Source organism: Heloderma suspectum, chromosome 5 (assembly GCF_057233095.1).
Source record: "Heloderma suspectum isolate Gila_16-S chromosome 5, 16-S_ref, whole genome shotgun sequence".
In the NCBI taxonomy this organism is placed as follows: Eukaryota; Metazoa; Chordata; class Lepidosauria; order Squamata; family Helodermatidae; genus Heloderma; species Heloderma suspectum.
In genome coordinates, this window is record NC_139462.1 from 184,813,720 (window position 1) to 184,884,642 (window position 70,923).

Genomic DNA, 70,923 nt, shown 5'->3' on the forward strand with positions numbered 1-70,923 from the left:
GCTTCCATGGTCATGTGGCCGGCATGACTGAACACCGAGGTGCACGGAACACTGTTACCTTTCCCGCCGAGGCGTTACCTATTTATCTACTTGCAATTTCTTGCTTTTAAACTGCTAGGTTGGCAGGAGCTGGGACTGAAGACGGGAGCTCACTCCGTCACGCAGCACTCGGGTCTCGAACTGCTGACCTGCCGACCTTCCAGTCTGCAGTTCAGCGTCTTAACCACTAAGCCACTGTGGCCCCATATGTACATGGTACATTTATTATTATTTTTACTTTTAAAAATATGTTTTTTTCTTTTATAACAAAATAGTGCTTTTATAACACTGGAACGATTTAAAAGTCACTTTAGAAGTTTGATTGTCAGCTTCTATTTTTGTCTGGAATTTGCTTTTGTTTTTATGACGACTTTGTGTATCAGTGCACTGTGGAGGGTACAATGCCCATCTAATTAGCCCCTGAATAGAAATCTGAATGGTCAATTTCATTTTCCCAAATACATTACATATCTGTGCCTTAGGCTAAAGCTCCTATCCAATCACAAAAAGACAAATCAGCCTTTGGGCAAATCAGAAGTCTTGATTTATGCTTACCTGGATTTGGCTTGTTGCCCACGTTTTAAAACATGTTTTCTCAAAATCTCACATATACCCATAAAGTCTACTTTTCTAAAATCCATTAAACTGATATAAGAGGATAACTTTTATTCTTTGAATACTGACTTGCAAGCATCTTATTTTTTTATTTTAACCATGAGAAGTTTGTTCTTATAGCAAGAGTATCCAAATACCAAGCTTATGGGTGGGGATGAGGTGTACCCAGGTCCATAAATAGGCACTCCACACCTTCCTTGTTCACACTGAAACTTAGAGCCCTTCAGCAGTTCCTCAAAGAAGAAGGAGGGCATAACAGGTAAGGCGATCAGCACTTGTTCAGATCAGAGCTTGTGAGTCAGGTTACTTATTAATGAGCAGGTAACAAAGAGAGCAGAGAGGAATCAAGCAGTGAAGGGGCATTTGCTAAGTATAGCAGCTACAGAATCCTAGACTTTTGATTTGTTCTGCTAACTTATGACCAGAATTTTTTTAAAAACTTTTATAAACCTATGTGATGCTTTAAAAAAAGATGTAGCATTTGCCACTTATTGCTTTCAGTTTTGGATCTGCCAAAAGTGTCTGATTTATTTCTCTGATTTCCTGCTTGGCTTGGACACTTTCTATTTCTTGTAAAGCTGCATTTTCTCCTGTAATGATATGACTTCCCCATTATACTATCACCAAAAAGAGCCCTGAATCTTGAAGAGACTGATTTTGCCCTCCCCAACTCCCATCTTTACACTTCTTCATTTTCTGTCCATTCCTTTTATGATGTTACTACATGTGGCCATTGTCATGGGCTGTGCAGTAAAAAGATACAGCTAGTCTCATATACTAGCTTACATAAACGTCCCCGTGCTTCACAGATCAGCCACATTGTAGCTTGCTTTTTTTTTTTTTAATGGAGCTTTACTCCTCTTCCAAAACTTCTCCATTTTGATTTGCCCTATGTAAACATTAGACTATATATCTCATTAAAACACAATCCTGTGCATGTTTATTCAGATGTTCTACTGTGTTTCATGAGATTTATTCTCATTTAAGTGTGTATACCATTACAGCCTTAAAAAACAAAAAACAAAAATCTGAGCTCAAATCTATCTGGCAATCAGCCACTTGGGCTATCAGCCAAACTTACTTACAAGTTATAGCTTGAGTCCAGACATAGTCATGCATAGAACAGACCTATTTAAATCAGTGGAGCAAGTCATAGAACAATAGTGTAAGTCCTATTGATTTCCATGGGCCAAGTCTAAGCATGGCTAAGGTTGGATCCAGCCTTAATGTGCTCAGGACTGAAGCCTCAGAAACGACATTTTGTCACTATTGTTTCCAAATGGTTCTGGAAGAGCTGATAAGAATATATTAACACAGATAATTGCTTGAAAACTGCAGTTCCTGACCTGGAGGGATAATGCATACCCTGACCATATCAGCCATGCTTAACCTAAATGGAACAATTATTTTGAAGATTTGGTCCTGAACTAAATTTTATGGAGGCAGACCTACCAAATGCACATATGGAACCCCATTTATATGCCATTGGGACAATCTAAAGAGAAAAAGGGGTGTGTGAGTGACAGGTGCTGAACCCTTCTCCCTCTGCCACTTACCTCCTTGGAGCTCCTTTTCCCAGAGGCTCTCACCCCAGTTCAGTATCAGAGTTCACCTGACAGGAAAGCATGTTGAGGGGCTGTGGCTTGTGGCAGAGCACATGCTTTGCATGTGCAAAATGTCCCAGGTTCAATCCCAGCATCTCCAGGTAGGGCTGGAAAAACTCCTGCCTGAAAACCTAGAGAGCTGCTGCCCGTCAGTGTCAGCAATACTGGGCTAGATAGACCCGTGGTCTGACTCAGTATGAGACAGCTTCCTTTCTTCCTATGGGAGGGCTTTAGCACCTCACACCCTTTTGCTTTTTAAATAGAACACACACACACACTCTCTCTCACACACACACATGTGATTGGGACAGATACATGTGACTGGGACAGATCCACATTTAAAGGCACGGGTCTGCTGCTGTCACATGTAGCTTGGGTCTGCATTGGGATTCTTAACCTGTGTTCTACCACCGATTCACCTTGAGCTAGTTCAGATGTGTTGTATAACATAGGTTCCTACTTGCTTCACCACAAGTACACATCAGGGCCACTATGTGCTTGCACACTTGAAAAACTGTGTTGAGCAAAGATGCACCAATGCTCATCTATGCTCAGGAGGAAGGAAGCATGTAACCACTCCACCACCACCACTTCTCCATTAATGAACAAACCATGCATACTAATGCACATTTTAACATGCCAGGCTTGTTGTGTGAATTGGTCCTGAGGCCTGGAGAAAACCCTTTGCTCCTCCTAAATTTTGCAATCTGCCAAATGGTGGGAGAGAAGAATCAGGCCTTAGCAACAATGGTCCATATCCCCTATGGATGTGTGTGGGGGGGGTGGGGGTGGGGGGGGGTGTTAGGTCAAGATTTTCAGATGAACAGCCCTGTAATCAAACTAAAATGAGGTTAATCAGATTCATTTAGGCTTCAGTTCACTATCAAGCGAGAGAGTGTTGGAGAATAACAAATTGCTGGCATTATTAGTATCTTATACTCTCTCTCTCTCTCTGTCTCAAACTATTACATTACTTGGGAGTACATCCTGTGGAACACAATAGGACTTACTTCTGAGTAAACCTGAATAAGATGAGACTGTTCATCATTCTAGATCGACTTCAAATGCAAAGTCACACGTGCATAGTACCTGAAGATGTGTTGCATCATCTTAAAACAATAAGACTTAACCCCAGGTGCACGTGCAGAAGACTGCAGCCTTAGAGTGCTTTAAATGGGCACTGGCTCTCAGTGCACCAGCCATCTCAGCAAGTCCAGGGATGAAAGAAACAAGAGTGCTGTGGGCTATGGGAAACAGGCTATGGGAAACTGCCTACATCTCTCATGTAGTAAACGCCGGTAGCTACTACTAAGTAGTAGTAAACAGGTCGCTACTACTTGCAGAAGTATTTTTGCTCCTTTAAACCCAATGAAAATTCTTCTTAAAGTACCTTAATTCACTTTACATGGCTCCACTTATTTTAAAAGTACTTTTAATTATATTTGTCTTTATTACATAGTCATCAAAGGGATGTTCACTATAGATGCTCATTTTAAGGGTATTTTCATATGTGAGTTTTAAAGCTTCTCCTGCTTCTATTGGTTTATAATGTGGATATAAACCCTGCATTGAATGTTCATTCAAACTATACCTGCCTCTCTTCAAGTGTGCCGTCTCTCTTTCTCCCCCCCCCCTTCTGCATTAACAGCGATCAAACATTCACAGAAATAGTTCAAGAGACACTCAGAGACTTACAGGTGAAAGCACTCAAATGGAATGATCCTGTGTATGTTTGCCTGGAAGTAGATTCCACTGAGTTCAATAGGACTTAACCTAAGGCTGCAATCTTACATGCAGTAACTGGGAAGTAAGCTCTATTGAACACAGTAGGACTTAGTTCCATGTAAACATCCATAGGATTGTGTTGTGTTTGGCCCTTTGCATTCAGCTACTCTCTCTTTTTTTCACTGTGAACAAGCTGAAAAGAAAGCAGTTTCTGTACTGACGCTTATGATTTAGCCAACCAGAGAAGGAAAGTTTAGTGTATGCCACTACTGTTCCTCCCTATGTCATTTCTTGTTTCAGTAAACTGAATAACCCTGATGCTTTTTCTCCCCCTAGCTTTGACCATGGAGAAGAGCTTAGTATCGATGTTGCTTCTTCTGGTTGCTGTCTTGTATACCGTGGCGAAAGACAGTACTACTACTGCTAAGGATGGAAAAAAGGACACGAAAGAAGCAAAAGAGACCCATCCCAGACTACCCCAAACTCTCTCCAGAGGTAAAGACATGGTAGCTGAGCTCTGTGGGAAGATAATTCTTTTTAAAAGTTGCTGCCTGTTGAGTATTTTTAACTTCCCCTGTCTATAAAGGTATGTGCTACTAAAAACACATTTTGAAGGGATTTTTGCATTTGAGAAATTATAGTGCTTTTGGGGCATCATATTTTCTTTAAGTAAATTTTATTATCCACTTTAAAAGCACAGTGCAGGTGGCAAATGGTTGGCTAGGGTTAGTGTGGCTTCTGCAGTGTGCTAATATGGCCATAAAAGGGCAAGTCTGTTATCATTCAGCTCAGTTTCCCAGTCTGTAAAATAGGAATTGAGCTGTCTTGTTCACAGGGTTTTGGTGATCACAAACATAATCAAGATTGTAAAGCACTTTGGAAAATTTGCAGCATATTTGCTGTATGGCTGCTTGGACGCAAGTCCCACTGAGTTCCAAAGGGCTTACTCCCAGTTAAGTAGGCATACGATTGCAGCCTAAGAGGGCCATATATAACAGTTGTAGTATTCAAGTAGTGCTAATAACAAAACAAAAAATGTAGCAAGGTATTAACTATAAAAGCATGTTGTGCGGTTTTCCCCCTCCAAGGGGAAATTAGTAGCTAATTATCTAAAATCTACACTGAATTTGAAAAGAATGAAAATACCAGAATTCTAAGAAATGCTTGAGGTGAACCAATAATATATTTAAAAAAAATACTTTCTCTAAAAAGTACTTGAGGGGTGGACTAATTGGCACATGATGATACAGCAGGAATTTGGGGAGTTTTTTAGTTAGGGGTGCCCTTTTTCAGGACTAAAACCTCCTCAACCACAACATATTTAAACTAAAGTCCATTTATCATTTCAGGCTGGGGTGATCAACTTATCTGGACTCAGACTTATGAAGAGGCTCTCTTTAAAGCCAAGAACAAGTAAGGTTCCATATCTCCAAATGGTTTCCACCATCTTATGTGAAGTTCTTCTACTTTGCCACTTCTTGTTTTAAGCAATGAGAAATGTTTCAAAATCCCTTTCCAGCCCTTGAGTTAATGCCAACTGTGACTTTTGCCCATGCTGGTTGGGCATACGGGAGTTGTAGTCCAACACATCCGGAAGTCACCAGGTTGGGGAAGGCTAGTCACTATGAAACTCTAAAACTGAGTGTCTTTTCTTTTTCAGCAACAAGCCTATAATGATCATCCACCACTTAGAGGACTGCCCTCATAGTCAAGGTACCATTCTTGCCAATAGACAATGATCTTTTGGTCTCTGTCTAAGCTAATTAATTGCTACCCTCTGCTCCAAAATCAACTCTTCTTTAGAATTACCTGAAAAAGTAAAGCGCAACCTTTGTTTTCACCCTGTCATTATATATAGCAAAGGGGGAAAAGAGCTTGTTTACCAATCTGGAGATATTTCATATATATCATATACTCTGAGCATGTGCAGTTTTGCATCTTAAATGCACTTAGATCATAGCACCATAATGATTACAGGAATAAAATTGAGTTTGCTTCTGCTGCCCCGATGTTAAACAAATAAGCACCATTTTGTTGCAACAACAAAACGTATTTTTAAAGTAAAAATAAAATGACCATCTGGAACCATGTACATGCCTGGCTGGTCATCCCTTGACTATAAAATGTTTGTGAAAATAAAGATACTGTGGTGAGCAGTGCCAAACCTGGTGGGTCCTGGCATGCCCATGTGAGCCCAAGTGCTGAAACTGGGCCTCTTTGCCACTGACCCTATCTCCTGCTGCTCTTGGGGTGGTCATTTGGTGCCTCCTGGGCCCTGGACTTCATCTGCAAGGTTCACCACAATTAACTTAGTGCACTTCCCTTGTCTTGACCATGGGTCACCCAACACACCTGTGAAATTACAACCGGGCCTTCAACATCAGAGGATGTGGCTTACAGGTGGGCCTATGTTCCAGCACCTCTCTCCTTAGAAATGGAACCTTGGTTGGTTACATCGTTCAGACTAGAGTGCCATGGGTAGAGTCACAGGGCAAACAACGTAGACATGGTAGAAGTTGGTCAATAAAACCTACTTTGGTCTTATTGATGTACCTGCACCAGTAGAGCTTCCTGGCTTAGTCTTTGGTCCTTCTTGCAATTTTCTTTGCTAGGCAAGGAAACCCAAGTTTCAAAAATCAAATGCATCGATTGTGATAATCTTGATATCTTGTTCTCAGGACTGGTGTTGTTTTTTAAGACTCTCACTTCTTTAGCTTCTCTCTTTCATTTTACAGTAATTCGTATTAGACATTAAACACTGAGAGGGTGTTAATTTTGTTTGATTTGTATACACAAATCAAACGAAATAGGTATAGCGTGTTCTTTCCACATTTCAGATTCTTTTTTCAAATAGCTATTCCAATTTTTATTCCATTCTAGCACTGAAAAAGGCATTTGCTGAACACAAAGAAATACAGAAATTGGCTGAGAAGTTTGTTCTCCTCAATCTCGTTGTAAGTTTTCAACATGACACTTGATCAGGTGCTCTGTTTTGTAATTCTCTGAAGCAATTATTCTTTTGACCAAGTTTCATGCTGCAGCCCTAATGCTACCTAACAGCTTCTCTACACAGGGCATTTTTCCAAAATGGAGATCATCTTTGTGTGGGAGAGGCATATGTATCATTTTATAAAAACATGCAAGTGTTTATTTTACATGGAGCAAGTTTTCCAGTGTATGTGCTCACAACAAAACAGACACTTTTACATTCTTCATATATAAGTGTACATCTTTAATATGTACTTTTCTTACATGACTGTTATCTGCATGAATTATACATATTGCCAGTTAGACCCAGGGCTCTGCTCACAGGTGTCTGCCTGAATTTTGGGCATCCCCCTGTACCACAGCTTGCCTGATGCAGCAGGGTCCCCCAACTCTGTGTAGCATTTTCAGGAAGCTGGAGGGGCTGACATGGGGGAGTTGAGAAGTCTACTTCAACCAGACCAGCTGCATGTCCCTAAATCTGGATCCAACCCTGTATGTGAAATGTCCTGTGAGGAAAGATTGAAGGAACTGGGCATGTTTAATCTTGAGAAGACTGAGGGGGGATATGACAGCACTTTTCAAGTACCTAAAGGGTTGTCACACAGAAGAGGCCACAAATTCTGTAGGACACAAATTAACAAGTAAACGTTACAGAAAGGCAGATTTTGGTTGAATATCAGGAAAACCTTCCTAATGGGTCAGACAATGGAACCAACTGCCTAGGAAGGTGGTGTGTTCTCTGTCGCTAGAGATATTCAAGCAGACTGGACAGTCATCTGTTAGGGATGCTTTAAACTGGATTTCTGCACTGAGCAGGGGCCTAAATGGCCCCTTCCAACTCTGACTCTATGTGGTGCAAGTGTGCATTATAATTGCAACTGTAATGCTAACCAAATCCTTACCATGGTTCAGTGCTACTAAATGTGTAAATTCTGGCATGGTTGTCAGATAGTCGTACTCTACTTGACCTTTAATAATGTTGAGGTAACTGGCAATGCTGATAAGCTATGTCAGTGAGGTGGGGAGTTCTCTGTGTGATTTAAGTGTGATTTAAGTGGTAGACATTACAGGAATTTAGCTGTTTTTATATCATTATTCTAGTATGAAACCACAGACAAACATCTCTCACCAGATGGCCAATATGTTCCCAGAATCCTGTTTGTAGGTGAGTAGCTGAGGAGTCAAAGATATCTTGCTTGAAAAAATAGTTACAGACTGAGATCAAAAGTATCAAATAATACAACTTAGAATCAGTGGAGGCTGGTGGCTCTGATTTTGGTGGGGCTGTGGATCAATTCTGGGTTTCAATCAGAACTCTAAAGGAGCTATCCAAGGTGTTGAACCTAGATTTAGGGATAGGGATCAGCACCTTAGATAGCTCCTTTAGAGTTCTGACTGGTTCCGATTGAAACCCAGAATGGATTCACAGCCCCACCAAAATCAGAGCCACCAGCCTCTACTGGTTGGAATACCTACTGTGGAATAAGTTCAGTGTAACTGTGGATCTTTCTGTTTAACCATGTACATGTGGGTATCTTTTACACCGGGACTGTTCAACCTCCAATCTGACCTGCCTGGGGTCCCAATCCAGGCTCCCAGAGTTCCGCAGATAGCCCCGGCAACTTCCCCTGACCTCACCTCACTTCCCCAATTGCTGATTGTTTGGTGGTGTCATGACTTTTGTGCAGGTTTCCCCACCCCCCCGTTCCAAAAGGTTGAAATGACACTCCTGAGGCATAGTGATTGGCGGTGATTTTGGCCCTGCCCCTTTTGCCTTGTGCCATGCCCACCACCACAATGTGGCCCCCAAGAGCTTCCCCAACATTGAATTTGGCCCTCAGCTTGAAAGAGGCTTGAAATCCTTGCTTTTCGGTATTGCAAACTTTACCCCTCCAAATTATTTATGTGTCAAGAAGACAATAATTACGGACAGCTGTTTCTACTGAATGAAAGCTAATGACTTTACGTTGTACACAGCAACGATAAGGAAGGCAGTCATTGGGGGAAAGCGACCATGTTGTACTTGAGTTCTTGGTTCTAAGGGAAGCAAAAGCCGAGTGTGGACAAATGTGTACCCTGGATTTTAGGAAAGCTGATTTTAATAAACTCAGAACAATGATCAGTAAGGTCCCATGACAAGCGACGCCAACGAGAAAAGGAGTCCAAGATGGGTGGGAGCTTTTAAAAAAGGAAATTCTCAAGGCACAATTACAAACAATTCCAACAAGAAGAAAAGGTGGAAGACAACAGAAGAAGCCAATGTGGCTTCACAAAAAGCTTAGGGATCACCTGGAAACAAAAAAGGACACATATAGGAAGTGGAAAGAAGGCCAAGTAACAAAGGAAGAGTACAGGCAGGTAGCACAGAATTGCAGGGATGGTGTCAGGAAGGCTAAAGCTGAGAATGAGCTGAGGTTAGCGGGGGATGCAAAAAACAACAAAAAGGCTTTCTTCAGCTACGTGCATAGTAAAAGGCAGAGGAAAGAAATGGTGATTCAGCTATTAAATAAGGATGGCAAAACGATAAGAGATGACAAAGAAAAGGCAGAGGTGCTCAATTCCTACTTTGGCTCAGTCTTCTCCCAAAAGAGGGTCTATGAGCCCCCTGGCAAAGGTGAAGTACAGGCTGAAGGGGCAGGATTGCAGCTTGAGATCGATAGGCATATGGTCAAGGAACACCTAATTACTTTGAATGAGTTCAAATCTCCAGGGCCAGATGAACTGCATCCTAGAGTAATAAAGGAACTGGCAGAAGAACTCTCAGAACCGCTGTCTACTTTCTTTGAGAAATAATGGAGGATGGGGGAAGTGCCAGATGACTGGAGGAGGGCTAATGTGGTCCCTATCTTCAAAAAGGGTAAAAAGGAGGAACCTGGGAACTACAGACCAGTCAGTCTGAAATCAATCCCTGGGAAAATTCTGGAGCAGATGATAAAGCAATCCATCTTGGCATGGGACAGAAACGGCCTTGGTCACCTTGGTAGATGATATGAGGAGGGCTCTGGATAGGGGTGAATGCTCCTTCCTTGTTCTCCTCGACCTCTCAGCGGCTTTTGATACCATTGACCACGGTATCCTCCTGGAACGCCTGGAGGGGTTGGGCATTGGAGACACCGTATTGCGGTGGTTCCGGTCCTTCCTCTCTGGCAGGTACCAGAGGGTAGCACTGGGAGAGGATGTTTCGGACTCGTGGCCACTTACTTGTGGGGTGCCACAGGGTTCCATCCTCTCCCCGATGCTATTTAACATCTATGTGAAGCCACTGGGGGCTATCATCAGGAGGTTTGGGGTGCAGTGTCATCAATATGCGGATGACACGCAGCTCTACCTCTCATTCAAATCTTCACCAAGCTTGGCCGTAGAATCCCTGTCCAAATGTCTGGAGACAGTGAGTGGCTGGATGGGGAGGAATAAGCTGAAGCTGAACCCTGACAAGACCAAGGTACTTTTGGTGGGAGACAAGAGGAGGCTAGGGGATGTTGACCTGGTGTTGAATGGGGTACGGCTACCCTTGAAAGACCAGGTCCGCAGCCTGGGGGTCATTTTGGACTCCCAGCTGTCCATGGAGGCTCAGGTGTCAGCTGTGAGCCGGACAGCGCTGTATCAACTCCATCTGATATGGCGGCTGCGCCCCTTCCTTCCCGACCATCTGCTCCCATTGGTAGTACATGCCCTGGTCTCCTCTCGTTTAGACTACTGTAATGCGCTCTACGTGGGGTTACCCTTGAAGACGGTTCAGAAGCTGCAGCTGGTACAGAATGCAGCAGCTCGCCTGATTAAAGGCAGCCACCGGCGAGATCACATCACTCCAGTGCTGAAGGAGTTGCACTGGTTACCAGTTGTTTTCCGGGCCAAATTCAAGGTGTTGGTTTTGACCTTTAAAACCCTATATGGTTCCGGCCCAGCCTATCTTAAGGAGCGCCTCCAGCAGCACCAGACAGGCCGCTTAACAAGATCAGCCTCGGATGGCCTTCTCTCTGTCCCATCAGCCAGGACAGCTAGACTGGTGGGGACGAGGGAGAGGGCCTTTTCTTTGGTGGCCCCCACTCTGTGGAACTCCCTCCCTAGGGAACTCTGTCATGCCCCCTCTTTAATGAGCTTCCGTCGCGCATTAAAAACGTGGTTGTTCAGGCAGGCATTTGGGGTGGGTTAGGGTATTAGGATCCCCTTCATGGATCACTGCCTTGTTGTGGCGAAGGGGCTTGCATAACTCAGTGAAGCCATAAGCTATGCCGTGCAGGGCCACCCAAGATGGACAGGTCATGGTGGAGAGTTCTGACAAAATGTGGTCCACTGGAGAAGGAAATGGCAACCCACTCCAGGATTCTTGCCAAGAAAACCCCATGGAACGTATCACAAGGCTAAAAGAGATGACGCCAGAAGATGAGCTCCTCAGGTCGGAAGGTGTCCAATATACTACTGGGGAAGAGCAGAGGGTATTTCCAAGTAGCGCCAGAAAGAGTGAAGCGGCTGGGCCAAAGCCGAAAGGACACTCAGCTGTGGATGTGTCTGGTGGTGAAAAGAAAATCCGATGCTGTAAAGAACAATATTGTTTAGGAACCTGGAATGTCAGATCAATGAATCAAGGTAAGCTGGAGGTGGTCAAACATGAGATGGCAAGATTGAACATCGACATCTTGGGAATCGGTGAACTAAAATGGACAGGCATGGGCGAATTTAATTCAGGTGACCATCATATCTACTATTGTGGGCAAGAATCCCTTAGAAGAAATGGAGTAGCACTCATAGTCAACAAAAGGGTGGGAAAAGCAGTACTGAGGTACAATCTTAAAAATGACAGAATGATCTCAGTACGAATCCAAGGCAAACCATTCAACATCACAGTAATTCAAGTCTATGCCCCAACCACTGATGCCGAAGAAACTGAGGTTGATCGGTTCTATGAAGACCTACAACACCTTCTAGAACTAACACCAAAAAAAGATGTCCTCTTCATCATAGGGGATTGGAATGCTAAAGTAGGAAGTCAAGAAATCACCGGGAGAACAGGCAGGCATGTCCTTGGTGTACAAAATGAAGCAGGACAAAAGCTAATAGAGTTTTGCCAAGAGAACACGCTGATCACAGCAAACACTCTTTTCCAACAGCACAAGAGACGACTCTACACATGGACATCACCAGATGGTCAATATCGAAATCAGATTGATTATGTCCTTTGCAGCCAAAAATGGAGAAGCTCCATACAGTCAGTCAAAACAAGACCTGGAGCTGACTGTGGCTCAGATCATGAGCTGCTTCTTGCAAAATTTCGGCTGAAATTGAAGAACGTCGGGAAAACCACTAAACCATTCAGGTATGACCTAAATCATATCCCTTATGAATATACAGTGGAGGTGAGGAATAGATTTAAGGGATTAGACCTGATAGACAGAGTGCCTGAGGACCTGTGGACGGAGGTCCGTAACATTGTTCAGGAGGCAGCAACGAAATCCATCCCAAAGAAAAAGAAATGCAAGAAAGCAAAGTGGCTGTCTGATGAGGCTTTACAAGTAGCTGAGGAAAGAAGGGAAGCGAAAAGCAAGGGAGAAAGGGGAAGATATATCCAACTGAATGCAGAGTTCCAGAGAATAGCAAGGAGAGACAAGAAGGCCTTCTTAAATGAACAATGCAAAGAAATCGAGGAAAACAACAGAATGGGAAAGTCTAGAGATCTCTTCAAGAAAATCGGAGATCTCAAGGGAACAATAAAGGACAAAGAAGGCAGGGACCTAACACAAGCAGATGAGATTAAGAAGAGGTGGAAAGAATACACAAAAGAACTATACAGGAAAGATCTTAATGTCCTTGATAGCCATGATACTGCGGTCACTGAACTTGAGCCGGACATCCTTGAGAGTGAAGTCAAGTGGGCCTTAGGAAGCATTAGTAACAACAAAGCTAGCGGAGATGACACTATTCCAGCTGAGCTATTTAAAATCCTAAAAGATGATGCTGTTAAAGTGCTGCATTCAATATGCCAACAAATTTGGAACACTCAACAATGGCCGCAAGACTAGAAAAGGTCAGTTTACATTCCAATTCCAAAGAAGGGCAATGCCAAAGAGTGTTCAAACTACCGCACAATTGCGCTCATTTCACATGCCAGCAAGGTGATGCTCAAAATCCTACAAGCTAGGCTTCAGCAGTATGCGAATCGAGAACTACCGGAAGTTCAAGCTGGGTTTCGAAGAGGCAGAGGAACTAGAGATCAAATCGCCCACATTTGCTGGATCATGGAGAAAGCAAGAGAATTCCAGAAAAACGTCTATTTCTGCTTCATTGACTATGCTAAAGCCTTTGATTGTGTGGATCACAACAAACTGTGGCAAATTCTTAAAGTGATGGGAGTACCAGACCACCTTACCTGTCTCCTGAGAAACCTGTACAAGGGTCAAGAAGCAACAGTAAGAACCAGACATGGAACAACCGATTGGTTCAAAATTGGGAAAGGAGTACGACAAGGCTGCATATTGTCACCCTGCTTATTTAACTTATATGCAGAGTACATCATGAGAAATGCCGGGTTGGATGAATCAGAGATCGGAATTAAGATTGCTGGGAGAATTATCAACAACCTCCGATATGCAGATGATACCACCCTAATGGCAGAAAGCGAAGAGGATCTAAAGAGCCTCTTGTTGAGGGTGAAAGAGGAGAGTGCAAAAGCTGGTTTGAAACTCAACATTAAAAAAACGAAGATCATGGCATCAGGCCCTATCACTTCCTGGCATATAGAAGGGGAAGAAATGGAAGCAGTGACAGATTTTACTTTCTTGGGCTCCAAGATCACCGCAGACGGTGACTGTAGCCATGAAATTAAAAGACGCTTGCTCCTTGGGAGGAAAGCTATGGCCAACCTAGACAGCATAGTAAGAAGCAGAGACATCACCTTGCCAACAAAGGTTCGTATAATCAAAGCTATGGTTTTCCCAGTAGTAATGTATGGCTGTGGGAGCTGGACTATAAGGAAGGCTGAGCGCCGAAGAATTGATGCTTTCGAACTGTGGTGCTGGAGAAGACTCTTACGAGTGCCCTGGACTGCAAGGAGGTCAAATCAGTCCATCCTAAAGGAAATCAACCCTGAGCGCTCATTGGAAGGACAGATACTGAAGCTGAAGCTGAAATATTTTGGCCACCTAATGCGAAGAGAAAACTCTCTGGAAAAGACCCTGATGCTGGGAAAGACTGAAGGCAAAAGGAGAAGGGGACGGTAGAGGATGAGATGGCTAGATAGCATCACCGATGCAATGAATATGAACTTGAGCACGCTCCGGGAGAGAGCGCAGGACAGGAAGGCCTGGCATGCTATGGTCCATGGGGTCACGAAGAGTCGGACACGACTGAACGACTGAACAACAACAACACAAGGGTATTTTAGAAAACGTTTTTATTGTAGAATTTTATTGTTTTAAACTGTTTTATTGTATGTTGTACATCGCCCAGAGTGGCTGGGTGACCAGCCAGATGGGCGATTAATAAATTTAATAATAAATTTAATAATAATAAATAAATAAATCTGGAAGCACCTTGAAAACAATGCAATGATTACTCGAAGCCAACATGGATTTGTCAAAAACAAGTCCTGCCAGACAAATCTGATCTCATTTTTTGATCAAGTAACATCCCTTGTGGACCATGGGAATGCTGAAGACATAATATACCTCGATTTCAGCAAAGCTTTCAACAAAGTGCCCCATGATCTCCTGATGAGCAAACTAGCTCAAAGTGGGCTAGATGAAACGATCCGGTGGATCCACAGTTGGCTACAGAATCGGACTCAAGGAGTGCTTATCAATGGGACCTTCTCAAACTGGGGAGAGGTAACGAGCAGGGTACCGCAGGGCTCAGTCCTGGGCCCAGTGCTCTTCAACATTTTTATAAATGACTTGGAGGAGGAGGTGTAGGGAATGCTGATAAAATTTGCAGATGACACAAAAATTAATACTTTTTTTAATACTTTGGAAGACAGAAACAAAATTCAAAGTGACCTGGATAGACTGGAGCACTGGGCAGAAAACAACAGAATGACATTTAATAGGAATAAATGCCAAGTTCTGCACCTAGGAAAAAGAAACCAAATGCACAGTTACAAGATGGGGGATATGCGGCTCAACAAAACTACAAGCAAGAAGGATCTTGGAATTGTTGTCGATCACAAGCTGAAGATGAGCCAACAATGTGATGTGGCTGCAAAAAAGGCCAAAGCTCTTTTGGGCTGCATTAATAGAAGCATGGCTTCCAAATCCCGGGAAGTACTAGTCCCCCTCTACTCAGCACTGGTTAGGCCTCATCTGGAGTACTGTGTCCAGGTCTGGGCACCACACTTTAAGAAGGATGCAGACAAACTGGAGAGGGTTCAAAGGAGGGCAACAAAGATGATCAGGGCACTGAAAACAAAGCCCTATGAAGAGAGACTGAAAGAACTGAGCATGTTTAGCCTTGAGAAGAGAAGACTGAGGGGAGATATGATAGCGCTCTTAAAGGCTATCACAGAGAGGAAGGCCAGGATCTCTTCTTGATCATCCCAGAGTGCAGGACTGGAATAATGGGCTGAAGTTACAGGAAGTCAGATTCTGGCTGAACATCAGTAAAAACTTCCTGACTGTTACAGCAATACGACAATGGAACCAATTACCTAGGGAGGTGGTGGGCTCTCCCGCATTCAAGACGAGGCTGGACAGCCATCTGTCAGGGATGCTGCATTGAGCAGGGGGTTGGACTCAATGGCCTTGTAGGCCCCTTCCAACCCTGCTATTCTATGATAAGAACATACATATATATATTATGGCCAAAACAAAACATACAAATGGCCACCAGTTGGTGTCTGTTTTAAATTGTTCCCCAGAGTAACCGCTACTCATAAAAACACAAAAGCTTGACTACACACCCAGACTCCCCCCAAAAGGAGTTTACAGGAGCAGAGAGACAGGGAGCTTCTCTATATCCTGTTTGATGCCACTATGAGGCAGAGTCAAGCACCAGATGTGTCTATTAAAAGCTTATAAATGATCATTTATACCTGGAGTCTCTGACATTGTGCCTGCAGACACCTCTCTTGGCACCCACCAGGCTCTCTGCGCCTATATGTGTGTGTGTGTGTGTGTGTGTGTAAATTAAACTAGGACGCTGGCATATTACAAAGTGAAGCAGCAGCATCCAGAGCCATCTTTATTTCCCAGAATGCCTCTGGGCCCCATGTGGCATTCTTGGCCAAGTAACTTGTCTCTAAGCCTCATTAGTTTGCTTTCTGTGAAATGGGTGTTGTAGCAGAAAACTGTGGGGTCAAAAGAGTGGTTTTGGAGCTCAGCCCCCACCTCTGCCTTGTACTTAGGTTCTTGGGCAAGTTACTTTTCTTTTAGCCTTCTGTGAAATGGGTGTTTTGTGACTGACCCATACCTACCATGGTACCCATTTTGTAAATATACAATCCCCGTGGCAGCCATTTTGTAAGAGTGCCCATGACACTCTAAAAAAATTCCAAATGTGCCCAAGGTTTGGCCCAAAAAGGTTAGGGACCTCTGACTTATATTATAATTACCATGGGGAAACACCTGGATTTTCTAATATTGGCACCAAAACATCTTTGACTATCTCTACCAAGGGTGCAAGAGTGGGAAACTTAAGACCCCTCCAGATCTTGGTGGATTGAAACTTCCATCAGCCCTAGCCAAAATAGTCAGGGATGAGTGATGGTAATTACAGTCCAATGTCATCTAGAGGGTCACATGTTTCCTATTCCTGATAGATTAAATAACTGCAACCAACTAACTCTCTCCATGGAAAGGAACGTAATGCAGACTCCATGCAGTTTGTTCATGCCAGGATATAGTGCACCGACCCTTTTTTTCCCATGTTAAACAATACAGAATGAGCCTAGTCCAGTATCACAATTTAGAATTCCTATGCTATCCATAAACTGTTATATAAACAATAGGCTCACACTACTCTTTAGCCATTCTGCTTGCAGAAATGAAAGGATAAGTTTATTTTTTAAAGTATAATAGAGATTGGGGGGTTGTAGGGCAAGATCAATATGCATTTCTCTTTTCTCCAGGCTGTATGTCCAATATAAGGAAATCAGGTTTTGCAAACATTCAAACCGTGGAATGTGGTTGCTGGCAAAACCCGAATCCCTTGTACTGCTGGTTCTATCAGTGTTCTAGTCAGAGACAAGATCGTCTTGTCATGTGACTGTCATGGGCACGTAGAGCGTGGTTCTTGTAACATCACACTTGACATACCACACCTGACATACCACGTAATTGCTCCCTCCCCCATGTCTACACAGTTTACACAATTTAATTTTTGGGCAGTGAGGAGTCAATAAAAGACCAAAAATGTAGACCCTTAACATGAAAAAAAAAAATCCTGCCTGCCAAAATATAATTTGAAAAGTGTGTGCACTGGAGCACACACTCCCCTCTTCTAAAGAAAAAAAGGAGGAAGATAGTTTCTGCTGCAAGCCCGAAGAAGTTAATTACTATATTCTAAGATACCTAAGGCTAACATATGCTGCTCATCCTTTCACACCCACAATTTGCACTCTGCTCATTTACTATTTTGAATTTGCTAGGTTATATCTAATTGTTGTTTGTGCTAGTGGAAACTACTTCCATTTGTGCAAGCCACAGCACCCCTATCTACTGTAGCTTATCACGCCTTATCTCATTCTGCTCCAGGGGTTCCACAGCCCTCTTTGTAGGGTATGGGTGCCTGCAGTGAAAATTGGGTGCCCCGCCTTGTGTAAGTAGAAAGGCTTTCTGCTACCACCATTGGATACTGGGCTTAAGCACATTCTGTGTTTAAGCACAGTAGTAGAAGCCATTTTTGTTTATCTGCTAGACTGCTGCTAATGGAAAGTAAACACATTCCCCTTATCCCTTCTCCAGATCCTTCACTGACAGTCAGAGCAGATATTACAGGAAGATATTCCAACCGCCTCTACACTTATGAGCCTTCCGATATCCCATTATGTAAGTATATGCGACTTCCTTTTATCATAGATTTGGAACATAGGAATCTCCTTCATTCTACCCTAGGAGCTCCCCCCCAACTGTGCAATTACATTGGGAACCCACCATTAGAGTTCTGCATTTCTAGAGGTTTTTTACAAATGATGGGCACAAATGGCTGCCAACACATTTTCAGGAACACTTTTGCGGGACAGGGTCATTTCATTTCTTCTGTTAACCACCCTTTCTCTCTCTTTAACCAATCTACCTGAAATTTTCAAAATACATAAAATAGACTTTTCTTTCTGGCACATGCAAATTTCAGGAAGATTGGTGAAACCTTTCAATTTTATTAAGGTTAGAATGACCCACCCCCTGATTTCCATTTAACTTTATGGAACCCTCATTCTACCAATTGTCTCACCTGTTGAAGCCACAACCGTGGCTCCAATAATATGGAGATTAACAACAGTGGCCTACTTTACAGGGTTGGGTGTTTTTGTAAGAATTACTAGAAAAGTAAGTTGAGTTCTTGGGGAAAGTGTTCTATAACTATTAACCTAGTTCTCTCCAAATATCTATTAGTTTTTCTTATGCCAAACTATTTGTCCATATATATTAAACATGCTTACTCCACTTCAATATACTGTGTTATATAAATTGCTACATTAAAATATTGGCAACATATTATACATGTATAGCTGAGAAGCTAATTTTTCCTATAGCCAAGCATCGGCCCTCCTGTCCATATATGGGGATAATAACATTGGCCTACTTCACATCAGGAAACAAAGACATCAGAGGTCATGGCTACACTTCCTGACATTGTCTGGTCTGCAGAGTCCTGAGGGGGGCGGGACATCTAGGCCCCGACCCAACTCACTTCCCCTCCTCTAATTTAAAGGCCATATTACTAAGTACATTTACTAAGGAGTAAGCCCTTTTGAAAGTGGGACTTCACTTCTGAGCTAAAACACATAGGATGACACTGGGGCGGGGAAAAATGTGATCCCATCCACATAAATGGGATTAGGGGGCTGCTGCTTACCGTGGGCTGCCATGTCTCTACCTGGTAATCCATTGCTGTTGCAAAATGTTTACATGAACCAACATGGCACATATGGATTGTCTGACGCCATGCAGGTTGTCTTCATGCCACTACCAAAATATTCCTAGAACAAGCTTTTGCATCGGAGACAAACTACATGGTAGGGCCCAATGCATGATAACGGCCCACTGCATAGAATCATCTCAAGTCGTCTCTGCCTGGAAGCTTTAACATGCTGGCACCCTTAAATCAGACAAAATCAATGTAATCCAATTTAATTGAGCTATGAATCTGGCTTTCTGCAATAAGAAGACCGTTAAAAGCAATGCATTGTTTCTACCACTGTAAATGCTGGGAAATAAATGCGAGCTCTTATTTCCCACAGTTTGCTTAATTCAGGGACTACAAATTGACATCAATTTTACAGATTTTAATTTTAGGCTACATTTTGTACAAAAAGTCCTGACTTCTAGATATTTGTTTCTAGTGTACTCAAATATGAACAAATCTCTGAAGCTGATGAAGACTGAATTGTGAAGGAACAGATACTCTCTGAAGATTTCCATCTCTAGCTCAGCTTTAAAAAATTATGTTCTCACCAAAGAGAATATGTAAGTTGGCCTTGGATATGCGTATCAAGAACCCATACTACGCAGAACTTCCAATAGGAAAACTGTGTTATAAATACTCATTTGTAACTGTGTGGCATTGCGTATTGCTTTTATAAAAAACAAAAACACTGTATGCTCTTTTCTATTAATCAAGATTAAAAAAAAAATAAATCTACTTTATGGTGTTTACAAAAGTGCAGTCTGGCTTATGTAATGATCTTGTATAGAACCATCCACAGGATTTCCAAGGGCAAAAGTAACATAGGGGAAGAATCTGGTAGAGAGGTGGTGACAAACAGAAACAGAAAATTGCATAAAACCTAATTGCACCCAGGCCAAAGCAGGTCAGGTTTCTCAAATCAAAAACGGTGTACAAAACTGAATATATTGCAAAATTCAGACAAGTGCAAATTTTGAAGGCAAACTGAATTTCAGTTTGTGTATTGGTTCAAAAGTGTGAAATTAGGTAAGTCTGCATTAAAATGCAAATAATTAATTTATCCCCCATCCCTGGGCAGGTTGGGGGAACACTACAGCCAACGGGAATGTTGCCTGCCAGATACTAATACTGGCCTTAGAGGAGATGCTTAAAAACAAGATTCCCTTTGCAAAGGTCAGTTGATTTCCTAGGGCACGTTTTCAGTCAGTGAAGAGTTCAAATAAGAGCCACAAGAAACCCCCATGTTTTGCCAATTCCTTCTCATACACTAGAGTAAAATGGTTGCTCGAAAAACAGCAGCTTATAAACTGAAGACAAATGAGAAAAATGACATAGTTTATCCATCCAGTAATGACAAATTCTTGGAGAAGGCTATCAATAGCTACTAGTCCTGATGGCTATATGCTACCTCCAGTATAGATCGCTATATGCTACCTACAAGGCGGTATGCCTATGTACACCAGTTGCTGGGGAACATGGGTGGGGGATGCTGTTGCACTCATGTCCTGCTTGTGGGTCTCCTATGGACAGCTGGTTGGCCACTGTGTGAACAGAATGCTGGACTAGATGGACCCTTAGTCTGATCCAGCATGGCTCTTCTATGTTCTTCTAACAAAATTAGAATTCTCAATCCCAACACTCAGCCTCAACTTGGCTCATAGAATCATAGAATAGTAGGGTTGGAAAGGGCCTACAAGACCAAGTCCAACCCCCTGCTCAGTGCAGGAATCCAAGTCAGAGCATCTCTGACAGGTGGCTGTCCAGCTTCATCTTGAATGCCTCCAGCGTGGGAGAGCCCACCACCTCCCTAGGGAATTGGTTCCATTGTCATATTGCTCTAACAGTGAAGACATTTTTCCTGATGTTCAGCCAGAATCTGGCTTCCTGTAACTTGAGCCCATGATTCCGTGTCCTGCACTCTGGGATGATCGCGAGGAGATCCTGCCTTCCTGTCTGTGACAACCTTTCAAGTACTTGAAGAGCGCTATCATATCTCCCCTCAGTCTTCTCTTCTCAAGGCTAAACAGGCCCAGTTCTTTCAGTCTCTCTTCATAGGGCTTTGTTTCCAGTGCCCTGATCATCTTTGTTGCCCTCCTCTGAACCCTCTCCAGCTTGTCTGCATCCTTCTTAAAGTGAGGTGCCCAGAACTGGACACAGTACTCCAGATGAGGCCTAACCAGTGCTGAGTAGAGGGGAACTAGTACTTCCCGGGATTTGGAAGCTATGCTTCTATTAATGCAGCCCAAGAGCATTGGCCTTTTTTGCAGCCACATCACATTGTTGGCTCATCTTCAGCTTGTGATCGACAACAATTCCAAGATCCTTCTTGCTTGTAGTGTTGTTGAGCCACGTATCCCCCATCTTGTAAAAACTGTGCATTTGGTTTCTTTTTCCTAGGTGCAGAACTTGGCATTTATTCCTATTAAATTTCATTCTGTTCTTTTCTGCCCAGCGCTCCAGTCTACCAAGATCACTTTGAATATTGTTTCTGTCTTCCAAGGTATTTGCTATCCCACCCAATTTTGTGTCATCTGCAAGTCTGATCAGCATTCCCTGCACCACCTCCTCCTAGTCATTAATAAAAATGTTGAAGAGCACTGGGCCCAGGACTGACCCCTCTGGCTCAAACTATTCCTGCCAAAGTAATGACTCGCAGCAGGATGTAGACACCTCTGTTATGAGGAGGAAAGGAAAGCATTTAGGTAACTGAGTGAACTGAGAGAGTGTTTTCCATGAGCCAGTGGGCCAGCGAAGGTTCCATTACCTACAGGTCTTAATTTACATTAAATCTGTTGAATAGTTAATGTTTGGTTCACCTGCTCTTTACGTTACACATTCTACATCAGAACATGTAAATGAATAACTTGTAACCAAAGTATGGTCATCTATAAAATATCAGGATTACAGCTGTTTAAGTATTAATGCTGTACATTACCTTAGCAGGACCATGGAAAGCAGACAGGAAAACCAGACTTATAGCCATTTCACAGTTAAATTTTCTCAACCCCCCTGCCCACCCTGCAAAACAGTAACACAAATATGATGAGCAGCCTTCCCCAACCATTAGCTATGCTGGCTGGGGATGTCAGTCCAACTCATGTGTAGGGCATCAGGTTGGGGAAAGCTGATCTAATCCATATTCAAGGTGATGGACAGCAGAACTAGACTAAGATTTTTTGCTGCTTGAGGTGAGAAGAAGCCCCCATTCCACATAGAGAAGTTGACCTAATTGGCAGAAGAATCTTAATTCAATGCTAGTGCTGGGACAGTGACCTTCACTGCACCTGAGGGCAGCAGACTACATTAGGGAGTGCAGGCAGACACATAGCTCTGTCCTACAACTACGGATTATGGAGAAATTCATTGTGTTTTTATGTGAATTTATCTAATGTTGCACTTTTGAACTAATACGCAAACCGAAACTCAGTCCTTCAAAATGAGCAATTCTCAGAATTTTGCAATGGAGTTTTCCAATCAAAAAAAGTCTACAAAAATGTGTATATTAAAAGTGCACACAAAATTGCACACATCTGTGAAAATAAGCTTTAAAATGCATTATATTGGGAAAATTACAAAATGCATCTATTATGCAAAATTGCAGAAAAACGTGTGTATTAGGAGAAACACACACAAAACTGTATGCAAATTTTACTTTTAAGCTTGAAAAAAAAATTCCAACATTTGGGATGAACTGAATTTAAGATAGGGAAAATGAGGGAATACGAGAAACTGAAATTGTTAGATTTGCCCATCCCTACCTACAGCACCTCACTACTGTTCCGGTCTTAGGGAGCAGTCCTATACCCACTTACCTGGGCTGGCCCCACTGAATTCAATGAAGGCTCTCCATAGTCCATTCCTTACAATAAATTTACACAGCTGCTCCTACCTGGCAACTTGCTTTCTTTTCTTGCATCTCATTTTTTTATCATGCTTGTTGTAAGCTGCCTGACCCCTAAAGAATTCACCCAGCTTTCATTTTATAAGAAAGCATAACTACTATATGCCACGTGCTCTCTGTCTCACACACACACACACACACGCACACACCATTTTAAGATAGCAGCCACAGTACTTTAGGTCCCCTCAGTTACATGACACATGAATTTTAAACATACTTCATCCAAAGTTTTATTTTATTTTTCTAAATAAACTAGTGAAGCACTACAAAGAGATAATATACAATGTTCTAGTTCACATTTATGATTGAGTATCTTAGATATCAATGAATGCACGTAATTGGTTAAATTTAAGGACTGATGTCAGTATCACAGGTTACTTACTACTTTAAATTTAATCCATCTACTGCAAATAAAATATTTACGAGATCTCTGGCCATTAAGGCCAGTTTCTTTCTGTGACAAGCTAACTAATCACAAGTCTCTCTTATGCCGTTTTAAACTACACAGTTCATTCAAATAAAAGTTAAGTATACAGTGAAAATTCATATGCCCGTTTATCCTCAGTTGTTGCTACTGTCCGTATAAAGGATGCAAATATCCTCTATCCTCTAAAGCCAAGGGCAAATCTACTGTGAAATTTAACGATTCTGGATGACAACCAGCCAACCCAATCCAGTGAGTTCATGTATGTACAGAGTTGCAGCAAATGAGAAAGCTCACCAACAGGGCTCTAAAACGGAATCATGACATTTGCATGGCAATTCTGAAATAGGTGGACAACATTAAGCAGCACACATAGGTTTTTACATATTAACGTTTACAGAATTTTTTTTTTGGGGGGGGGGAGAAAACCAGAACAAAAGGTGAAAATCACTTTCTATCTCCCACATGACTTTAGGTTCTTTTTCACCCAAACTAATACCAATGTGGGAAGCAGCGGCACAATACTGTACAGTACATTTCAATCGAAATACACAGCATTAGGCATTATTCAAACCAACAAAAGCATTATTTCAAGAAAAGGGAGAGAGGAAAAAAGACGAATTTCTGGCAGATGAAATCTATCATATTTTTCCTCCTTTAAATCAAGGCAACAGCAACCAATTGACAGAAGATTGTAATGACGATATAAGATTGCAACAGATCTCCTGAATTCCTAGAGTATTCAAACCTGGTTCAGTTACACAATTAAAAGCATTTCAAACCAGTTGGTCCAAGGGGAACACAACAGCAGCAAAGAACAAGATGCGAGGCAGCTGAAGGAGTATCATCTTATCTCAAGTGCACAACCTCCAGTTAACGTGAGAGCAACCAATCAGTGGAGAATTCGTTTTTAAAAACACAAGAAAAGATATTCAGTTCCTTGAAAAGGTTTCCATGTCAAAGAAATGCACTAGGATTTGCACGTGGATCCTTTTGATTCCTGTACCTGTAGGTGAGCCATACCCCCAAGATCTGAAGTGGGAGAAGAAACAAGAGGGGCGGGGGACAAATTTAATCTTTTGATAAAACAGGATGCTGCAGTTTCAACGTTCAGTATCCCACCACCTTGTTGCCCGAACCAGCCTGTAGTGTACACAGCACCCCGACCAATACAATTATCTGAACTTCTGGAGTGCTATGGACATGTGGGTGTAATGAAAAGACTCCAGTCCAGTAGTCTGCTTGAAGATCAACCTGCAAAGGAGAGCTTTTACTTCTCATTTTCCCCTCACAGCTCCAAGTAACACTATATATGGAGTAAAATGAGAAAGTGTATGGAGCAAGGGCTTCTCCTTGGTTGCACCCATCATGCCCCATCTCTTTATGTCAGGGGCAGACAACTCGTAGCCCTCAAGACGCTGGTGGACTGCAACTCCCATCAGCCCTAGACAATATAGCTAACTATGAGTGATGGTGGGAGTTGCAGAACATCAACATCCATAAGTGGCCCAACTCTGCTTTATGTCTTTTATGTACAGGTAGCTCTTATTTTTAATTCTAAAAAGGCGCTTTAGTATTGTTCAAGATTACTTAGTGCTACACCTGTTGTGTTGTGTAGGTTGCTATTTCTTTTTTGAAAAATATGTTTAATGGATTTATCTTTTTGACTTTGGGATATTGTTAAGGAAAGAGGACTAAGTCATTTTATAAAGAAATATGTGTTGACTCAGATGCCACTTCTGAGGGAGGGGTGTACATATCCAAAAGGACTATATAGAGCGCGGGAGCTACTGCTCAGAGAAAAGCTTATGCTTGAAATTTTACCCTGTGCAATTTTCCCCACATGTATCTCTGGTTCGGGAACATGTGCTATGGAAGGCCGTGAATTTTGACAAGTACATTTTTCCAGAGATACTCCAGAGATTAAAGAGACTTATACCATATCTGGAAAGCTCCTCAGCAAATCATTCTAACACAATTCTCTCCGTGATAACTGAACAGATATCGCCAACCATCTCTAGCTCAGGGATATAGCGGGGTGGGGGGAGCATGAGCAGTGGAGAAGAGGAACCAATTCGAGGTGTTAGCGAGAAGATTTACTTTCTGCACGATTCCTTCAATGTACTCGTCTAGAAATTCTCTCAGGAATAGTCTCAAGCACAACAAAAACAACTGTATTAGCGGACTTCTGCATGTGGAGCACTATATTGGGACTGATGATACACCACATCCTGCCGCGATCCTTTGGTCTGCTATAATTCATTGCTTCCTTCCCTTTGCCTTCTCCATCTTCCTTTCTCACCACTCTTCCCTTTCCTTACTTTTCCCCCTTATGGATCGGATTTTAACATGAGATCATATCAACATTAAAACAGGCTACATCCCCTATACGGCTCAGGTCCAGGTTATCTAAAAGACCGTATTCTTCCCTATGAGCCTACTCGTGCCCAAGATCTTCAGGGGAAGCCCTTCTTGCCATCCCATCATCACAGGCACGCCTGGTGGGAAAGTGGGAGAGGGCCTTCTCGGTGGCTGCTCCAAGGCTCTGGAACTCTCTTCCAGGGAGGCGAGAGTGGCACCCTCCTTGATATGCTTTCATAGGCATGAAAAAACTTTTTTGTTCCAGCAGGCCTTTGGGGATAACTAGTCTGGACCTGTGCAAATGTGACGTATGGATACTATTTTTGTTGTTGTGGTTGACTTTTAATGTTTTAATATTTTTACAATTTTAATATCGATGATTTAATTAGATTTTTAACTTCTGTACAGTTGTATTTATATTTCTGTTTATAGGTTTTAATTGTATAAGTGTTAACGTTGTAAAGCCGCCTTGAGTCCCAGTATTGGGAGAAAGGCAGGATATCAATAAATATAATAATAATAATAATAATAATTCAATTCTAAATATGTAAATTCAGAAAACAGACTTGGATGATTATTTACCAAATGGTAACTGACACTGCAGTGCATCTACTCAGAAGAAAGCTCCATTAGTTTCAATGGGACATATTCTCAGGTAAGTATGTACGGAATTGCAGCCTCACCTGGTAACCACTTGGTAAGCTAATCAACCATCTGTCTTAAGTGATAAAGGTATTTTTACAGGCACAGAAATTGCAAACAGTGCTTGCTAAAGAGATGGGCTTGCAATTGTTTTATGCTAGACATCTAGCACTGAAAGCGTTTTTCAGAAACTCTTTGCTTATCGTAAATTGCACTTACCTCTGTGAAACTAAAGAAGAGTCCAATGCCACCTACAAATCTCAACACCATCCCAGAGAACTCTTTTATTATTGGCTCACAAGGGTGGCATGACTGTACTTTAAAACATTCCTGTAATCAAATAAAGTTTAAACACAGTTAAGATGTTATCTACCCTTACATATCTAGGTATCCAGACTACCGGATCTTTGCTTTCCAGATAGGTCTAGAAATAGGGAGGTAGGGATCCACCTTCTAAACATACGTTTTCCCCCACCCTGCAAAAAATAAAAAAGAGCAATCATATCTGCAGCTTTGCCAGAAGTGTGGGATACTGCTAATTTAGCAGTTAAACTTTATGATTAGAGTCATAAGGCTTTGAAGGTTATAAAACCAATGTATGTGTGAAACACTAATAGAAATGGAAATACCCAGCATGCAAGGAACTGCTTATTTCTTTCAAAGAGAGACAACTGTTCACATTCCATTTATGTGCGCTAATTCTCCCATTCTGCTAAAACAGGCTTTGCTACAGAACACAGAACCAAGCTGTCTACTTACAGCAGCACACGTGACCTCTTCACTGACATTGTGGAATCCGCAACAGTCTAGATTCCGCTCAATATCCTGTTTTGCATTGTTTGTGTTGTTCCACCCAACTTCTAGAAGCTTGCTCTAGGAGACAGAAGGAAATGACTTAGCAGCCAGTACCCATTCCGTTGCCGTTCATTTGAGATGATTACTTGCATAACAGCATGTGTATACATTGTCACAGATTACTCCAGACTGGCCATTTTATCTCAACCACCAACCAAAAGAAACCCAAGTTTTCCTGTAGCTTCATGAAGGGCACAGTCCTTTATCTTCCTTCACTTCACTTTGCCTGTCTGAAACACGATGCTTATCCACTTCAGTGGATGATACCAATTTTTCTTTTTAGGTTGTGAATAATTTTTTCTCTGCCACCTACATATCACTAATGATTTTATCACCCTCTCTCCCAAGCTTTCCATAACTTTTATTCTACAAGTCTCAAGACTTTTTTTCATAAGGAAGGTGAATCTACTTCCCAGGTCAGTGGATTTGCCTGATTTTGTATCCTTCCCACTGTTTTTGAGCTGGAATAAGCAGGGCGTCACAGAATGCTCTAACATAGGATTGGATCCAGCCTAAATTAGTCATAGTTTAGTTCCATTGAGATCAATGGGATTTAGTCATGACTATCTTAAACTTCCACACTGCAATTTAGGTTGGATCTAACCCCTCAAATGCACTATGAACCTTTATAGCAGCATTGTTGATATCAGCCATTTTTTTTCCAGCCCATCACCTGACAATTCCTAGTATTGCATCTGCCTTTTTACCTGCTACAGTACACTCAGATTGATGTTTTCAGTGAGTTTTTTTACTGTAATGACAAAATACTTTTCATGCATAGCTACGGCCAATCCAGAACCAACAGAATAAGTGTGACTGTAGTGATCGCTTCAACTCTGCATGAAGTATCACTGAAGATATTGGACTATAGAGGTTTCAAGGCTTCACAAGTGATATTTAAATGGGGTAAGACTTACACATCATAATCCTTGTTTAGAGAAGTCAGTTTAGAAGTGGAAAAATCCAAAATATTCAGGCATGCATGGGATATGAAATGATCATACCCTTCCTCTTGAGAGACAGTGTTAGCTAACAATTCCTTTAGTGGCAGACATAGTGTCATGCCCTACCAGGAGGAGGATTCATCTGAGGAAAAAGAGGAGGGGCACAGCCAGCACAATGGGCCCCAGCCAGAGCTCAGCAAGGAACAGGAGGCTTTGGCTGACATTCCTCCCCTGGAAATATTACAGGAGCAACTGGGCCCCTCTCGAGCAGTTCCTGAACTTCCCCAAATGCTAGAAGCAGACACTGGGAGGATCCATCCCTCTGAACGGTGTAGAGTCACATGCGAGCAGCAAAAGAACAAAAGGAAGTCACAGCGTGGGGCCTCCCTTAAAAGCAACATGCTGACCTAATTAGCCAGCTGTGCTGATTAACGACCAGCTATTAATTCAGCCTCCCTGGTGCCAGCTTTCTGCTGCAAACAACAGCGCCTTAACCTTGGCTTTGCTTTCAAGATACCCAACCTGACAGGCTCCTAGACTGTCAGCTACCCAGCTGGGCAACACTTTCGGACACCCCCTGACTGGTCTTGATGCTTGCTTAAACAGACACTGGTGAACTGACCTCTAGACTGCCTTGACCTCCCCTCTGCCTGCAAACCCTCGTCGGAACTTCTGTGTATGACTTTGGACTGAACTGCTTGCTCTCTTGCTGATGCTCCTAGGACTATCTGTGCCTTGCCCAAGGCCCTTGCCTGTGTTGAAACAGGACACATAGCTTGATAAAGTCAACACTTCTAGTCTACAGGCTGAGGACCCATGAGGAATTATGGGTGGGGAGGAGGCAAATGACTGGGAAGTTCCCCCACCCAGTAAAAGCACAAGTCTACTGAGCACAAGGATTAGTGAGTCACTTCCTAGTCATTTAGTCCTGAACTGCATCAGTCTATTGCTGTAGTTCAAATAGCTAATAGTGCTGACTGATGAGTTTCAGAGCAAAGTGAAAAGGTCATCTAGCTTCTAACCTGAGTAGTGCAGGGAACAGGGTCTTTCTAGCTTTCCCTCCCTATGTTCTATGGGACAGTTTGGAGGGGATTCCATTCCAAGATATTTTAAGCTGCTGGCAGTTCTGCCCCTCCACAGTGGAAAGATTAGCTGAGGATGAATTTGGACCGGCAAAAGTGCCCTTAGGTTAAATCCCTGCTGGACCCTTTTAGCTCCAAAAGGACCAGAGTCCTAAAGAGCTTTCAGCAGCCTTCTCAATCTGGAGATGTTTTGCACTTCAACTCCCATCAGCCCCAGGCAGCATGGCCAATGGACAGGAATGCTGGGGCTTATAGTACAAAACACCCAGAAGGCACTAGGTTGAGAAGACTGGCTTATAGCATTCTGGACTGGAGAAGGAAATTAGGGTTGAGGGATGGACACTTCATGGTGCATATCCCATGACCAGCTTGAACAGGCCCCTCCCCTCCTTCCCTCCCTTTTCAACTGACCCTGAACTGCTCCCTCAATATCATACAATTCCTTGGGGACAATGACTACGCTCAGTCCTCAGCAGGATGTTTTCAGTTGTTGTTAGGCTATTCCCCAGTTTTATTGTATCTAACTCTGGTTTATGTATTTTACCAATTGATAAATAATACCAACTGACATTCTGTTTTAATGATTGGTACTGTCTATTCCGTAATGAATTTAAAATGGTATAATAGCAATATTGAAATGGACAGTTTATTTGCATTGCTGCGTTGTATTTTGGAATGGATTGGTGCTATTGTTTCTTGTAAAGATGCTTTGATATATATTCCGCATTTCTATATTTTTTGTTATGCGAGATTTACAACACAGACCAGTGTTGTACATCAATCAACAATAGTATTTTTTTTTAAATTGTATCACTCCAAAAGCTATTCAGAGAGATGTCTATCCTTGTATTGCCATTCTTGTGTTGTGAGCCACTTTGGGCCCATCTGTGTGGGAAAGTGCCTTATGAATTAATTAGAAAATGACATGCAGTTTTAGAAAAAAGAAGTCACAAGACATTTCTTACCTGCTGTTCCTTGTTCAATGTTAGACAGGCACAAGAGACCGAAAACTGTATAACAAACACTAGCAATAGAATAATCATATACTGAAGTCACTTAGTTAAGGTCACCAAGACTGCATTTTCAAAAGTGATCTGCACATCACATACACAAAGTTAACAGTATGCACAAGATGGGTATTTTTACACACCCACACCCTCCCCAAAGCAGGCTATTCTGATTTGGATCAGAGGAAGCCCTACTCCATCACCATGGGTGGAGGCAGTGGCAGGCCAAGACCTTTTACCGCCTGAGGTGAAAGACAAGATGGCACCACCTCACATTCCATGTACAAAAGCCAACTGGACCGGCAGATGGATCTGTCTTCAACACTGACAGTACCCTCCACTGCCCCTGAAGGCTAACTTAGGGGGCACAGAGCAGGCTCCATGGCCCACAGGCCTCTCCTCCAACTCCTTGCTGCGATCTTCCAGCATCTGCTGCCTGAAGTGACTTCTTCACTCTGGCTAATGGTAGGGTTGTCCCTGGGTGGAGGATATTTTGGGATTCTACTAAGGGTAATAACATGGGAGGCAGCATCCATTGCAGCGGGACACAATCCACTGGAAAACTCTTCTCCAGGAGCCCCACCAAAAGAAGTGGGAGATGCACGAGAGTATGACAGCACCCTTGCACAACCCCCATCCATTTCAATGACGTTTGTGCAGAAGAACGTTCCAGCTGAAGGTGCCTCATTGGTCAGACATCTGCCCATTAATGAACGGGAAAGAAATGTGATTTGAACGTTCTACCTCAGCACCACAATGTCTTTGGCATGCCTTGGATTGGATAGTCAATAAGATAAGTATTTTGCTTAAGCAATGTATTTAAACAAAGGCAATCTATTTGTCATATTTTGCATTCCCATTGTTCTATACGTAATATTGCTTCTGATGTTTAGACTGTCACCTTACTTGAATTCATGGTATTACCATGACTCAACCCTCCCCTATGAGGAAAGGTTACAACATTTGGAGCATTTTAGCTTTTAAAAAGGCAAGTAAGAACACAATAGATGTTTATAAAATTATGCAGTGGTGTGGAGAAAGTGGAAAGAGTTAAGTTTTTCTCCCTCTCTCATATTACAATCTGGGGTCATCCCATGAAGCTGAATGGTGGGAGATTCAGGACAGACAAAATGAAGTACTTCATCACACAGCATGTAGTTAAAGTATGGAATTCATTACTATAATATGTAGTGCTGGCCATCAACTTGGGTGACTTTAAAAGGGAGTTAGAAAAATTAATGGAGGATAAGCCATCAGTGGCTTATAGTCATGAGGGCTATATACTATCTCCAAGATCTCAGGAATATGCTTCTCAATACCAATTGCTGGGGAACATGAGCAGAAAGATGCTACTGCACTTGTGTTCTGGTTGTGGGCTTCCCATAGGCATCTGGTTGGCCACTGTGGCAAACAGGACACTGGACTGGCAGGGCCTTCCATCTGATCCAGCAGAACTCTTCTTATGTAGGGAGCAAATATTTAATATACACAGTCCTCGTTTTAAACTGCAAAATTAAAAGTATTTCTGTTCTGTGCCATTGAGGCTGCAATCCTATACACAATTATCTGGGAGTCAGCCCCATTGATCTCAATGGGATTTCTGAGTCAACAGATTTAGGGTTCTGATGTGAAACACTTAAAATCCCCTTACTGAGCTCAAATACGTTGTTTGATAGATTTCATTTATAACTTCATCACTACACAAGCCCTGTGGTGGTACCTTCACTACCAAATACCTGCATTTTAATTGCATTATACTGTGAAACAGAACAAACAGTTCTATGTGTAACTCTGTGATGCATCAGAAGCTGCTTTTAATACCCAGGGTTTGGATTAATATTTAACAGAGTGAAACTGAACCCATGGAAACGATATGCAGTGCGTTTTGAGGCCAGAGTTTTTATTGGGCGGAAGCAATCTTAAAACTATCAATAGCTTTAGAATACTGAAACGTATAATCCCTCCAAAAAAGCAAGCTGAATTCAAACGTTTAGAGCCTTAAGGCAAGATGATTGTGGATTAGTGTTGCTAAGGCTTCAACAGCATTAGTGAGTACAAGAACAACAGAACTTCTAATGTTTCTATGGGTATTCAGCAGCAACTATCCAGAACTACATGTACTAAAAGGGCTCTGCTGAAGCTCTATATTCATGGAAGTACTGTTTGCTTAGATGTGTCTGCTAACAGCCTATTTCATATTCTATATAATTAGCAGGTGTCCCCTCCCTCCTGAGACTGAACCAGGTTTACTCACCCCAGATTATTTTTCCTGCCCCATTCCAAACAATATGCCAGATCCCACCAGAAGAACATACACACGCTCCTGTATACTGAAGAGGTCTTGTCTTCCTACTGGTAAGCTGGTCAAACCCCAAATTCCTATGCTGTCAAGAAAAACATAAACAATTTATTTAGGCTTTTAGATTATACAAGTGGGACCTGCAACAAGATGTTGCAGTGTGGAGTGTTCCTGCTCATGGCTCCAGCCAGACAGCTGTGCTGTTTTCCAATACTCCATCTCATCTCTGCCCCATTTCCCCCACTCCCTGCAAAATGTCAGCCGACGTGCTCAGTCCTTATTAGACATGGTATCACCTTCTCCTTAGGATTATTTTCCTAAATATTTTTTAACTTCTGCAAACCTTGGGTTCCCCCCAAGCCTCCTGATACCTCCTTCTTATGAATGGGTGGCTACATAAGAATACACACTCGGAGAAGGACTTCTCTATTAGTACATAGGATACCACATTCCCCATTAGCTGCATATTCATTCCCTACTAAGAGGGACAGAGGTTATGCATGTTTCTTTACTAGGTAGACAAATGTATTTGGGCAGCTACAAAGGGCCTTCACAGTTCTACCTACCTCTGTATAGTCCATTACTTGGGATCTCAAGCCATACTCTTCCTCATGTCTTGGTTTGATTCCTTATCTATTGCAGTGTGACTATTCAATCTAACTCTGGATTACCCCCTCTGGTGTGGGTGCGACCCTCTGGTCCATCTTGGATCAAGTTGCACCTTAAATAACCTTGGCCCGATTACTTCCTCATATTACCTCTATGGATAAGTGGAATTTTGAAGCCCCATTTGCTGCAGCAGCACAAATTGGGAGAGGGGGAAATAGATGCGGCAGCAGTCACACATCAGCTCAGATGGGTTAGAGATGGACACACCTTTCCCTGATTAGAGCTCACAGAGTTTGGCATGGCTTAGGGCAGTGATGGGCAACCTTTTCAGCTTGGTGTGTCAAAATTCGCCAAAAAACCGAGCATAACTCGGGTGGTGTGTCACTTCGAGAAAAAAACCATAATTTCGCAATATTTATAGTTTAAATAACAAAAATGTATAATTGTAATATATAACTGTATTTAATAAACCAAAAACTAATTATTTAACTTACCTGCTTAGTGACTTCTTTATTCATCTGTCAGTCGGTTTCTTTTGTTGGTCTTGATATTATTTAACTTGTGTGGGGTGCCGTGAACTAAGATAAGTGAGGGGGAGGGGGAATTCTTTAACTAACCTGCCTATTAGTGACTTTTTTGTTGCTGAATTTCATTGGCTAAACCTTCAATTGAAGGTTGGTATTTTGTACACTTCAAGCCCAAGCAAGCGCTACTAACTTCATCTGTCAATCTGTTTCTTTTGTTGGTTTTGATATTATTTAACGCTGAGAATAAGGTCTCACAAAAGTACGTAGAGGGAAAAATTGCGAGTAAAGCCACTGCTATATTTTTCAGGGTGCTAAAAATGTCTGGTAATCGGTTCCAGGCACTCCAAATTTCCTGTTCGTAGTGGCACTCCTCTTGATTCTCCAAGCGGCACCTTTCCAGATTCTCAAGCTTTGACCTCAAGTCAGCAAACACCTGAGCCCAGATGCTGTCTTGAAATTCTGCAAGTTGCATCTCCAAAGCATCAATTTGCATCCATTGGAAACCATTTAATTCCAAACTACTGTAGACTACTACATCAGGATACTTAATTATTTTTATGGTCTGTTCTAGGCTTCTAAATTGATTAAATCTATCACTGAACTGGTCAAGTAAAGAGTCTAAAACATGCTGGTACTTTATATGCAAGGGTTCCATTTCATTTTGTACAGCTGCACTGGCCTTCTCAAAATACTTTGTTACTCGAGGAAAATACTTTTAGAAGTTTTAGTTTCTACATCTCGCTTGAAAATTTTAAGTTTACTTTCAAAAGCTTTTATGTATCCAAACATAACGTCAATACTTTTGCCAAAACCTTGTAACTTTAAGTTCAGTTCATTAATATGAACAGAGAGATCTGTAAAAAATATCAGGGTGTTGACCCACTTATCATCATTGAGCTGAGAAAAGTTTCCCAGATCCTTATCCTCAAGAAATACCTTAATTTCTTCAAAGCACTCCACAAAGCGCTCAAGAACTTTGCCTCGGCTCAGCCATCTTACATTATTGTACATCAGCAGTCCACTGTAGGTGGAATCAACCTCCAGTAAAAGTGCAGAAAATTCTCGCTTGTGAAGGGGGCGAGCAGCTATTAAATTAACTATTTTTGTAACAACTGACATTAAGTTGTTTAAGTCGGTGAATCCTGCCTTGGCACATAAAACCTCCTGATGGATAATACAATGAAAAGGCACAATCGGATGTCCAATAGCTTCCGTAAACAATTTGACAAATCCAAGTTTTTTCCCCACCATGTTTGGTGCCCCATCTGTCGTCACTGACACAACTTTAGAGATATCAATGCTTAGGTCACGAAATGTTTGTATAACAACCTTACATATTTCGCTTCCTGATGTACTTGTTGGCACTGATACTAACTTTATCAACTCTTCTCTCATTGTGAGACCATCAGAATATCCACCAATAATGGCCAACTGAGCATGTCATGTGACATCAGTAGTTTCATCAAGAGAGATCGAAAAATATTTACAATTACTTATGTCTCTCTTTAATTGATGTTGTACGTTTGTGCTCAGTCTCATTATTCGGTCTTTTATGATATTTCTACTGAGTGGTAACTCAGATATTCTCTTAATAATTGCATCTTTATTCTGCATATCGTGAAATAGAACGGGTGCACATCTTAGGAGAGTTTCTTTAATAAATTCTCCCTCACTGAGTGCTTTTCCATGCTGAGCTATGGAGTGAGCAATGCTCAAACTTGCAGATGTTAAATTTGTAGAGCCTTTTATAAATTTAAGGATGGAATTAGATTGGCTCTTATAAAGGTGTAGCTGCCTGGAAATGTATTCCTTCCTTTCATCCTCACTTTTTTTCAAGAGCTGGGAATGATTAGTTTCAAAATGTCTATTTATATTCTACCTTCTGCTTACTACCGTTTCAGTACATAGAACGCAAAATGATCTGCCATTTTTTTCTATAATACCATACATCTTGGTCCATGTCTCTTGAAAGGTTCGGCTACTGCTACTACCACTTCCTTTACTTAACCTTGTTTTTTTATTTTTTGGGTTCTCCATCAGGGGGGGCAGTGACAGAAGATAGAATTACAGATAGCCTGTTAGCCCTGCAGGCAATTAGGGGTTAACTAGCCTAACTGACCACAAGATGGCACATGTAACTGTCTTTTAGGAAAGGGCAGGGTTAATAAGCAGAAATAGGGGTTAATAAGGAAGCACAACAGTAATAGTGGTGAAATGGAGTCTGCACTATGCTGCAAAATGGCGTTCCTTATATAAATTAAGATGGCTGCCGCTATTTCTAATGGCGGGAAACGGCACCCATAACACAGGCCCTCGCCTCTCCCAGCCTCCCCCTCACTTATCTCAGTAATGATGGTCAATTAGAAATCCACGACACCCCAGAACAGTAGATTGGATGATGGTTGCTGTGGTTATGTGGTTGCTGGTAATGGCAATCACAGGGCGCCCAGAGATGCATCCCCCACGGCGTTCCGCTGCTCCCTGCTCCGCCGGCCGGAAGTGAGGTCAAAGATCCCCTAACGGCCTAACCAGAAGTCCCAGAACTAGACGCTCTGTGCCGGAGTTCTGTTGTTTTGGCCTACAGACCTCCGGCACAGAGTGTCTACACTACACTACAGCAAATGTTTCATCCTCAGCTACTGCACCTGGCCGTGCAGTAGCCGAGGATGAAACGTCCTTCTCGGCATGCGGCCCCATACTTCTCAGCATGCGGCCCCATACTTCTCTGTATGCGACCACATGCGGCCGCGTGTCATCGAAAATGGCTACGCGTGTCAGTGCTGACACGTGTGTCATAGGTTTGCCATCACGGGCTTAGGGCAAGGCTTCAGTCAACTGTCAGCCCAACTGCCTGCCAATTCACAGCCCCAGCCCACACACTGGCAGGCATCTTGGGCCCACTACAACAGAAAACCAGTACCACGGGCCCATCCTATGAGCTGGGTATGGGGCAGGTGCACCACCCCCAAGCTGGGCTGTAGCATTGAGGCACCACCCCAAAATCCCTTATGGCAGCAGTGGGCAACTTCTAGGGGCCAGATGGCAGGTGCACCACCCCCAAGCTGGGCTGGAGCATTGAGGCACCACCCCAAAATCCCTTATGGCAGCAGTAAGCAACTTCTAGGGGCCAGATGGCCACACTGGCCCCTCAAAGCTCACAGGGACCCCACCCCTGCCCCTGCTGAAATTCAGTGGTGTGGCAGCAAGGAAAAATATTCTGCTTCTAAAAGCCCAAAGTGTGGTTTGCTTAATATGAAACTGGGCTAATATGAAATTTGGTGGTATAACAGTAGCGGGAAAAAAGGGACATTCCGCTTTGAAATAGCCCATTGTTGCCACCTCTGCAGCAGCAAACCACACTTTGGGCTTTTAAAAGCAGGCTACTTTTCTGCATTCCTGCCCCCATCCCACCAAATTTTTGGTGGAAAATGTGGTAGCGTAGCAGCAATGGGGGCAAAAGATGCACAAAAAAAAAAAGGCTGGAGTCACATGCGGCCCACCCCTGCCTTACGGGGAACCACATTTGAGCAGAGGAGCCCCCACTCACCTCTGAAATGGATCTGATCAGGTGGGGGCTTCCAGTTTATGCATTCTGCCAAGTCTGCCCCAAGGCTCCATCCCAGAAACCCACCAGGGCTGTTCCCAGCCTGCAGCTCAGCTACAGTCCCCCCAGGTCAGTCAGCTAGCCATGCCACATGAAGAGGACTTGGTCCAGCCCACCCTTCTGCATCCTGCATGACGGGTGAAAATGAGGCCATCCGGTTTTCTAGACCCCAACATTAAACCAGCCTTACAATGCAGTCTGGTGCGGAACAATTTATCATCTTGCAAATCCTTCTGAAGCAGGGGAAGGGCCTTTTGTTTCTTGCCAAAGAGGACTGTTCCGATGCAACAACCCTATGGATACCATTCCTGCCACAATGTGCAGTGCAATCTTATGCATCAAACATAAGGCCTACTGAGTTTAATGAGAATTACTCCCAGGTGACTGAGTATGGGGTTCCTGCCCAAGTAGTCTATGGGATTATAATTTTGCTACCCAGCTATTGCACATCTTTTTGCCTAGATGCTATGCAATTTCTTTGGTGTGGAAAGGTTGTTTACGACATTCTCAGTAAACCCCATATTCTGTAAGAACTGTAATTGGCAAAGCTCCAAGCAGCCAACATATCAGTTCAGCTCCATGACACAGAAAAATGCTAAGTAAGCAAAGGGAGTTTTTAATAGGTTCATTCCAAGTTCTATAAAAGAAAAAAAAAGAAAAAAACTGATTGCAGTTCAAATCATAGCATTTGAAGAGCTGCACTTCACTTCAAGTATAATTTGGCTAATACAGAACTATTAATGAATGGAGCTGGAAATAACATGCTATTTAAGACAGGACTGTAGAGTTTAAAAAGGTAACTATACTCTGTATTATACCAATCATTTCATTTTTGGCACCCATCACAATGAAAAGACAAGTCCACGCTGGAGATTTTGCACTCCCAAGAGTGCAACATTAGACTGCTTTAACAGCAAATTTTATCCTACGGATTAACACTGCCTACACCACCACCTTGATTAACAGGGCTGGCCCTACCATGAGGCAGAATGATGCAGTCACCTCGGGCGGCCGATGCTGGAAGGTGGCAGCGAGGCATTGAAAGGCAGAGCTGTGTGCCACATAGCCTGCCCTGTGACCCCTAAGCTAGCCTACTTCCTTCAGGATGCTGTCTCGTTGCCAGTGCTGAACAACAATTCAACTGCCAATTCGGTCAGCTTTTGTATACGAAATGGGAGGGAGCGCTATCTTGTTCTTTAGCCCAGGCAGCAAAATGACTTGGGCCAGCTCTGTTGATCACAGCTGACTTCATCAACTGCAAATATATCTTGCATATAAAACAGGAGATACTAAGTGCTCACATAACAAGGGAGTCACTCCCATAACTAGGGAGTGTTGCAGCTATAATTTGCTAGAGCATGAAGCAGTTCACTTGCCATGCAATACAGTAAGCAGCCTGCGCCCTCTATTCAAATATTCTGTTCTGTGCTTTCAGTGACTTCACACAAGGAGGAACTTGAATTAACATAAGACTGGGCTCTGAAGTAATTATTCAGTTTTATTTACATTGTCCCAAAGCATTTAGGATGTCACTTTGATTCTAAATACAGTTGACTTGAAGAACATTTAAAAGGACTGGCAGATATGGCTTTGACACTTCATTTTTCAGTGTTTCTGATATGCAACTCTGAAACCATTTTATAGAAATAATTAGAACAATAATTAGACCGTCAAGTCCAACCCCTACAACTTCCAGGGTTGGACGCGATGGTCTTGTAGGCCCCTTCCAACCCTATGATTAATAAACCTGTTTTCACAGTCAAAGTCACTGCGCTGTTACTACTAATCATGCAGAGGTCATCCATGTACTCACAGACTCTGTAAAAGCAATGCTCCAGCAATACGTCTGAATACTGGAAGACACTGTAAGCAACCATTACACCCCAGTGTAACTGTGAGGACCCTCGAGCACTAGGTTAGTGAAGAACACCACAAACACCAGACAGTAACATGGCACCACACCACTGGATCATCATTTTACTAGCTTTCCTAAAATATTTGGGTTTTATTAATAACAACTGCTGGATTTACTTATAACCACAGTTTTTATTGAATGTTATTGTTTTGTATTTTTTTAATCTTGTATGCTGCCTCAGAAGGTAAAAAGGTAAAGGTGTCCCCAACCAGTCGTGTCCGACTCTAGGGTGCGGTGCTCATCCCCGTTTCTAAGCCGAAGAGCCAGCGCTGTCCGAAGACACTTCCGTGGTCATGTGGCCGGCATGACTGAACACCGAGGTGCACGGAACGCTGTCACCTTTCCCACCGAGGCGGTACCTATTTATCTACTTGCAATTTCTTGCTTTCGAACTGCTAGGTTGGCAGGAGCTGGGACTGAAGATGGGAGCTCACTCCGTCACGCAGCACTCGGGTCTCGAGCTGCTGACCTGCCGACCTTCCAGTCTGCAGTTCAGCGTCTTAACCACTAAGCCACCTCAGAAGGGCTCCCTCCTTAAAAGTAGTTGAAAAATAATTTTAAACAAATCTAAATAAAATTACTTAATTCTAGCAAAATGCCTGCCACTGCATTTATTCACTCTAATTACCCTAACTGGCTTCCATTGACTTCCATAGAAAAAAGTAAAAAGGAGCTACAGTGGAGGACATGGACCACATGGAATCAAAACCTGCCACCGTAAACTGGTGTCTGTCACAGAGGCCAGATCATGCCATAACCTGTGTGTGTGTGTGTGTGCCTGTCTGTCTGCACGCACGCACGCGCACACACACGCACACCATCAAAGCCCTTTTTGTTTCTCCCATTCAAATCAGTTGGAAGCAAGTAGATAAGAAATTCAGGGGAGGCCTTTAGGCAGCAGGGAAGGGTTCAAATGGGGCTATACGCACAAGCGCATCCTTCTCATGCTGGATTTCTGGTACATTAAACACACATCCTACTGGCTTGCGCATGACACTAGGAGCTCTGATTTCTTGCAGAGATCAGTATTACTGCAGTAAGAAGTACACAGAGCTAACTACTTCTGAAAGCTGCTGTGTGTACAGGAAACAAGCCAGCAATCCATATCCATGACCTGTAACAATTCCAAGAAAACCAGTTATACCACCACAGCCTTGTGACCCTGCGACAGACAGAGAAATGTTTGCTCTACCATGCAGCTTTCAACGATGTCATAATGGAGTCAAAGGCCAACTGTGTAAAAAAAAAAAACACACACACCACCCACCACAACACCACACCATACCTTATACGTTACATGACTTCATTGAAACAGCTCTCCTTATCGAAGTAAGCAGAGGACAAGAAACGGTAGAGGGAGGTGAAGAAGAGACCAGGGGTTTGTTCAGGGTAGTTCCAGGGAAAAGGGTCTAATGCATTAAAAAGCTCCCATGTCAAAGGATACAAAGAAGAGCAACACCTGATGGTGTTTGATGGCTCCGATCAATCCCACCAAAGCAATTAGGAACAGAAAGATCCCCACTGCAACTGCTACTCCAACGACCCGGAAACTGGAGATGAGGCCAAAGCCTATGCCCCATGCTGCAATTCCAATCAGCAACAGGCTGACCAACTGGAGGAAAGCAAAAAATAAAGGGATTATGGGTATTTCTTAAAATGTAAGAACAAAAACATAAAATAGAAAAGGCAGGACACAAAGCAGAAGTAAATAAATAAGGCTACAATCCCATGCACACTTACTTCAGAGATAGTTTCACCAAACACAGTGGAACTCTCTTCCAAGTAATAACGCACAACACTCAGTAGTACAGCTCTTGTTCCGAAACGTTAAGAGAACATATATGTATCTGAGTTCTATTTTTTTTTAAAGTTCAAAATAATAATGCAGGGGTGTTCAATTTGTGTCCCTCCAGGTGTTTTGGCCTACAGCTTCCATCAGCCCTAGCCAGCATAGCCAATGGTGACAGCCGATGGGAACTGTAGGCCAAAACATCCGGAAGGCCAGAAGTTGACCACCTCTGTAACAAGAATTTAACATAATTGGGGCAGGGAAGGCTTCATCTCTGCTTTACTGTTATACATTTTTGAAAGTCTTATGAACTGCCATTCACTTACCAGAGACAACCAGGTGAAGACTGCAAAGAGGAAAGGCCTTCGTAAACTGGAAGGGGGTTAGTTCTCTTTCATGTCAGGTTGAGGGGCAGGGCAGGGATTGTTCATATGGGTGTAGGCGTGTCTGCACCTAACATTTTGTGTGGGCCAGTACATATGTTTGTGGGCTGGTAGAATTGATGAGATGGTACAGTACAGTACAATCTCATCAACTGCATAATGCCTCAGAAGCATGTATAATAAGTTGTGGGTTTATCTAACCAGAAAGGAAGGGAAACTTTGATATCCATGAGCAAGTGAAAAATTAGTGTTTTAAATTCAACATGATAAATCCACGCAGGAAATTCATTTGGCTACTCGGCTGCACAAATGACTGAGAAATCTCAAGCCATGGAGGCGTACTGCAGATGGTGCTACCAATGTGTTATAAGAGCTCAAGCTTGGACACAAGATATGACATTTATTAGGGCAGCTTGTTAAATACTGTTGACAGGAAGACAGTTTTTACCCCCACTAAACCCTCCTGTCTGAATCGAGCTAAGTTTGAAAACGTTGGGCAAGCGGCTGCCTTTCCCGTCCAGGACGACAATTTGAAGAGGAGATATTTGGCTTAGCTAGGTGCTTGGAAAGTCATGTTTTATGTGCAGGAAACCCCTGCCTTTCCTGTGTTCCTCTAAAAGCAAGGACACATGCCAAGGCATAGCAGGACTGGGCCACCTTGGTCTGTACTAGAATATGGAGGAGGGGAAGCCAGGATTTAAAAAGAAATGCAGCAAACTGAATTTAAAAGGCCAAGAACTGATCCTGTAGGAATCCCTCAATTTTGAAACTAGACCTAGGAAACACGCTGGATTATACTGCAATTTATCTACACAGGTGATCAGAACTAGCTCAGGTAGAACTTAAAAAACAAAAAAACACCTCTACCAAATACAGGAATGCTTTCCCTCAATATTGAAAGGAAAACTGAGAAGATGGTTAATATAAATGCATTTGGATCCCACAAACACAGACAGCTTACTTTAGAAAAAAACCAGAAACTATAGGTCCCACTCTATTCTTCATTAAAGATCAGGGCATCTTTGAGGCAGACTTGAACCACCCATACCTCTTTTAAAGCAGGGATGCAGAACCAATCTGCCCTGCCTGGGATCCCAATATGGCCCTCCGGCTTTCCCCAGATGGTCCCACTCCCTTCCCCTCCAACCACCAACTGTTTGGTGGTCTCCCAGCTATCATTCCTTTCCCCCCCATTCTAAAAAGTTGAAGTTGTTGTTGTTATTATTATTATTTTATTGTTTATTACATTTCTATACTGCCCCATAGCCGAATCTCTCTGGGCGGTTTACAGAAGTTAAAACACTAAAATACAATATACAACGTTTAAAAGCCATTGACATAGAAGCACATAATCAATATATACAAACAACATATAACTAGAAACAACTTTGAACAGTCAGTCATAACTAAAGACACATCCAGGACAGATTAAAACTCATCATGTGCTGCCAAATGCCTGGGAAAAGAGATGGGTCTTAATCTAGTGCCAGATGGGGGGCCAGCACCTAAATGCCTCTCCTACAACTTAGTTACAGGCCATAAGAGCTTTAAGATAAAATATGCCAGTATTGTTGATGTTTTGGCCCTGCCCCTTTTGCCTCCTCCCACCCCCGCTGGAATGGGGCCCTCTGAAATGGAATTCGACTTCCAGACCGAAAGAGGCTGAACATGCCTATCGTGTGAAAAAAACCAGATGCAAATGGCGTAGCAGACGCCATTTGTATCTGGAGTCAGCCAGCCCAGCCAGCAATACAGCAATGGTGGCTGTATCACTGGTGCTCCAGAGCCGGCCGGCAGCTCTGCGAAATCACCGCAGAGCGGAGCTGCCGGCAAGGCTTCCAGGGGAGGGGCGGATCGCCTCCCCCTGACCCTGCGGACCCCTCCGCCAGAATGGCAGGTAAGTCATTTGTACATCCCTAGTGAGAGCTCCTTGCTCCCCACTCCAACAGGAGTAGAATATACACACATTACATTTAGTAGCAAGCACCTTTTGTCTTATGTTTTATCTATATTGCATTTGAAAACGTTCATCTTATCACTACACATGGGGCTGAAGCAACTCCACTATGAGGAAAGGTTACGATGTTTGGGCCTTTTTCCTTTAGGAAAAAAATGAGTGTGGGGGGGATCATATTGATGTACACATGCATAGTGTGGGAAGTGTGGACTGGCAGAAGTTTTTCTTCCTCTCAAAATACTAGAATTGGAGTCATCCAGTGAAGATGAATAGTGGTAGATTCAGGACTGATAAAAGGAAGGCAGCAGATAGTTAAACTATGGAATTTGCTACCGGAAGATGTAATGCTGGCCACCAACTTGGGTGACTTTAAAAGGGGATTAGACAAATTTATGAAAGATAAAGCTATCAATGACTACTAGCCATGATGGCTATGTACTACTTCCAGGATCAGAGGCCAAATGCCTCTGAATACCAGTTGCTGGGGAACAACAGCAGGAGAGGGCTGCAGCACTCATGTCCTGCTTGTGGGGTGCCCATGGGCTTCTGGGGGCCACAGTGGGAACAGAATACTGGACTAGATGGGCCTTTGGTTTGATCCAGCAGGGCTCTTCTGTTCTTATTTTTTGACTAATCAAATGACCAACCCTAGCGCCAAGTACATTAGAAGCTGCCAGAGACCATACAGCTCATGTGCCACTGCTTGGTGATTCAAGGTTCTAAATTGTTACAACTTCCACTGTGCACTGAGGGATGCTTTATGTCATTAGCAAGCAGTCTATTCTTCCATATGCATTCCGGCTGACCATAAGGTTAACAACTGTTGTTATCAAAGCAAGAGTTCACACACCCGCACAAAGATACCAACAATTCTAAGCATACTAAAATAGCTACAATTCTAAGCATACTAAAATGGGATTTTTTTCTTAGTAAATATGATTAGAATTGGTTTATAGGATTAAAAACAAATGCAAAATCTAACAAAATGGGAAACCCCACAAAAGATCCTAAGGAGCAAAAAGCAATGGAGTAAGCAAAAAGGGTGTTTTATTCCACAGAAATGAACAGCTCCAACGTGTTTCATGTAGGTCCTTCTTCAGGGAAATTTATAGAACAATGCAGAAAAGTTGTATTATAGAATTTAAACATGCCCCTGTAATTTTTAAAATATGCATTAAAATATACGACATAACTCCAACAGCAACAATACAATTGTTTATTAAAATTATAAAATCTAATGAAAAAGAAGCTCAAAGTTCCAAACTATGTATAACCATAATATATATTGAATAATAACATTTCAAAACAAACTTACTCAGTGTGACCAAATTTGATAATGCTTGCTAGAAACAAATGCCCCTTGCGTGTCTGGATTCAAATGACAAACATTAAAACATCAGTTATGAAATTACTGATACATTCTTCCTCAACTTAAGAGCCTACTAAACAAAGTTACAGTTGCAACAGAGTATAAAGTTTTTGTGAACCGCCCAGAGAGCTTTGGCTATTGGGCGGTATAGAAATGAAATAAATAAATAAATAAATAAATAAAGAGAGAAAGAGAGAAAGAAAGAAAGAAAGAAAGAAAGAAAGAAAGAAAGAAAGAAAGAAAGAAAGAACCATATTTATTCAATTAAAGATGGCATTGTGGAAAGCTGGAAAGGAGATAAGAGATTAAGGGCACAATCCCATGCATGTTTAGGCAGAAAAAAGTCCTACAACTCACAGCATTCCATGCACAGGATTGCACCTTAAATAGATAATGCTGACACAATGGAAACACCCATAACATAACATCTAACTAAAATCTACAATATGCAGCTCTCTTAAAACTTTGCCTAAACTGGTCACCAGACAGCAACCCCCTCTTTCATGCAGACATGTAACCCTGCACTCAAAGAAACATCTTAGTTCTTTCTGAAGGATCACCTCCTCCCATATGTGCCTGCCCAGACCTTAAGATCATCTTCAAAGGCCCTTCTCCGTGAGTCCCTGCCAAAGGAAGTGAGGCGGGTGGCTACTAGGAGGGAGGCTTTCTCTGCTGTGGCACCCCGGCTGTGGAATAAGCTCCTCAGTGAGGTTCGCCTGGCACCTACATTGTATTCCTTTCGGCGCCAGGTGAAGACCTTTTTATTTTCCCAGGCATTTTAGCTTTCTATACTTTTAGCTTTACTGTTTTAAATCTGCATTTTAAATTCCTGCACTGCTGCTAGGTTTTATTGTGGTTGTATTATGATATTGTGGTTTTAATGTTCTATATCTTTTAAATTGTTTTATTGTGTGCCGTTTGGTTTTAATTTTTGTGAACCGCCCAGAGAGCTTCGGCTATTGGGCAGTATAGAAATGAAATGAAATAAATAAATATCCATTGATACAAAATGATTCATCTGCCTGTGCACAGTAGCGGCCTGCACGATTACATTACATGGAATAAGATTGCTAGGAGAAGTGGGTATGCAGTGTTCCACTCATGCTGTGCTACCTCTGTGTCAACTATATCAGAAGGGCTTGAAGTAAAGCCAGAAGAGAGCAGATACTAGGAACCAGAACCTACAGGTTGTGCAGGCATCCTAAGCAGCTGCTTGGAATGCCAATGCTTCTAAGGGTGCCAATGAAGGAGCATGCGCTTTGAGAGGTGTATCTGGGATCACTCTTAGCTTTCCCCATCCTGATGACCTCCAGAAGTTTTAGACATCAATTCCCATCAGACCCAGTCAGCGTGGCTAATGGCCAGGAATTTTGGGAGCTGTCGTCCAAAACATCTGAGGGGCACCAGATTGGGGAAGGTTGTCTTAGATCATGCACCCCCAGCTCAAATATGAAACTCACAGGATTGTCTTCAGCTAGCATTCCCCAATGTCATGCTCTCCAAATGTTTTGCACTACAACTCCCATAAACCCCAGCCTACATGACCAATGGTTGTGGTGATGGGCACTGCAGTCCATACCATCTGGAGGGCACCAAGTTGTGGAAGCTGGTTTAGGCATAAGAGCAGCTTAGGACCTAAATGGTTTGGGATCCAAATACTTGAACAAGTGACACTCCTGTGTCTTGAGATCTTCCAGCCAGACACTGACACTCCAATCGTATCAGCACCAGATCAAAACGTTTTTGTTTCATCAGGCATTTTAAGTGGGGTTATGTTGGTCAATCCATATCTTTCAACTTTTTCATTTTTTTTTCATCTTTTAAATTTATATGCCACCCTTCATCCACAAGGGGGTTCCATCATGACAGTGTACAGACCATGTGGATGGTGCAGACTATTTTATTCATATTTTATTTTTGTAGGACTAGTTTTAGTCATATTCATTGTACACCCACTTGCTATCCATAAAGATGAAGGGCATGTTTTATATATTAAATATATTTATTATGTAACATATACAATAGAAGATGAAGAAGAGTTGAACTCAATATGCTACAGGCCATTTTAATCTGTATCAGCCAAAATAAGGGAAAATGCCATCAAAATGACTCACAGATAGTATCACCTTTAACCTTAAGTCACAGTTACAATACTATATTTCCAAAAGGCTCATGAGGCTGTGGAGAAACTGACATATACTTTCACTTGTAGTGGGAATGTGAAATAGCTAAATCATTGGAAAGATGTATTTACTGAATATAGCAAGGTAATTAATTACAATTTACAATGTTATCCAGAATGGCACTTTTGCCCATCTTTGGCAGGCCAAATAAAGACATCATACTGGGAAGTTCTGATATTCTGCTAGTTGCAGCAAAACAGATTATAGCTAAAAATTGGGAAACCAACACATAAATTTGCAACTAAGAATCTAGTGCCTAAGTTTGCTTTTTCTTCCTCCCTCCCAACCCCTTTTCCTTTTGCATCGCGTCTTTTAGATTGTAAGCCTGCGGGGCAGAGACTGTCTTTATAAGCCGCCTTGGGAACCATTTTGGCTAAAGGGCGGGATTAAAAATGCGATAAAATAAATAAGATGCCTTATTTCAGGTCAGACTATTTGTCTGTCTAGCCAAATATTGTCTACTCAGACTGGCAGCAGTTCTCTAGGATCCCAGACAAAAAAAAATCCCATCATGTGTCACCTGATATGTACATATATATTTCAGTGGAGATGCGAAGGACTGAACCTGGGACCTTTAGCATGTGCCATGATCCCTGCCACATAGTCAATATATCTAAACCTAGCCTACAGCGCAAAGCTGCTGTGAAGGCAAAACACCTTCTGAAAATAAGGAACAGACATGTTTCCTCCAACACTAACCCATACAGTCTGCAAGATCTGCTGGAAGGCTCTTCTTTGTGGCCCAGTGGTGGCCAAAGCACAACCAGCTGGACCTGGGAGAGGCCCTTCTCTATGGCCATACCTAGATTATGGGGTCCTACCTCAGAATCTCTTCCACCAGGCACATGACCTGCTACATTGAGCATCTTATAATGGCTTGACCTCTAGTTTTTAGATTGAGATGGGTACAGCTGATAAGACCATTTGGCTGTCCTTTTTTTGTTTAGTGTTATTGGCAAAGCTTTGGATATGTCATGAGCTCCAGCGTTGGAAGCTCTCAAAGGGCATGCAGAATTGCCTTACTGATAACTCCTCAGTATCCAGCATCACTCAGACATCTTGTTTACTAGCCTACTTGATCTTGTTTTCCAGCTACTACAGTTTCCTGTTCCAAGAACATAAAGACATGTAATCACACTGACCTGTGTAATATACACCTCAAGTAACTAAATACCTAGCAGATGGTAAATTATTCAGCCTCAAGGATGCTTCACACATTTTGTGCAAGAAATACACATCTTTCCACTGGTACTTCCTTGCTGACGTGCCTGAATTGCACGCATTATTAGCCACATGGATCTGTAATGCTTTTACATGTATGTGTTAAGATGTAATGTGCTGTGTGGCTTTCAATGCATTACAAAGAACATTCTTGGAAGGGATGACATGGCATAACTAGGTTTTTCCTTTTTTTAATAGCAGAACAATGTAACGCCAAAAGGTAAGTTTGACTATTCTGGACATTGAAAAGTAACGCTACAGCATTGCTTGATGCAATTGTTTCTAAAATGCTAAACCACAACTCCGACGGAGGGGAAAAGTGCCTTAAGAAGCATGTTCAAGGCTTTGGAGCAGCCTGTGAGATGTGAGAATACTGTAAGCTATATCACATGGATGTGGTAATGAACACAAGAGCACTGCTGGAACAGACCAAAGGCCTATTCAGTCCACATTTTGTTCCCATAAAGGCCAACGAAACATGATTGTGGAAGCCCACAAGCAGGACATGAGTACAATCGAACACTCCCCAGGCAAGGTGCCTCAAAACATGGAAGCAGAATAAAGCCATCATGACTAGTAGCCATCATGACTAGTAGCCACTGATGACCTTATCTTCCCTGAATTTGTCCCACCTCCTTTTAAGGCCATCTAGGCTAGTAACTATCACGTACTGTGGCAGAGATTTCCGCAGGTTACCTATACACTTTGTGAAGAACTAACAAAGACTCTAGAGTACAACACTTTTGAAAGCAGAAGGCATTTTGATCCACTCATGTGCCAGGGGTTCCTAACACCCTGCTCCTAAGCTTAATTAACTGGAAGTTTGTTCCATTGGTTTCAGCGGACCTTATTTTCCCATAACCATGCCTAGGATCTCTGCAACTTGTCTAACATACAGTGACAGTCAAAGCAGGTGGAGAAATACAGGTGGATTAAACAGATTGTGGAATTTACCCTCGGCACAGCAGTGAAACAAACAAGTTTGTGGTCACGTGGCCATAGCAGCATTTCCTAACCCTAAACCACCATGTCTAACCTAGGAAAATTTATTGCTCTTTGCTTGTTTTAAGATTGCACAGAGTAATTTATAAAACAAAAACATTTTCAGAAACCTATGAGAACTTCCTCCTATAAGGCTATGGAAGAAGGTAACTTTCAGAGGGGCAGGTTGCCATGTTAGTTTCTTGCAGCAAAACAAGACAGGCAGTACAACCCTATGCAAATCTACTCAGAAGCAAGTTCCCCCAAGTTCAATGGGATTTACTCCCAGGTAGATGGGCCTAGGAGAGCAGCCACACTCTTGTGGCATTTTTTGACTAACAAATGTGTGAGGGCTTAAGCTTTAGTTCACATCCAATGCATAGCATTATCTTCGACTAGCCAGCACACACACACACACACACGTGTATACTGAAAGCATGAACTGTGGATTCAAATGGAAAGAAGTTGGATATTGCCCAGATGGTCTGGATGTTGCTTACGGTTCTTTTACACGGCTACGTCATGGAAGATCTTCCAGCTAATATTACTATTACCATGAGCAATACTTCGTCACTTTTTTTTTCTTTCAGGCAACAAGACGCCTGCACCTTTAACAAACGCTTAACAGGCAGGAGTCCAACCAGTGAAGCGTTTCCCGCTGCTGTATCTCCATGGAGAGGGTGGGGTGGGGGACGACAGGGGAAAATGCTGAATTACAGCCGAGAGTCCACACGAACCATCCCGGGGGAGGAAAAAGAAAACGCGGCCATCGCTAGGTAAGAGACTCTGTCGCACTGCACAGTGAATTTACGGAGCCCCCCGCCCCAATTGCGCCGGACTGCAGTTCCCGGCGCGTATCCTCCGCTTTCAGCGGTCCAGCGCCTGATCCCGCAGGGGAAGCTCTTCCGGCAGATCCCAGGCTCCTGCAGGCACCGCGTAAGCTCGCTCTGCCCGCCCCTCCTCCGCAGGTGCATCGACACTGCGCTACCGCGGAGCACCGAAGGCCTTTCCAGGCGCGCTTACCCACCTACAGGACAAACGCCTTCTTGAATAAAGCGGTGTCCGCCGGCCAGCGGAAGGACAACAGAGAGGGAGCGAGCCTAGCTCCCCGCCCACCCGCACTTGGCTCGCTCCGGCCCAAGGAGCTGCTTGCTCGAGCCCCCGGGAAGAAGGGACAAGTCACCTCGGGGCGGCGGCGCGGGCAGGCGGGCAGGCGCACAAAGGCGCCCCGCAGGAGGAGGAGGCGGCGGCGTCCCTCGCTCCCTCCGCTCCGCTCCGCTCCGCGCCCCGCCGGACCCGACGCCCGCGCTGCCGGCTGCGCTCACCGTGTAGAGCAGGTTGAGGGCGCAGAGCCAGTTCTTGGAACAGGAGAAGCCGCCGCAAGCCATCGCGCCCTTGCGCTCGCACGGCAGCCGCGCCTCCCGCGCTGGCCAGCGTCGCCCTGGCGCAAAGGACGGGTCGGGGCACGCCCCTCTTCCCCGCGAGGCTGCCTCCGCGGAGCGTCCCCTTCCCCCCGGGGGGCCCCGAGGCGGGCGGGCGGGCGAGGGCGGCGGCGGCGAGCTCCCCCTCTCCCGGCGAGCTCGAGAAGCGGACTCGCCCGCGCCAGCTCCCGAGCCTCGAGGCCGAGCCAGGCGGAGGCGCGCGCGCTCATTGGCCGCGCGCTGGAGACAAAGGTAAAAATATGCAAATCCTCCCAGCCCTCTGACCAGTGATGGCCGAGATCCGGGGAGGGCGGGGCGGGGCGGGGCGGGGCGAGCCTGGCGAGGAGACCGGCGAGAGAACGAACTCCTGTCAGACGAGCGTTCGCAGCGTCGCACTCACACGCACGCGCTTCGGGCGGCTGAAATGTGAAGTGGGGAGAAGCAGACGCCTTCGAAGTAGCAGCTTCGGGTCTAATCAAAGCACCTGGCGGTGTTTTGGGGGGGGTGTCAAGTCCCAGTGAGAAACCTCTAACAGCTTTCCCAGGCTGGTGCTGTCCTGCGGATGGGTTGGATGACACCGTCCCCATCATCCACGACCACTGGCCCATGCTGTCTGGGGCTGATGGGAGCTGTAAAAACATCTGGAGGGCTCCAGGCAGGGGCAATGTTAGGCAGGGCCCACCTAGGCACGGGCCCAGGATGTTTTTTGAGCTGAACCCCGGATTTTTTGAGCTGTCCTAATTGCCTTTTATTTATTTTTTTACATTTTCCCATAGACTTGCATTGGAAAACAAAAACAGCCATAACTTTTTTAGCGTGTATGCAAATACATGACATTTGGAGGCTTGGTAGCCCCCGTGGAGCTGATTGAATATGCCAAATTTCAGTTAGGTCCAGTGACTTTTGTGCTAGTCACAGGTAAAATTTGCTATTTTCAAGAAAATGTATCAAAGCAAAGAGCTATATTTTTTTGTGCTTCCACATATGTGCATGGAGTTTGAGGACCTGGCAGCCCCCTTAGAGATGACTGAGCCTGCCAAATTTCAGACAGTTAGGCCCAGTGGCTTTTGCGCTAGCCACATGTAAAGTTTCCTTTTCTCAAAGTCTAAAACAAAAAGTAAAAACTGTCAAGTCACCCAGGGGATTAGGGATCCTAATCAGAAGTTGTTTAAGGTGAGCATTAGGAGGTCACTATCCCTAATTTCTGGTGCAGGTTTTTTTGAGGTGCAAAAAAGTCCCCCTACTTTTCTGTTACTACATGCCCACTGTTGAGAGCTTGCCTGCAATGAAATTTTAAAGAGGGAGAAGGAAGGGAAGAAAGAGGTCCATGTGAAATGCTGGTATGTCACACCGCATCTGATTTTACTGCCCTGAACTGGAACCTTTGGCTTCTGTGGAAGTTTAGTAGCTTCAGTACAGCAAAGGATCCAATCAGCCTCCACAAACTTCTTTCTCCCCCTCACTTTAACTTCTCCTAAATAGCTGTAGTACTCAAATAATCCCAAAGGGAGGGTTAGGACTATGTGGCATCATGACTGAGGAACTGCTGGGGCTTTGAAATAGGTTCTACAGTTTTAAAAAAGCTAGGAAAACAACCTCAGCCACCTCAGCCACCTCAACCTCATAAAGTTCATTTAAGTACGTGCAATCCTTACAAACCCTCCACAGCCTCCTAAATTCCCCTGAACTACTACCTCTCTGAAAGGAGCCACTTGGCTTAGGGAATTCTCTCTACTCGCCAACCCCATGCACATTTCCAATCACCATTCTTCTTTTCTTCTTCCCTCCCCTGTTCGTTCTTTCTTTCTTTCTTTCTTTCTTTCTTTCTTTCTCTCTCTTCTTTATTCCACCCAGAGCATATCTTGGGGAATTCTTAAAGAAACTTCTCTTCAGCGGGAAAGAGAAGTTCTGAACTGTATTTGACTTTATACAAACAGACAAGAGGGTCGGTTTTTCTCCTTCTCCTCACTCAAGTCTTTGAGAAGAGTGGGTTCACATGGTTGCAGAGAAACAAATAGGGGGCTGTTTTGTTTGTCACTTGCCATTATCCAGCCACAGGAAGGGCTGTAGCTCAGTGGCAGAGCCCCTGCTTGGCACGCAGAAGGTCCCGGGTTCAATCCACAGCATCCCCAGGTAGGACTATGAAAGAATCCTGCCTGAAACTTCGGAGAGCCACTGCTGCCAATCAGTGTCAACAATTCTGTGCTAGATGGGGCCAGGGTCTGACTCATTATATGGCAGCTTCCCATGTTCCTATGAGCAGAAAGCTTTAATTAAAAAATAGGAATTTTTGGTTTGTTTTTTAAGTGGAGGGGAGATAAATATTGCTAATTTATGCAATTCTATGTATGCCTACTGAGAAGTCCCATTATGTTTAATGAGGCTTACTTTCAGGAAAGTGTGCATAGGATTCCAGCACAAGTTACTTTTGCGGGGAGGTTTGCACCTTGATGTTCTGCATGTTTACTCGGAAATAAGTCCTGAGTTGTGAGCATGGTACTGCAAGCTTAATATAGCACCTACCCAATTCCGTCTAATGAATTGACTATCCTTTCAGCTCAGTCCTATGCATGTTTTGTCATTTGTGGCATTGGGGTTTTTTTTTGCATGAACTCTAGCTTCACTGGTGAGGGAAAGGCACTTAGTACATGCTCAGAGTTTTTCCATAACTCAGCCCTAGTTTTGGAAACAGACTCATTGGCTGAATCCTGGTGAAGTCTTGGCACAAATGAAGTTATGAGGAGGAAAATACAATGAGAACTTGTGCATAAGAAGGAGGAGGTAGAGGAGAGTTGCATGAAACAAGACATCTGTTTTTATGAAGAGTTGCTGGAGGGTGGTAGGATGAGGAGAGATGGTTGCATGGAGGGGAATAGAATTGGTAGGGGGAGAATCTAAATTCCCAGTGGTGAAAGAAAAACATTCTGCACATGTTCAGAAGCACTCTGTATTTAAGAACATAAGAAGAGCTGTGCTGCATCAGACCAAGGTCCATCTAGTCCAGCATTCTGTTCACACAGTGGCCAACCAGATGCCCACTGGAAAACTCACAAGCAGGACATGAGTGCTGTATCACCTTCCCACCCATGTTCCCCTGTTGCTAACTTTGGTGAAATGTAAATAAATTCTAGTAATTCTAAATTTGCATGCATGTATATCCTTCAGAAACTTTGCAGGTTTCTTGCCTGGGGGACACCTCTAATGACATGTGCGTTTTCATACAATTGGGGAAGAGGTGAATGGAAGGGAAAGCAAATCACTCCCTCCCCCAAATTGGAGAACTCCCCTTCCACATGAACTGCTGCACCTATCCTTCTGAAACTTCGCTGGTTTCTTACTTAGGGAAACCTCTAACAGGGGAACATGGGTGGGAAGGTGATACAGCACTCATGTCCTGCTTGTGAGTTTTCCAGTGGGCATCTGGTTGGCCACTGTGTGAACAGAATGCTGGACTAGATGGACCTTGGTCTGATGCAGCACAGCTCTTCTTATGTTCTTAAATTTTCAGAACAATGTTCCACAAGGAACATAGGGAGATAAGTATGTGCTCTTTTGGAGGCCTCAAAATGTCAAGGCCACCCTTGCACAAAAGCCCTTGGGGCTATCATTCTGAAATTTGACAGACATGATCTTCTCTGATAGAGCAATGAATCCTGAAATTGTTATCCAATTCTTCCAAGGAATTAAAATGTTATTGGCAGTTCCTTTTAAAAGAAAATAAAAATATAAACCCTGCACCTATTTTTCTGACATCGGGCAGGTGTAATCCCCTTCTAGGGGGCTTCTATGCCTGAAATTATCATCCAGTTCTGACCAAGAGAAAATAGTTACAGGTTTTTTTCTAATTTCCCATAGTAGTCAAGAGGAAGCATAAAGATTCATTTTTCCAAACCTTGACTCAGGTTTGGTGCTGAGTTGAAGTGGTCCAACTACAAATTGGCCAGAGCAGAAGTGGGATGTTTTCCAAAATGCTGAATCGGGGTCTGAGTTGAAGTGGGGTGGCGGGTCAGTGCACACTTATGTATGTATGTAATCTATACACACATGCAAGCACACCACATGCACATACCACACACACGCACATATATTAGACGTGTGCTTAGACTCGCGTGTGTGTGTGTGTAAATTTGTGTTATGGGCCTGTGCCCCAGATCTTTTAAGAACATAGCAACGCCCCTGGTTCCAGGTAGGGCAAGGCTGGCCCATAATCACCCTTGGTTTTGTGGATATTTTGCTAGCAGTTTGGAAATTCTTTGTATTCTCCTGGTCTTCAGGAAGGAATCAACGTATCCCAATGGCCAACTGGTGTGATTCTTTTAGGTCTGCCTGGTCTGAATTAGTTTCAGTTCATCAAGAGAGCATGGGAGACTTAAGGTGCAACCCTATACATGTTTAGACAGAAAAAGTCCTACAATTCTCAGTGTTTCCCAGCCAGCCACAGGGAGTTGTAGGACTTTTTCTGTCCAAACATGCATAGGATTGCACCCTTAAGGGGTTATTCTTTGTCATTTTGCCTTATTTCAAATATACAGATAGAGCGTAAAAGGAAGCAAGCCGCAGGCACTCCTGCGAGGCAGCAGACCTGCCACCTTCAGATGTTCAGGAGAGGGGCTGCACCCTCAAGGTTCCTTCAGCCTTATCCTTCCCCCCTCATGGGTGAATCCTGTGAAGGCGCATGATGCATAGAAAGGACTGTGGGGCTGCATCCTGGACCTGTCCCCAAAGTTATGTGGCTCCTTGATCCCTGGCCATGAATCCACACATTAGGTGTGTGGGCATCTCAGGGAAAGCCTACACTCATAAGCTTTTTCCCTGCAGACACCCACACCATGTGGATTTCACAGGCGGGCGGAGGAGCCATGGGTGGGGCCAGGGAACTGGGCCAGAGAACTGGGCCAGAGGTGAAGCCCTCCAGCCTTCTATGTGGCCTCTTCATATGGTTCCGAAAAGGCCCTTCTTTTGAGTGCTGCGACCTTCAGAGGTGTGTTTGGTGGCGACCCAAGGGAGGGCCTTTTCGGTGGCCACTCCCAGGCTGTGGAACTCCCTCCCAAGGGGAGCTAGGTTCGCTCCCTCTCTGTTGTCCTTCCGCTGGCCGGCAGACACCGCTTTATTCAAGAAGGCATTTGTCCTGTAAGTGGGTCTGTTGGGCTGTTTTTAAGTATTTTTCCTTGTGATCGTTATGTTTTTATTGTATTTTAATGTATTGTTTTGATCAATTTTAATTGTGAAAGCCAACTTGAGTGCCATTTTTGGTAGAAAGGTGGGGTACAAATCAAATAAACAACTCCAAGCCTCACCACTCCAATCAGTTTTGGATTAAACTGATTATTTAGATCCATTCTAATCAGGTTTCAGGCCTGGTTATGGGACAGAAACAGCCTTGGTCACCTTGGTTGATGACTTACACTGGGGAATGGATGGGGGGAGTTGGTTGGTTCTTCTGGACCTCTCATTCGCTTTTGAGACCATCGACCATGGTATCCTTCTGGATCATTTATCTGGACTGGGCTTGGGAGGCACAGTTTTAAAGTGGTTCCGGTCCTTTCTGGAGGCGCGGTCTCAGAAGGTGGTGCTGGGGGACTTTGGTTCAACCCCATGGCCATTAGCCTGTGGGGTGCCGCAAGGTTCTATCTTGTCCCCCGTGCTTTTTAACAGCTACATGAAACTGCTGGGGGAAGTCATCAGGAGGTTTGGGCTGAAATGTCATCAGCATGCAGATGATACTCAGCTCTACCTGTCGTTTCCGTCTGCACATCCCAGGGAGGCTGTGGAACTCTTGAACCAGTGTTTGGAGGCTGTTTTAGGTAGGGATGGGGGAGAATTTCTCCCCGAAACTTTGGGGGGCCGAGTGCCAACGTATTCGGCCCCCCGAAGTAGTTTCGGGGAGAAATTCTCCACCCCCCCCCCCCGGGATGGGACTTACCTTTCCCGAATGTCGCTCCCGGTGGCAGGTCGCAGCGGCGGTTTGGCAGGGCTTCGACAGGGGCAGGGGCGGCAGCCGGTCTTTTGACCGGCTGCCGCCGCTGCCATTCCAAGAAAAGTAAAAAAAAAAACAACGCCCCCGTGATAGGCTACATGACGATTAACGTAGCCTATCATGGCTAGATTTGCAAAGTCAGCCGTGATAGGCTACGTAAATCGTCACATAGCCTATCACGGGTGACTTAAAAAAAAAAAAAAAGCGCGTATGGCTAATGGCGGCCCCCATAGGGAGCCGCCATTTGCGTTCCTTATTTGGTCGCTGTAGTCTACGTAAAGATTACGTAGACTATGGCGAAAATAAGGGCAACGCTATTTGTGTTGCCCTTATTTTCGCCGTAGTCTACATAAAGTTTTACGTAGACTACAGCGACCAAATAAGGAACGCGAATGGCGGCTCCCTATGGGGGCCGCCATTTGCGTACGTGCTTTTTTTTTTTTTTAAGTCACCCGTGATAGGCTACGTGACGATTAACTTAGCCTATCATGGCTGACTTTGCAGATCTAGCCGTGATAGGCTACGTAAATCGTCATGTAGCCTATCACGGGGGCGTTTTTTTTTAACTTTTTATTTTGCGGCCGGGCAAGGCGAGGCGCCTCCTCCCCGGCCTGAATTTCGGCCGGGCGAGGAGGGAAGCCTCCCCCCCCCAGCCTGAACTTTGGGGGGAGCAGCGAAGCGCCTCCCCCCCACCGCAAAGCAAGCTGCGAGACCAGGTAAGTGACTTTCGTGCACCCCTGGTTTTAGGATGGATGAGGGTGAACAAGCTAAAACTTAATCCAGAAAGACAGAGGTGCTGTGGGTTGGGAAACCAACTACTTCGGATGGAGGTTTATAACTAGTCTTAGATGGGGTTGCACTCCCCCTGAAAGACCAAGTGCACCGTCTGGGAGTCCTCCTGAACTCTGAGCTAACTGGGGAATCCCAGGTGGCTGCGGTGTCCGGGAGTGCTTTTTACCAGCTTAGGCTGGTACACCAGCTGCAGCCCTCTCTGGAGAGGATGGACCTTGCCTCAGTTATTCATGCTCTAGTCACATCCGGGCTGGACTACTGTAATGCGCTATACATGGGGCTGCCTTCGAAGATGGTTCAGAAACCCCATCTTGTGCAGTATGTGGCCACCCAAGTATTGGTGGGGGTGAGGCGATTCGATCACATGATGCCTCTACTGCACCAGCTGCACTGGTTACCGGTACGTTTCCAAGCCCAATTCAAAGTGCTGGTTTTGACCTTTAAAGCCGTAAATGGTTTGGGACCAAGTTACTTGAAGGACTGCCTACACCCGTATCAGCCTGCCCGCACTTTAAGATCAGAAAGAGAGGCCCTTCTCATTTGCCCGCCCGTGAGAGCAGTCAGGTGGCTGACTACACATGAGAGGGCCTTCTCTGCAGTGGCCCCACACCTTTGGAACAAGCTGCCATCAGAGGTCCGCCATGCCCCCTCATTGCAGACTTTTAAGAAGGCCTTGAAAACATATTATTTTACCTTGGCCATCTATTGATATGACTGCTATTGTTGCTGTTGCTGCTATTAATATCAGTTGTTGGTTTTATTGTTGGCTTTTATTGTTTTTATGTTTTTATCACTTTTAATATTTTAATTGTTTTTATGTATTGTTGTAAGCCTCCTTGGGAAGGCTTCTGCCCTGAAAGGTGGCCAAGAAATATTATAAATAAAAAAATAAATTCATGTGTGAAGGGGGCTTAACTCTACCTCTTTATCTGTTCCAAGCTGCTCTTGCTTGTCTCCTTCCTTCCTTCCTTCCTTCCTTCCTTCCTTCCTTCCTTCTACACACACATACACTCCTATACCTTCCTCTTTCATTTTAGCTAGACAGGTATCAAGTTTCCCAAACTCTGGTGGGTATTTCATTGAAACCCAGGAAAATGTTCAGTTATCTTCTGTTAGCTGCATTCAGCCTACCATTCTGGGCCACTAACCAGCAACCTGCCTGACAGAGGAATGGTTGCTCCCCCTAGCCTTAACCATATTAATATTTTTACCTGATACTAGGGCCGGCCCTGCCATTAGGCAGAGTGAGGTGGCTATCCCAGGGAGCTGATGGTCTGTCATGAAAGGGCAGCAAAGTGTTGGTTATTTAATTGATTGTTGTTGTATTTTTAGTGGTAGCAAGGGGGACAGTGCGTGGGATTTTGGGTCTCGGGAAACACAATAGCCATTGCTGTGACCAGCAAGGGTGGGGGAGGTGCATTTGTTGCTCTGTCTGAGGCAGCAAAATGTCTTGGGTGGGCCCTATCTGCTTCTTTCCATTAGTTAGTTATAGTGCCAAACAACCAAGGCGAAAAAAGATACTTAACATACTAAGAGTGCAATCGCTCTTAGAATTCCCCTTAGAAGGAAGTCTCCGATCTCGGAGGTTTCTGTGGATCCAATGCCCTGCCAGGTTACTGTCAGCGGGGCAGGAGGAGCAACGGAGGTGATTTTCACCTCTCCATCCTTTTAAATGCTTTTCTTCTAGATGGGCCTTTGAGCCCGCTTAGAGAAGGCACACTGGTGGGGCTGGGCTGGAGCGGCCATAGGATTTCTCGTATCCTGGCCTCTCTCCTCCGCTCCCTTTTCTTTCGCTCTGAGGCCACACTGGGAAGCAGCTGGTGTGGTTCTTTCCATGTCAGCTGCAAGGGGGCAGGGGCAGGAGCAGCAGATCAGAACTCAAGAGTCCCCAAGGTCGTAGCGGTGTCTATGACCATAGTATTGCTCTCTCCATGCAGACCCTAGGCCACAAAACCTTATGCCATAATAAATTGGTTACCCTTCAATTGCCACAAGATTCTTTTGCTGGTTTTGCTGCAACAGACTAACACAGCTACCCTTCTGAAAATTATTAACATTTCTTGAACTGGAAATACAATAAAGCCAGGGGGTAAGATATGCGGTGATCTGGGCCTTCAGTATATTTACTTCAGTTCCTTGCCAGATACCCTTCAACTGTAATATAAACTGGGTCTGTATGGATACTGTTTAATGACCAATAAAAATGGATGAAGACAAATTCAGTACTGCTAGGATTTCACTCCCTACAAGCAGCTTCCCGAGTTCCAGTTGCACCATACTTAATACACTTTATGAACTCTGTACTCCATTCCACACACGGTCGAGATAACATGGGCAGTCTTGCGTTATCTGCACGCGCACGGTGCTTTGTTTCACTGAAGAGCCCAGCTTGCTAAGGAAGAATAATAAAGGCATATATAAATATTTGCCACAGCAAGTCCACAGTTTAAAGAGCAACCTGGCACAGATAATGTGTCACTGCCAAGTCATATGTAAAAAGAAAAAAAAATGCAATAGGTGGAAAAAGACAGACAGGCTGGCCAAATGCAAAGGAGAGAACACCTTTGAAATGACTTGAGAGCTGTTCTCCTTGAACAGTGTTATATAAATACTGAAAAAGAATAATTCTCATTATTCCTGTAACGTTAATCATTTTGCAGAAGTGGGAAATTCAGTCAATGCAGTTTTGCTTTTTGCAAGATGTACCAGTTTTGGCTAATACTTGGATACCCAGAGGTTTCCCCAATGCACAAGTAGCAGCTGTAGGAGATTTATGTTGGATAAATGGTGCAGAGGAAAGGGTAAACCTCCCTTCCCCAGTACAGTGTTCCTGATTCAACTGAGGTGCTCTGCCCACCTCCGCTGCTGCTTTTAAAAGAAATTTAAAGAAATGGGAGTTCCCGTCAGACATCTTTAAGGTTTTGTCTAATTTAGCCCTTAGTTCCATTGTAATTCCAGGACTTACAATGGGCCCTTACAGCCCAGAGTCACAGATACCTAAGCATCCAAACCAATGGATTTATAGGGATGCTTAACCTTGCCTGGGATTATCGCTTAACATGGAAGTAAATCCCACCCAAAATCAATATGATGTCTATGGTAAACATGGTTAGGATTGGTCTGCTGGGGAAAAAACATTCTTTACACCCGCTTTCTCCAACCTGGCTGGGGGATGCTGGAAGTTGTAGTCCAATACATCTGGAAGGCACCAGGTTGGGGAAGGCTATCTTATACTGGTAAGTTATTCTTATTGGACATTTCTACATGAGGCTTTTATCCTGCACCTTTACTGGGGCTTCTGCTTCCAGATTCTTTGTGGGATTAAGATCGGCTCCTTTACACGTGGTTTCTTCCAGTGGATTTCTTTCTCTGCCTTTCTCTGTGTTTCATTATACAGCCACTGGATGACACTGTGGTATAGTGGAATTGTGCAATTACACGGAGAGTTTAATGGCGCTATTCAGGATATGCCAGACTTTCCACATTAAGAAAAAAACCTGTGACAATGGTTGCAAAGCACAGGAGAGGCCCTGGAGGATGGCGATGTCATATAAAGGACCCTCAAGCTACAATGAGTGAGCAATTTTGAGTGCACCATAAAAGCCTTGTATAGAAAGGCTCAAAGTGCATTTCTTCTTGTAAATTTAAAAACAAATGTGTTGAAAATAAACTTAGTGTTATTGACTGAAGTCCTTTCTGATGGATGATTCAGAAAGTAGAAATGGCGCCCCAGCATAATCAGAGTCTAGGATTGCTCTGCCCGCCAAGAATGAGGCAACGCGGTTTGTAGAACAGCAGTTGTCTTTGTCTTTGTCAAAAGAGCTACCTGTTGTGCGGGTCCACTCACCCTACATTTACTGCCTGTCCTTTGATGTTTTATCATATTTCTGCAGTTACATACTGGGCTCGTAATGCATACTTTCCCACATACAATAATAATGGCATTCCATTTGCCCACTAAATGATAGTTCCCTTTAACTGCCCTGTTAAAGATAAACACTGAGGGGAAATCTAGCCATTATAATGGCCACCGATTAAATCTACTGACTGAATAAGCTTATTTCTCCAAATGCTCAGATTCGAACAGCTGAGTATGTGGCCAAATTATAGGAGGACACAACCATGTGTTATTAAAATGATAATCTGCTTCATGCTACTGGTGATAATTCCATGGGGGTGCATATTTGCATATAAATCTAAGAGCTGCAGCGGAGAGCAAACGTGGACAGCATGTGACAGCGTGCTCCTGATGCACACAGGATTCTCACTTGCCAATGGGATGTGACATTCTGCACTAGTTTATCAATACAATTTTGGGGTTGGCCCTTTATTCTGACCACAATGGAATCCAGTGTGGGGATGGTAACATGAGCAAAGAGCTAGATGCGCCTGATCTCATCTGATCTCGTAAGCTAAGCAGCATCAGCCCTGGTTAGTGATTGGATGGGATTCCACCTGGGAATCAGTTTTCCTGCACTGAACAGGGGGTTGGACTCGATGGTCTTGTAGGCCCCTTCCAATCCTATGATTCTATGCGCATGGAACAGCTATTTTGTGTTTACAAACCTCCTTTCCTTTCCTGTACAGCATGGTTTCTGAAACCACTGTTTATCCATTATCTGCAAGGGCTTTCAAATATAGCGGAAACAGACTAATTTGAGTTTGAAGGCAGTTTACAAAAAAGAAACTGCAGTCTAGAGATACTGCCACAGTTTCAGAACCTTTCCTGAAGCCTGCTACTTAATAAGTACAAGAGCCAGCACAAGAGCAGAGATCAACTAACTGGAGTCATGTTCTCTTCACTGTAACTCTGAATTTGCCATCCTGATCCCTTCTCATCTTGCAATATCAAGAGGTGCTTTTTCTCACGAATGAGCGCTCATCTAAAGGAGGAAAAAGCAACTTAATACTTTGGCTCTAAACTACAAAAATCCCATTGCTTTTATCAATGTAGAATTTGGGGTGTAAGCAACTGACAGGAAAAATGGCAATGTCTCATTTCCAAGGGCACAAAGAAACTTTTTGTCAGGACACCTTCATTCTCCAACTGCCTTCCTTTTTTCTTTTTGCTATAAACAATCTATTAGATTTTTTTTTTCATTTTCCACCACAGTACCAACACTTAGCATCCTAGTCTTTTAGCTTTGGTGCTTTAAATTTGTATTTCAAATCTGCATTGCTGCTAGGTTTTATTCTGGTTGTATTGTTATATTGTGGTTTTAATGCTTTTATATTTTATATTGTCCTGTGGTTTTTGGTTTCAATTTTTGTGAACTGCCCAGAGAGCTTTGGACATTGGGCAGAAATGAAATGAATGAATGAATAAGCCCTGTGCCTGTCCTGCCCCTTCCTCCCCTGTAGGTTCCCCTCTCCCTTCTTCATACTGTCCTGTATTTAAAGAGTAAAGCCTTCTTGTATCTAAATAAAATCATTAAGCATTTGTTTGAGTGGGCAATGAGCAGAGCAGCAATATGTTGTTTGAGGACAGAGCTATGTGTACTACACAGCCTCCCTTGCACCTCATAAGCTAGCCTGCTGTCCTCAGATGCAGTGGAAGATGCTGACCCATCAACAGTTTTGAAGGAAGACTCAACAGTCCATTTGGCTTCTGTATGTGGAATGGGAAGCGTGCTGTCTTATTCACCCTTGGAATCCTGTGTATGGTTCTGATCACCGCACCTAAAGAAGAATCTCGGGAAAAGTGTTGGGAAAAGTGCAAAAAAGGGCAACTAAAATGACCAAGGGGTTGGAGCAATTTCCCTATGGGGAAAGGTTTCAACATCTGGTCCTGTTTAGCTTAGAAAAGAGGTGAGTAAGGGGAGAGACGATAGAGGTGTCCAAAATTATGCACAGAATGGAGAAAGTGGATAGGAAGTCATTTTTCTGTCTCCATTCTAGAACCTGGGTTCATCCCATGAATGATGGGAGATTCAGGACAGATAAAAGGAAGTACTCTTTCACATAGCGCATAGTTAAATGATGGAACTTGCTACCACAAGATGTAGGGATGGCCACCGGTTCAAATGTCTTTAAAAAAGGATTTGATAAACTCATGGAGGGTATTGCCATCACTGGCCACTAGTCATGATGGCGGCCTCCTTCAGGATTACCTTCACTATCAGTATACCTCTCTATACCAGCTGCAGACATATCCTACTTGTGGATTCCCACAGGCAGCTGGTTGGCCAATGTATGAACAGAACAATGAACTAGATGGACCCTTGGTGTGATCCAGCAGTGCTCTTCTTATGTTCTTGTGCTTTGCCTTAAGCAGCAACATGTCTGGAGCTGGCCCTGCCAGCATAACTAATTCTGAGGCTCCAACCATCTTTTTCCTAGCTTGTTTTATCTGATAGAGTGGAATCATATTTTCCCAGCACTCAAAAAACAAGTTGCTGTTGCTAGGGAAATGCTACTCCCTACATACTAAAATTAGTATTCCAAAATCCACAGACAGGCAATATACCTTTATTAGGACTAACCAAACCATGACATAATAGTGAGCAAGATTTCAGGTTCTCCAGAACTCTTCATCAAGTTGGATGTTAAGCAAAGTAGGGTGTGGAGAAAAAAATTGGCCTGGTGTTGAAGCGATAGATTCTGCATTGGGCACAGTCTTAAAACAGAGTATAGGAGGAAATGGCAGACTTCATAGGATTAGGCTCTCTTAGGTGATATGTGCAGTTCAGGTTATACCTAAGGATTATACCTGGGATGAAAAAAAAAGGCTGATTCTCTATTTTTGAAAATAATCCAGCACTTACCTGGATCTGTCTCCAGCCTTAAGTGAAACACACAGGTAGGGAGGGGGAATAAATTCATTTCAGTTTGGTTTTTTTTTACCAGAATTTACTCATTTGCATCTCCCAGAACAGAATGTGGAGGTGAATGGAATTTGTGGTCAGAAGTCCATACATTTCCAAGCTTACAATGAGATTTGGACAGCACAAACATGTTTGAAAAATTTGTGTTTGGGAAATGTGCATGAAAAAATCCATACGTTTTTAAAAATGTGCACAAACACATTAGTCTATAGGAAAAATGTGCATACAATTGAAAAATGTGCACAAAGATTATGTGCAGTTTGAAAAATGTGCACCAAAATACACACCAATTTTCATGCAGAAAAAAAGAGCTCATAATCCAATAAGGACCATGTTGGAACGAACTTTGAGGTGGAAATCAGAGTACCTCGATGAACTTGGCAGATCTACACATCACTACACACAAGCATACTGTTAGGCAGAGAATAGAAGTAAAGAGAAAGGTGGCAGTTTTTATATTAGCAAAACTGGAGGTTAATTTTAGGTGGTGTACTAGGTAAAAAAAATAGTCAATAGAAGCCAAACTGGGTAGTATTACCTAATGGTTGGAGGGAATACACTGTCAAGGAGTAAAGCTGAATCCTGCATATTCTGGGGCTTTTACAATTCCTAAATGAATAGCAGTTTGTTCTGTTGATACCTTGCACAACTAGAGGATTCCACTTTTGACATGCAATCACACATGTTGCTGGACCAGGGGTCCCCACCATTTTTGGGGTGGTGGACACATTTGGAATTTTGAGATTGTTGTGTGCATTCTCACAAAATGGCTGCCAAGGAATGCTTACTCATTCCCAAAATGGCTACTGTAGAGGGCACGGGCAATCACAAAACTCTCATTTCCCAGAAGGTAAACTTGTGTGACTAAAAAAAAAGTAACTTGCCCCAAAACCTAAGGACAAGACGGAGTTTGGGTCTGAGTGCCAAAATGCAAAAGTACTGTTTTGAACCCCAATAAATATGGCACTGGAAGGCAACATTTCGCTTTGCAGCATGCCTGCTTCCCAGTAAAAACAAAAAAACCCCTAATAAAATAAAAATCGAAAGAGAGAGGGATCCTCACACTAAGCTCATTCACACCAGGCTTTTATCCTGAAATTGAGACTGCTCCTTCAAGGAAGTTTGCAGGCTCTTTACATGATGCCGTGACCCTCCAGGGCATCTCCTGCACTAAATGCCCTTTGTTCCGTTTTTAAATAGATAGCAGATAATGAGCTATCAAATTACCCCATTGCATTCCGCTTCAGTTTCCTCCGCCAAAAGAGTTAAAGCGGGAAGAGGAGCGAGATTAATGACAGATAATAGAGGACTCAGATATGGGGAGAAGGAGGGGGGAAGGGGGCACGTGTAAAGGGAGTCAGTTGTGATCCTGCATTTAAAATGGAAGCAGAAAGCCCCCTTTTAAATGCAGGATTTTAGGCAGGTGTAGAAATGCCCTAAGGGAGCCATCCTATGCATGTTTAGACAGAGAAAGCCCTACAACTCCCAGCAACCCCCAGCCATCATAGCAAGTAGGTCTTTTTCTGTCTAAACATGCATAGGATTGCACCTTAAATATCCTTGCAGCTACATGGGACATTTTATAGTTGCATGCCCTCACAACTACAAATATGCTTTTAAGGCTAAAGTGCTCATGTTGTGATTCATATGTTGCTTGCTGTGAACCGGACGCAGTGCATTGCTATTCTTTCAGGTTAACTGTTATATATGCTTGGCACAGTTCTGTTGCACCAGCGTCATATTGCTGGTACAAGCAGACTAGAAATGTCTGCATTCTTCTCATTGCTTGCTTTGTGCACATCTTCTCTTTATCCTGGCTCTGTCTCACGCATGGCCCTTGTTTCTTTCATGCCCCTTTAGTGTTTTTCAATAGCATTGCTGGCAAGTGGACAATGCCTAAACAGTGTGAACTGTCTCTTCCATGGGAAAGGGCAGGAACTTTTCTCTTGCAATTCTATGGTTTCTCTGCCTGTTATTGAGTGAATTGCATGACAATTGTGGTGAGGAGCTTGCTTTTTAATTTTTTTTTTTAGCACAGGGCAGACAGCCATGATCCAAAAGGGATTCATCCACTTTATAGCCACTTCGGACTTTGCCATTTCAGTAGATTTCAATTGTGTGGATGTCTTGCACAGCCAGGGTGGCCACTTATGTATTCATGGCCAAAAAAGAAGAAATGCATCACTCAAAAGAAGACAAAAAGGGGGACAGATTTGCATACATTTTGTAAATGCCCACTTCTATGTATAATTGCAAATTTAGAAATAATTACTAGAATTGAAAAAGAAATGCAATAACATCTAATCATAGGGGGAAGATTATGACCAGGTGACCTGCGTGCCTGCTCAATCTGCTGTCCAGCTACTGTTGATGGGCAGCTTCAAGGCTCCTGTTCCTCTCCCTTCTTACCGTTCTTTCTCTTTAAACAAGACTTGGTTGTTTCTCTTGGACCAGACAGCCCTTTCAAGCTGAGGATGCCTTCTAGTGGAGGACTGTAAAGTAGGACATATTCGGAATGAATCAATGCATTGCAATGACCATTCGCTGTCCTCCTTTTTAGTACATCCCCCATCCTATGCAGATGGGGGAGGCCATAGCTCAGGGGTAAAACACATGGGGTGAAATCCAACATAAGTCCTACTTAGAGTAGACCTATTGAAATGAATGGGATTACAGTTGTGCATGACTAACTGAAGTCCTATTCCTTTCAATGAGTCTACCCTAAGTAGAACTTACGTTGGATTTTACCCATGCTTTGCATGTAAACCATCCCAGGCATCTCCAGGGAGGGAAAAATTCCTGCCTCAAGCTCTGGAGGGCCTCTACAAGTCAGTGTTGACAATACTGGGCAAGACGAACCAATGGTGTGGCTCAGCATATGGCAGCTTCCTAGAGTTTAGTGCTGATCAGCTATGGGACAGTTTGATATGCTAAGCAATATTTCTGAGATCCGTGATTGCTTTGAATGAGCAAAACCCACCTCATATAGACCGGGCAGAAGGTTTGCATGGGGGCAGTCTAGTTCTCAAAGCAGAGCACTAGCCCCAAGTTCTTTGAAAGAACTACGTAGTGAGTATCTGAGTGAAAACGCTCCATTGCAGTGATCTGCCAGTGGTATTCACTGACCTTGAAATCATAAAGTGATGATGATTGTGAGGATGAATGGACCTGGAACTAGGGAATGTTCCAGTTCCAAGATGTGCTTGTAAAACACATTTATGCAGTGTATGTCACTTCCTGGAAGCGGAGGGAAGCAACACAGGGTAAGCAATTACAGAAAGGAAAGTATTAAGAAGAGTATACTTTAGCTGTTTCCACGAAGGGATTTTGTCTGTTCAGTACATTTGATCCCAGCAGCCACACACTACCACTGACAATCATTTCAGAATGTTCCATGATTCCCTTTCCTCAGGCAGCAGGAGAACCAGGCAGCACTGACAGGATCCGGTTCCTTTGGAAGAGCGGGAATACTACAATCCTTTTGTAATTTATTTGCAAAACATAAAAATGTTTTATACTTATTGCACAATCTACCATTAATTTCCAGTTTTGCTAATTTGGCCTTCCGAGCCTAAACTTGGCCTCACAATTGGATTCTTCCCAGTGGGGGCCTTATTATCCTAGAGTTGCTTTTTTGAGTTTTATACACTATTATAGGAAAAGTGTGGTTCTGGAATGTCGTTTTTGTCTCATGTTTGTGCCTATTATTTTTCCGCAATATTCTCAGCTTGCCAGAATTACGTGTCTCTTCAGCTGGAAGTGTATATATTGCAGTTTGTCTTGTGGGTGACAAATCCCCCAGCACACCACCAGATAAGGCCGATGTGCAACCGTGCTTCACAACCGAGGCCTCTTCGGGTGGTGACAGGCTGACATCACCCAGCCATATGGCAATAACTGACTGAGAAGCAGAACATGAAACCTGCTCGCTGTTAAATAAAACATCAGAAATTGAAAATGAAGGTCTGCTTAATAAGCTTGAAGGAACTGGGGAAGCATTTAACAGCCCAGAAGGCTTCCTGCTGTGCCGCCATATGGTTACAAAAGGCACAGATCCTCTCATATCTCATTGCCTACTCCAAAATGTAGCTGTGTGAAAGAACCAAAGAGCGTAGAGCGTAGAATATTAACTGCTGTTGCTGTTCTTTACATTTTTATCTGCCCCTTCCTTCAAGGAGCTCAGTATGGCATGCTAAGAAGGCTCTCTGCTTCTTCTTTTTATCTTCACAACAATCCAGTGAGCTAGGTTAGGGTGAGAGGGAATGACTGATGCAAGGTCACCCAAGTGGGGATTTGGTTTCCCCACTCACAGTCCAGCACTCTAACCTGCTTCACTGCCAGTGCTGTAGTGGTAAAATTTGAAGTGCAGGTGCTCCCATGACAATCCCCACAGCCATCCCACCCCCAAGGAGAAACCAAAAATGCAGGCAGCCATGTTGAGCATTATCAACAAAGTAGCTCTAGCCCTTTTCATCTGCACCAGGAAAGGGTCCTTTGTTAAGCGAATGGGTCTTAAGTGCTCATTCCAGGCCAAGCCACCCCAAAATACTTTGCATTACAACAGGTAAAAATATATGGTTGCTGTGCAAATTCATCTCCCTCCAGCTACTGTGAGGATTGCAGCTAAGCTCAGAGCGAACAGGGAATTCAGAAAGGGGTGGCAGATGACGTCGATGTCTCTTCTATTAAAGAAGCGCAGGCACTGCTTCCCTGTGAGCCCCGGCTCCACTACACCACAGGGATGAGGTCAGCTAAGGCTAAGCTGTAAGTTCTCCTAAAATAACATTTGGATCCAACTTTTTGCATGTTTTCCCCAAGCTGCCACCAGCCGCTGTTGCATTGTTTGTTTGCTGTGGCCAAATGCTTCCTGTCCTCGTGCTAAGGAATCATGGGATAGAATAAATGATGGCCACTTGCCACCAGGAGTTCCAGAAGAGCTAAGTGTTTCTCCATCTGAAAAATCCCTAAAATGACATTCCAACTTCACATCCTGTGAGTGGGCTGCTGAAATTGTGTGCACGGGGTGCATTGCCTCAGTCCTAGATAATCTAGTATGTTCATTCTAAAATGACCTGCTACAACACCTTTGTTTTGTGTGTCCTACAAGAAATAGGAGATGGTAAGGAAGGTCTATAAATACCAGTGGGTTGTGTGTGTCTTTTTAATTAAGCTGCTGCTCAGGAATCACAAGTGGCCGCTGGTAAACAAGATTGTGCAGAAAAGGATACTGCAAAATGCTGAAGAGTAAGAGGATTTTAAAGAGCCAGGGGGTCTTGAAATCAAAACGGAAAGTCACCCTGCCTCTTTGTTGGCTGGCAGCAGCACAAGTAAGGGTGTGGACGCAGTCCCGAAAGCTTGTGCCATCAGAAACGTGTTAGGCCATATCAACGCCTCGTGCCCTATCGATATGATCCCATCATGGTGTCAGGATGGAACCCAGGCTCCCTGGTTTGGTTTCAGATTCTAAGGGTGCAATCCTATGCATGTTTAGCCAGGAAAAAAAGTCCTACAACTCCCAGCATGCCCCAGCCAGCATGGCTGGCTGGGGCATGCTGGGAGTTGTAGGACTTTTTTCCTGGCTAAACATGCATAGGATTGCACCCTCAGTCAGATTCAGAGGCAGAGCTAGAAGAAACCCTGTTGAGACAGAGAGTGGGGGAGGGCATTCCCCAAGACTCTCCAGGAGTCAGGGATGAATCTTCCCAGGAGCTTGTCAAACAGGAGGCCCAGGTTCAGAGACTGTTCTTCCCCTCCCTGCCATGGGAACTCAGCCTTTTTGGGAGGCGGAAGGAGCACTGGAATTAACAGAACCCAGAGTCTGCTGCAGGTTTAAGCAGACAGAGTTGAGAGGATGTGGGAGCCAGTCTGCCAGATTAGCTGCACATCAGAAGTTGGGTCTGGGGGTGGGGCTCTCCCTGAAGGACGGCTCCAGTAAAAGCCTGCTGGTACAGCTGGAAACCATCTATTTAGTTGATAGGCAACTGTCTTGCTTTGTTTAGCTTATTAGGCTAAGAGGACAGCTCCTAGCTTTCACAGACACTACAGGTGTGAAGAGGTGCTTTAACTGAATAAATAGTGTCTCTGTTGCCTCACTATTCAGTGGGAGGGCTTGGATTCCTGACACATGGTGACGCTATATTCTTCTTGCGCATTTATACCTCATAGCACACACAATGACATCTGTTGAGGTAATTTGGATAATAGGTAATTTTTAAAAAGGGAAATAACACTAGAAAAGCAGTCGATGGAATGTGTAATGTGCCCCGACAGTTATCAGTGCTTTTCAGTACCTATAAAAAGCACTAGTGTACATCTAGCTTTAGGGTCAAATCCAAGTACAATCCTAAATAGAGTAGACCTATTGCAATGAATGGGACTTAAGTTAGTCTTAGTCTACCCTTAGTCTTTAAGATGCCACAAGACGTTTTGTTGTTCTCAAAGAAAGCGTGTATGTTTCTTGTTGAGGAAGGACAGATTGGGGTCTAGTCTGTGATGGCATGCTGAGTTTTGGACATACTTTGAGAGCCACTATAACTGCCCCCCCCCCCAATTTCTTTCCCACCTGGACAGAACACAGTGTCAGGGGATCCAACCTTAGCCCTTTGCCAGAGCCCTTTTGCTAATGATATGCTTTTCTTGCACAGGTCATCTCTTGGTTGGCAAGGCCTGTGCAAGGGAGCACTAGAACATAGGAAAGTGCCATATATTGAGTCAGAACATCGGTTTGTCTAGCCTAGTATTGCCAACGCTAACTGGCAGTGGCTCTCCAGAGTTTCAGGCAGGAGATTTTCCACCCCTATCTGGGGACTGAACTTGGGACCGTTTGCATGCAAA

General features: G+C 43.6%; 2 protein-coding genes across 3 annotated transcripts; one reads left to right on the top strand and one right to left on the bottom strand.

The window, feature by feature from the left end:
- The first annotated feature begins 856 nt into the window (after positions 1-856).
- Positions 857-21,822, top strand: AGR2 (anterior gradient 2, protein disulphide isomerase family member). Its single transcript, XM_084858643.1, has 8 exons — positions 857-913; positions 4,320-4,478; positions 5,333-5,396; positions 5,644-5,696; positions 6,864-6,937; positions 8,073-8,136; positions 17,861-17,944; positions 19,459-21,822. The coding sequence occupies exons 2-8, from the start codon at positions 4,328-4,330 to the stop codon at positions 19,506-19,508; spliced, it is 540 nt and encodes a 179-aa protein (XP_084714769.1). The 5' UTR covers positions 857-913; positions 4,320-4,327; the 3' UTR covers positions 19,509-21,822.
- Positions 21,823-23,131: 1,309 nt separating this feature from the next.
- On the bottom strand, positions 23,132-50,699 carry TSPAN13 (tetraspanin 13). Of its 2 annotated transcripts, none has more exons than XM_084858642.1 (6): positions 50,401-50,699; positions 40,637-40,804; positions 30,197-30,277; positions 27,110-27,223; positions 26,570-26,680; positions 23,132-24,379 (listed from the first exon to the last, which is right to left on the bottom strand). In XM_084858642.1, the coding sequence occupies exons 1-6, from the start codon at positions 50,461-50,463 to the stop codon at positions 24,305-24,307; spliced, it is 612 nt and encodes a 203-aa protein (XP_084714768.1). In that variant the 5' UTR covers positions 50,464-50,699; the 3' UTR covers positions 23,132-24,304. The 2 variants fall into 2 exon arrangements, 1 of the variants encoding a protein (XP_084714768.1); XR_014792361.1 differs by having other exon boundaries at positions 23,138-24,379; positions 50,259-50,657.
- Positions 50,700-70,923: the final 20,224 nt, after the last annotated feature.

Excerpts from the sequence above, each read along its gene's own strand:
- AGR2 (XM_084858643.1), top strand. The coding sequence starts at position 4,328 with ATGGAGAAGAGCTTAGTATCGATGTTGCTTCTTCTGGTTGCTGTCTTG. Across the intron at positions 5,697-6,863 it reads GGACTGCCCTCATAGTCAAG|CACTGAAAAAGGCATTTGCT; the intron begins GTACCATTCTTG and ends ATTCCATTCTAG. Across the intron at positions 17,945-19,458 it reads GCCTTCCGATATCCCATTAT|TGTACTCAAATATGAACAAA; the intron begins GTAAGTATATGC and ends ATTTGTTTCTAG.
- TSPAN13 (XM_084858642.1), bottom strand. The coding sequence starts at position 50,463 with ATGGCTTGCGGCGGCTTCTCCTGTTCCAAGAACTGGCTCTGCGCCCTC. Across the intron at positions 27,224-30,196 it reads CATTGAACAAGGAACAGCAG|AGCAAGCTTCTAGAAGTTGG; the intron begins GTAAGAAATGTC and ends TCTGTCTCCTAG. Across the intron at positions 26,681-27,109 it reads AAGAGGTCACGTGTGCTGCT|GAATGTTTTAAAGTACAGTC; the intron begins GTAAGTAGACAG and ends ATTTGATTACAG.